Genomic DNA, 72,089 nt, shown 5'->3' on the forward strand with positions numbered 1-72,089 from the left:
CGGTGTGTAAGAATTAAGTGCGAAAGTAACTTTCTCATAACGTGTCACTGCCAAGTAACGTAGCTCGATGAGACGTGAACTATACGTACACTACTGGCCATTAAAATTGCTACACCACGAAGATGACGTGCTACAGACGCGAAATTTAACCGACAGGACGAAGATGCTGGGATATGCAAATGATTAGCTTTTCAGAGCATTCAGACAAGGTTGGCGCCGGTGGCGACACCTACAACGTGCTGACATGAGGAAAGTTTCCAACCGATTTCTCATACACAAACAGCAGTTGACCGGCGTTGCCTGGTGAAACATTGTTGTGATGCCTCGGGTATGGAGGAGAAATGCGTACCATCAGGTTTCCGACTTTGATAAAGGTCGGATTCTAGCCTATCACGACTGCGGTTTATCGTATCGCGACATTGCTGCTCGCGTTGGTCTAGATCCAATTACTGTTAGCAGAATATGGAATCGGTGGGTTCAGGAGGGTAATACGGAACGCCGTGCTGGATCCCAACGGCCTCGTATCACTAGCAGTCGAGATGACAGGCATCTTATCCGCATGACTATAACGGATCGTGCAGCCACGTCTCGATCCCTGAGTCAACAGATGGGGATGTTTACAAGATAACAACCATCTGTACGAACAGTTCGACGAAGTTTGCAGCAGCATGGACTATCAGCTCGGAGACCATGGCTGTGGTTACCCTTGATGTTGCATCACAGACAGGAGCGCCTGCGATGGTGTACTCAACGACGAACCTGGGTGCACGCATGGCAAAACGTCATTTTTTCGGATGAATCCAGGTTCTGTTTACAGCATCATAATGGTCGCGTCCGTGTTTGGCGAAATCGTGGTGTACGTATATTGGAAGCGCGTATTCGTCATCGCCATTTGGCGTTTCACCCGGCGTGATGGTATGGGGTGCCAATGGCTACACGTCTCGGTCGCCTCTTGTTCGCATTGACGGCACTTTGAACAGTGGACGTTACATTTCAGATGTGTTACAACCCGTGGCTCTACCCTTCATTCGGTCCCTACGAAGCCCTACATTTCAGCAGGATAATGCACGACCGCATGTTGCAGGTGGTGTACGGGCTTTTCTGGATACAGAAAATACTCGACTGCTGCACTGGCCAACACATTCTCCAGATCTCTCACCAACTGAAAACGTCTGGTCAATGGTGGTCGAGCAACTGGCTCGTCACAATACGCGACTCACTACTCTTGATGAACTGTGTTATCGTGTTGAAGCTGCATGGGCAGCTGTACCTGTACACGCCATCCAAGCTCTGTTTGACTTAATGCCCAGTCGTATCAAGGCCGTTATTACGGCCAGTGGTGGTAGTTCTGTGTACTGGTTTCTCAGGATCTATGCACCCAAACTGCGTGAACATGTAATCACGTCAGTTCTAGTATAATATATTTGTCCAATGAATACCCGTTTATCTTCTGCATTTCTTCTTGGTGTAGCAATTTTAATGGCCAGTAGTGTAGTAGAGTCTTAGACAGCGCAGTATAGGATAGAAGGTAAGTGGGAGAAATAAGTAGTGAGATGGACAGAAATGACTTTTTTTTCAAAGACAATAATTACAGTGAAGTCATCACGATTCATAATGGTCATGCGGACATTACAAAAGGTGGGACGTGATTGTTAATGGGATATGTGGCCACCATGGACGGAACTGGAGTCTGCAACGTGCTTCCATGCTGGCCACAAGGTTTGGTAAAGAGTTCTCCTGGTTAAGAGTTACACTCCTCCACCAGCGCGTCTGATAGTTGCTGCATGGTCGTAGGTGCACGTGAATACGTAAGTGGACTGTTACATAATTGCGCTCTGTCTCGACCCTGTCTATCTCTTCCCCTCCCTCCCCTCCCACTTCAATTACCAGGTGGTAAATGGCGCCTGAGTATGCCCTTAGATTTCCGAGGCCTCCTCATGGGGTATCTGTCAATTGTGGCATCAACGCCAGAACCATCGTTCACCATCACCATCTTTAACAGCAGCAGCAGTACCAGCATAAAATTGTGATGTTGCAAAAACAACAACAGCGGGCTGCCTGCCAGTAAGTACTTGCTAATACTAGTATTTGTCAAACATCGACATCGGCAAGCAGCCAGTAACTATTTGTCAAATATGTCTGTGATATTGTAGCTGTTATAAACTCCAGCACGGTAAATGGTGTAGTAGGTACGAAAATTTGTCTTTAATGAAAGAAATGGCTTGAATACCATTGTAAGATGGATACGAAGTCTCCTTTAGTTATTGTTGGTGACTAGCATCACACTTGCGTCCAATCTCAAACCAGCCAGCCGGGTTGGCCGAGTGGTTCTAGGCACTACACTCTGGAACCGCGCGACAGCTACGGTCGCAGGTTCGAATCCTGCCTCGGGTATGGATGTGTGTGAAGTCCTTAGGTTAGTTAGGTTTAAGTAGTACTAAGTTCTAGGGGACTGATGACCTCAGAAGTTAATTCCCATAGTGCTCAGAGCCTTTTGAACCAATCTCAAACCATCCATCTTCGTAAGTGACTGAATACAGCATGTGTAACAACTACAGCAAATAATCCAAATGGTAATACAGATACTTAAACATACAGTAGACAAGTTACAATGGGCAGTGCAGAGAGAACTCAGTTGTGTTCTCTTCGCATTGCTTATTCAAAATTGTCTAACATACGCTTCAGTATTTGTAATGCCATTTGGATTATTTACTATGGTTTTTCCATGTATGTTATGTACACATATGATTAACTGTATTCGCTCACATATGAAGACGGATGATTTAGAATGGTCGCAAGTCCGAAACGAGTCACCATCAATAAATAAAGAAGACATAAAAACGCAACTTACGACAGTAAGTAGCAATTATAATCGTATATAATTGTTTTTCGGGACCCAATCGCAATGTTGCTAAATTTCTTCCAGCAGCACATTGTTAGAGCGATTTGCATTTTCTGTTCACCAACACATTTCGAGAAGACTAGGGGCTCCACCAGCAACTTAACGTTTGGTGCCAGCATGCAGTGGTGTGGGCAGGTAGTTGAAAGAGTAATAATTATTTCTGTACATCGGTACATCTCTCGGGACCCATTTAAAGCAGTGTGTACACCTGAGGCAGCAGCACCAGTACACAAAGTGTAGTGCGGTAGCTGAAGAAAATAATTATAAGTGTGAGGTGAACTAAAGGATTAATAACGCAATTCGAGTGCAGTAGCAGCATTATTATACGGTGTTTTTCACTGCAGTTGTTTCAGTTTCGTGTGAAGTTGCATAACATCTGTACGGCAACCGGTTCGACAATACTCTGGCAGCAGCCATGAATTACTACCAGTAATAACTGTTACACTCTATCTAAAAGGGATCTCTGTGAGACTGGTCTTATAACTCCCAGGCAACTAGTAGTCGCCATTTCGGGGAGTTGCAGATAATCGTGTTTGGCTAATGCCTGTTCCTTCTTCTTTTAGAATTTTTTAATGTTTCAGCTGTAATTTTCTCCAGTGTTAGCGCTTTTCGAGCAGGGTTTGGAACAGAAATATTACCTGATAAGAAACTCGATTAAGCATGTTTCTCAGCGTATTCAACTTTTGTATGATGAACATAATGTAAATGCTAACATTCCAAAGCCATGTTTTGTTTAGTTTTCCACCGTGGCCCTGTTTTTCCCTGCACTTTAAGGAGAGCCTCGGTGCAAAGCACCACAAGAGGAAGTACCTGTACCTGAGACATTTTGAGATGGCGTCCCTCAAGCCGGTGTGTTCCGAGACAAAATTTCTCAATATCCTACAACAGAAAAATTTCCTGAACGATAACGTGAACTGGTAGCTGTTCCTGGGACTTCGGTAATAATATCGGAGGAATTGGTTACGGTTGCTGGAACATGTGTTCACCGACGACATTCTCTGTGTTACTAAAGTTTCTAGTAACTAGTCCAAAGATTGAATTGGCAGAACTTACACTCAGCACCACAAACAGATTAAAACTCACCACTCACAGGACACATGATTAAAGCCACTATTTTGAAGAAGTGAAACACAATGTCCACCCATGATTCCATCACATACCATCACTAAAAGGAAGGCCCTTTCTCATTTCTGGAAAATTTATCACCCTTACATCATCATTCCTTATTTTGGCTTCTAGTCTGATCCGTGATATTCCTTCAGACTCCTAGTCTTCCTCAATCCCAATAAATGATCCAAAGAACTGTGATGCTTCCGATCTATCATCCTTAATAAAACACGGAAATACGTTGGACTATCACTATACCCAAAACGACACAAAAACACTGCCTGCTAGTCATCCAAAAGAAAGCATACAATATATCGAAATATTGCGACGACTAACAGGCCAAATGTGGTGACTTAAACCTTTTTCTGATCTCCATAACTACAAGACCTTCATCAATATGAGAGTCTTGCATGGACCTCTGACTCTCTTATTTTTTTCAACTCCCCCTCTCCCCCCCCCCCCCCTCCCAATGCTAGAGTATACAATGCTTTCCGCCTTACCTTCCGTCTCTCTTACCTACATGTGTCCTTTAACTCGGATTTAGATTTCCACATCTTCTCTAACATTACAACACCCAGGCCTATGTTATATCTCCTGTACGCTTGAATCCCAACAACCGCCCGTCTTCCCTATCCTTGAGTACTGTGACAAAACTGCCAGATCTCTGCCGACTCTTCCCACCCTACCTCAATCTCCATAATTTCATTGCTTTTCTCAAAGCTTTTCCAAAGAAATTTTAATCGTGTTCCCCTTTCAAACCGTAGAAACTCATCGCTAAGACATATCCCTTGTTCCAACTATAAACTAACTTTCCTGAGACTCCCATAAAAAGAAAAAAATGCTCCAGTTCACCTTCTCCTGGCCCAGTTGCCATTCTAATCCTATCATTACTCCTGAATACCAATTATTGGAACCGTGCAAAAGAGACATATTTTATCCTTTTCAGCTCAGCATCTTCCCAATACCTTCCACTTTCCAACTGCCGTAACAGATACCAGGAGTCCAAGCCAGATTCTCCTGATTTCTGCGGCACATTTTAAATTCCCTGTTAATACACAACCACTAAGCTGCCATGGCTATGTTGCAGCGCTGGATGTTGTCGCTGAAACAACTCATCCATTTGGACAAAACGAAACGGAGAGCCGGCAGGGCAGGGAGCATCCACCAGCAGTATGTAGTTTGGCACCATATATATATATATATATATATATATATATATATATATATATATATAGGGGGAGTCACCTAACATTACCGCTGGATATATTTCGTAAACCACATCAAATACTGACGAGTCGATTCCACAGACCGAACGTGAGGAGACGGGCTAGTGTAATTGGTTAATATAAACCATAAAAAAAATGCACGGAAGTATATTTCTTAACACAAACCTATGTTTTTTTTTAAATATAACCCCGTTAGTTTTGTTAGCAAATCTGAACATATAAACAAATACGTAATCAGTGCCGTTTGTCGCATTGTAAAATGTTAATTACATCCGGAGATATTGTAACCTAAAGTTGACGCTTGAGTACCACTCCTCCGCTGTTCGATCGTGTGTATCGGAGAGCACCGAATTACGTAGGGATCCAAAGGGAACGGTGATGGACATTAGGTACAGAAGAGACTGGAACAGCACATTACGTCCACATGCTAACACTTTTTTATTGGTCTTTCTCACTGACGCACATGTACAGTCGTGGACAAAACGAGCGAGACCCCTCGCCTTTTCGTTATGCTGATCCGCACAGCTTTAAAGTCTGCTACACAGCATAACAGGCAAGGCGACGAAGTGCTACCAACTACTATGCAAGCTCGCTCAGCTCATGCGCTGAGATAGCTATCACTGGAGAAACTCGAGCTTCGAAGACGCTACAGCATTGTCTGCCACCACTTCGTGAAAAACGAAATACCTCAAGTATAAGCCGATGTGTTGTATTCGCTTATCTGTGACTATGACTTGGATCTAAAGTGTGGTTATGGATAGTACGTACGCTCAGATTGCGAATCTAACATCATCAATAAAGACAAGGGGAAACAAATTAGGCGTCCTTCCCCTTCCGTAACATCAAATATATTTTAGTTATTCTTTCTTAAATGCACTGCGCAGAAAATCATTCACCAGAAGTGAATAACTTTTTAGCAACACCAGATGATATTAACAGCTTGCCGGCGCGGGTTAGTTGTGCGCTCAAAGCCGTAATATCGCGGACCGCGCGGCTGCTTGCGCCGTCAGTTCGAATCCTTCCCCGGGGCATGGATGTGAGTTAGGTTCGGTAGGTCGAAGTAGTTCTATGTCTAGGGGACTGATGACCTAAGCAGTTAGGTGGCATATTTCTTAGAGTTTTTTTTTGACCTTTCGGTAAATTTTCGTTACATAAACGACCGTATCTTTAGATTGCGATGACATAGCTCACTTTTTTACAACACCAAGGGACCGTATACCGCAGGAAGTGCGATACATTTCCGCTTATTATGCCCACCCGTACTCGAGGTAAACGAGTTTTAATGGTTGGGTAGACAGATAGACGGTCAACAAAGTGAGACTAGTAGTGTTCCATTCTTACCGATTTACGTGACGAAATCCTAACAACGAAAATAGCTACCATAGTTACTGAAGATGAGGGCCGCATAATAATTTCTCCTACTCTTTATTCAAAATGTTCCAGTTCCAGTAGATACATCAGCATATTAATCGTAGCTACACTTTCGATTCAAATCACGTTTACAGGAATGCAAATAAAATCCATTTGCCTATACACGTGGTAATTCAGATCCCACTATTAATGACACCGCGTTTTAGATGTGCGAGCAATCCCATTGCTAGCTACCTTGAGGAACACTTCGGCTAATGAACGTTTTCTGGCTGTGGCACGCCTAATGGAGAATTCGAAACATTGTAGAATACGTTTAGCAGCTACGTCGCCGTTTCTTTCCTGGGGTGGTGCAGAATTGCTCGCTAATAACGTTTTTTGTTATTTCGATCCCGAATGATTGTCACATAAGCGGTAACATAAGGGTAGACAATTCACGTTTTTGAGTCCAGAAAGCTCTGTGCAACAGAAAATGCAGATAATTTTGCTATTTTCTTTGCGAAATTGCCGGTTTATTCATGTCTGGGGTAATAGTAGAGAGCTGTTAGCCTGGGTTATCTGCTAGCGTAGTGAAAGGTGTTTGCTACTGCAACGGAAGTCTGGTTTGTTTTCGGTTCTAATCTCGATGGAGGCACATAGACTACCAGTAAAGGAATTTTAAGAAATTCTCGCACCTCCCATACGTTTTATTGCTACCTTTATTCTGTACCGGCGCCCCATGTCGATACGAAAGTCTTGTAGAATTTCATACTTGTTACTGCCTACTTTTCCGCTTCTGTCAATAACTGAATTGACTTAAGTGTGGCACTGAATGATTTTTAACTGAATTTCGTTATGAATCTTCACGCATTGCTAAATTTGCACACTTTCATGGTAGGTCAGCAACGGAAATGCACTATGACTGGTCTGAACGTTGACACAGACCATTTCGCGGCTGAATGCGTATAATATTTTTCTAATTCGCAACGATCTGGGATACTTTGTCTTACTAAAACAGTTATGTTAACTCGATAAGCTAAAATTCATTTTTATTAGTAGAGTTCATACTAATTAGCGTTTCTTCTTTCATTTATATTTTATATTTAGGTGTTCTGGTTGAGACACTAATAAGCATTGATATAGTCTTACACATGATTGAAAAGAGTCTGACAAATTTCGGATGATTCTTCAATTTCACGCCTGTGCGTAGTATGTTGGTATCACTTCGTCGCCTTGCCTGTTATGCTGTGTAGAGGACTTTGAAGCTGTGCGGATCAGCATAACGAAAAGGCGGGGGTCTCGCTCATTTTGTCCACGACTGTACATTACCATGAGGGGTGAGGTACACGTACACACGTGGTTTCCGTTTTCAATTACGGAGTGGAATAGAGTGTGTCCCGACATGTCAGGCAAATAGATGTTCAATGTGGTGGTCATCATTTGCTGCACACAATTGCACAAATGTCGTACACGCCGCAGTACATCTGGTGTAATGTCGCCGCAGGCTGCCACAATACATTGTTTCATATCCTCTGGGGTTGTAGGCACATCACGGTACACATTCTCCTTTAACGCACCCCACAGAAAGAAGTCCAGAGGTGTAAGATCAGGAGAACGGGCTGGCCAATTTCGGTGTCCTCCACGTCCTATGAAACGCCCGTCGATCATCCTGTCAAGGTTCAGCCTAGTGTTCATTGCGGAATGTGCAGGTGCACCATCATGCTGATACCACATGCGTCGACGCGTTTCCAGTGGGACATTTTCGAGCAACGTTGGCAGATCATTCTGTAGAAACGCGATGTATGTTGCAGCTGTTTGGGCCCCTGCAATGAGGTGAGGACCAATGAGGTGGTCGCCAATGATTCCGCACCATACATTTACAGTCCACGGTCGCTGTCGCTCTACCTGTCTGAGCCAGCGAGGATTGTCCACGGACCAGTAATGCATGTTCCGTAGATTCACTGCCCCGTGGTTTGTGAAACCCGCTTCATCGGTAAACAGGTCGAACTGCAACGCATTCTCTGTTAATGCCCATTGACAGAATTGCACTCGATGATTAAAGTCATCACCATGTAACTGCTGATGTAGCGACACATGAAACGGGTGAAAGCGGTGACGATGCAGTATGCGCATGACACTACTTTGACTCAGTCCACCGGCTCTCGCAATGTCCCGTGTACTAATGTGTGGGTTCATGGCAACAGCAGCTAACACACCAACTGCACCCGCTTCTCCTGTGACGGGCCTGTTACGGACCCGTTTGCGTGCTACGACCATACCTGTTGCATACAGTTGGCGGTAGATGTTTTGCAATGTGCGGCGCGTTGGATGCTCTTTGTCCGGGTACCGTTCTGCATACACCCTGCAGGCTTCAGCTGCATTTCGTCGACACTCACCATAGATGAGTATCATCTCCGGCTTTTCAGAGTTCTAATACACCATGGTCACAGTTCCTACAACACTACACTATCATAGACGTCTGGTAACTCGGTGTACTACAGTTGGTCTGCGTGCGGAGACGTATGCAGAATAATAATAACAGCAAGCGCTAAATGCAGACACTGCGACAGCTAGACCAAACCACAACAGTGCACTACAGCCACACTCGTAAACACGGTCGTCATTGTGAACATGCCCCTGCAGATGCTGCTCGCCGACCGTGGCCCGTGTTTGTTACAACACGCAACTGAACGTCGGAGGTTTCAAGGGTCAACTTTAGGTTACAATATCTCCGGATGTAATTAACATTTTACAATGTAACAAACGGAACTGATTACGTATTTGCTTATATGTTCACATGTGCTAACAAAACTAACGTGGTTCCATTTAAAAAAAACGTAGGTTTGTGTTAAAAACATACTTCCATGCATTTTTGTATGGTTTGTATTAAACAATTACACTGGCCCCTTTCCTCACGTTCGGTCTGTGGAATCGGTTCGTCAGTATTTGATGTGGTTTACGAAATATATCCAGCGGTAACGTTAGGTGACTCACCCTGTATATATATATATATATATATATATATATATATATATATATATATATATATATATGATGTGTTGGCAGAAGAGCCAACACCGTGTTGCTAGAGGGGGCCGAAATGCACGCGTTTAAGCTCATGCAGACTGGCGTGAGGTCTGGAACAGTTAAAGGAGTTGAGTCTAATAAATAAAGTACGAAGCTCTTGGAATACTTAACTTTAATTCATAATTGGAGAACTTGCTCTTGATGATACATAATCACAATTTGAATATAAACTGGTAATGGCGCCTTGCTAGGTCGTAGCAAATGACGTAGCTGAAGGCTATGCTAACTATCGTCTCGGCAAATGAGGGCGTATTTGTCATTGATCCATCTCTGGCAAAGTCGGCTGTACAACTGGGGCGAGTGCTAGGACGTCTCTCTAGACCTGCCGTGTGGCGGCGCTCGGTCTGCAATCACTGACAGCGGCGACACGTGGGTCCGATGTATACTAACAGACCGCGGCCGATTTAAAGGCTACCACCTAGCAAATGTGGTGTCCGGCAGTGACACCACAATATATATATATATATATATATATATATACCTCTGAGCAGTTCTTGCACTGTTTACTATTTACACTGTCCAGTCTCATTAATATGACCACCTGTCAAAAGCCTGAAGAACCACCTCCACCTCCACCTTCTGCTGCGTGCACCGCAGCAGGACAGGCAGGATGAGAGTTGTGGAGCCATGCAGACTCCGCTGCCGTGGCCAGCTGCGTTACACTTATCGGTCGAGGATCCCAGGCGCGATAGCTCGATCGAGGTGTTCCCACCGATTCTCAATTGGGTTTAAATCCTGGGAGTTTTGTGGCCATGGCAGTACGATAAACTCATCCTGGTGCCCTTCGAAACACCCATGTATACTGCGAGCTGTGTAGCATGTTGAATTGCCTTGCTCATCGATGACATCGTTCCGACGAAAAACAAATGCTTTTTGGGATGGACATCATCCCCAAGGATAGATACATACTTACGTTGATGCAGTGTGCATTTCAGAACGACGAGATCACCCACTGAATGCCACGAACTCATTCCCCAGACCATAATGCTCACCTACTCCTGTCTAGGCAATATCGAAAATTGTAATGGACGTTTGCCATCCGTCAGATGGAGCATAAAAAGTGATTCATCTGAAAAGGCCACCTGTCACCACTCACTGGACGTCTAGTTGCAATACTGGCGTGCAAATTCCAGCGTAAGTCGTCGATTAATATCAGCCAGCATAAGTGCAGGAACGGGACACCTGCTGCAACAACATTCGCTGAACGGTTATTGAAGAGACACTGCTGGTAGCCCCCTCGTGCATCTGGGCCGTCAGTTGCTCAACAAATGCACGTCTGTTCGCCCTCATACATTCATATAAGTCATTATTAACGTGTATGTGAGATGAATGTTATTCGAAGCACTCAACACCATTTCCACTGTTTTTTGTTACTATCGCACGTATCAGTAACAAAAACAAAGTAGTTTTACGCATTCAGCCAAAAAAATGAATGTCTGCAATTATTTACGATAGATACACATTCAGCAGCCCAGACTGAACGTGATTGTCGCAGGACTCATTTCGATTTAGCGCCTCGTCGGATGCTTCACGTAGATCCTTTACACCACCAGAGTAACACCTGTTAGGACATTGATTTATAATGTGGCTCGATGCTGAATACCAGTCACACTTGCTGTCAGCGCAAAAGCTCTACTTGTACATGTTGTACTTCCACATACTTTATCCAGTCCGGAATCTGCTCAGCAGTACCCATACCTTTTTAGGATGTTGAAAGTCCGGATCTTTAGCAGTTGGGTGGAGAATAAATTCGTGATTTTGGGTTTCCGTGGCTCGCCTCTCACGTTTCCATTCAGCATCTCTGAATCCAATAAAGGATTTGGATCCTTCTTCATATGCTTGTCTTCTGGATCTGAGGCATTTCTTACGTAGCGAGAGTAAATATTCACGAAGAACGGATTAATTCATTTTTAAAATACATGCTGACAACATTTGTAGAGAGCCGCTTTTCGAGCGGTGTGATGGACACATGTTTGATAATATTGGCAGCAAGCTAGTAGACCTTACAGCGTCACTGAGGGTACTCATATCTGCATTAAGATGAACGTCAGCGATCTTCACAAGGGCACTGCAGGACGAAAATGGTGGGCAATATTCTGCTGCACAGTATACACCTCTGTTGAGGGTCTATACGGAGCTAAACTATGACCTAGGTGCTATGAGATTCCCGACCCTCAAGGAACAATTTGTGTTAAATAATTGCTTGTTATACATTTCCATTAACACACTTACTACAGTTCGTTTGGCGTTTGTGTCCTAAGGTAAAGCAGAAAACAGGAGTTGGAATCATCGCGAGAAATAGGTACGAATGCGACAACATGCACTACCTTACATGTCGCAAAACGCCACTCACGGAAACCAGATTTTTCCGGGGCTCAAACCTCAGATTGTATTTATGATAGAAAGTTGCGGCACCCGTTTTGGATAGCCCTTGGGCTCAGGATTATTTTTATATATAAAAGATGTATCGTCCACCAATAACAATCCCATAGTTCGGGGTCAAAGTCTGAATGTTACACACTTCCTCCAGCTTAGGCAAATGGAGGTAACCGGTTGGTTCTTTTTGTATTATATGTGGTTTATACTGCGCCCTGAGGGACTTATAGGAGAACCACTTCGTTCATGGGCGATTACTCAGATAAACCGAAAAAAAATGTTTTTGGGTGCCGAAACTGAGCTGCAGATTCCAAGATGGCTGCGCACATCAATTGACTGAAATTTATACTATATGTTCGTAAGATCCCCATCTCGAAAATCCTGAAAATTTTCTTGTTATCTTTATACGTTTCCAAAACACAGAGGTTCAAATATACCCAACTTGTACAGTTGGTTTATTACATATACATGTAATATACAGTGTGAGGCGAAATATAGTTTATAAAATGGCGCAGCACGAAGAAATATGCTGTAAGGTGTCTCCGTTATCATCAGAAGGGTTCCGGAAAATCGATGTTGTAGCTCTGAAGCAAATTTTTGTGCACATAAATTCCTGTCTGAGGTCTAAAATTAGATTTGTGTTATTTCAATTTCACATAAGCAAACTATCAAAAATTTACTGATCCATAAAGTTATTTCCATCTGAGTTACAGTCCCTGTGAAACGTCCCCCTGGAAAAATTATGAGTTACTGTGCTGGTAAACTTCTTACGTTATTTTATTTTCAAACAGCTGAGCGAAACTGAACGTACTCAGACAGTTTTCTCTTTACTTATTCTGATCATCACTAAACTGACACACAATATTTTTAGCGCAACGCAATCTGACTTTCAATAATCCCTACAAAAGAATGGCCCTGACTAACAATAACCTATACCTTTCATGAATCACTTACCTCACAAAAATATTCGTTGCTCGAACTACGCAATACAGCGAGCGCTAATACTGCCAGCTAAATAAAAGATTCTAACTACTGAAGGCACTAACTGCTGATAGGCATATAGTGGGCAAATGAAAGATTTTGATAGAGAACAAACAATGTATTTACCTTAATAGTGTTCAAAAGTCATAGTATGTACAGGGCTATTACAAATGATTGAAGCGATTTCATAAATTCACTGTAGCTCCATTCATTGACATATGGTCACGACACAATACAGATACGTAGAAAAACTCATAAAGTTTTGTTCGGCTGAAGCCGCAATTCAGGTTTTCGCCGCCAGAGCGCTCGAGAGCGCAGTGAGACAAAATGGCGACAGGAGCCGAGAAAGCGTATGTCGTGCTTGAAATGCACTCACATCAGTCAGTCATAACAGTGCAACGACACTTCAGGACGAAGTTCAACAAAGATCCACCAACTGCTAACTCCATTTGGCGATGGTATGCGCAGTTTAAAGCTTCTGGATGCCTCTGTAATGGTAAATCAACGGGTCGGCCTGCAGTGAGCGAAGAAACGGTTGAACGCGTGCGGGCAAGTTTCACGCGTAGCCCGCGGAAGTCGACGAATAAAGCAAGCAGGTAGCTAAACGTATCACAGCTGACGGTTTGGAAAATCTTACGGAAAAGGCTAAAGCAGAAGCCTTACCGTTTACAATTGCTAGAAGCCCTGACACCCGATGACAGAGTCAAACGCTTTGAATTTTCGGCGCGGTTGCAACAGCTCATGGAAGAGGATGCGTTCAGTGCGAAACTTGTTTTCAGCGATGAAGCAACATTTTTTCTTAATGGTGAAGTGAACAGACACAATGTACGAATCTGGGCGGTAGAGAATCCTCACACATTCGTGCAGCAAATTCGCAGTTCACCAAAAGTTAACGTGTTTTATGCAATCTCACGGTTTAAGTTTACAGCCCCTTTTTCTTCTGCGAAAAAAACGTTACAGGACACGTGTATCTGGACATGCTGGAAAATTGGCTCATGCCACAACTGGAGACCGACAGCGCCGACTTCATCTTTCAACAGGATGGTGCTCCACCGCACTTCCATCATGACGTTCGGCATTTCTTAAACAGGGGATTGGTAAACCGATGGATCGGTCGTGGTGGAGATCATGATCAGCAATTCCTGTCATGGCCTCCACGCTCTCCCATCTTAACCCCATGCGATTTCTTTCTGTGGGGTTATGTGAAAGATTCAGTGTTTAAACCTCCTCTAGCAAGAAATGTGCCAGAACTGCAAGCTCGCATCAACGATGCTTTCGAACTCATTGATGGGGACATGCTGCGCTGAGTGTGGGAGGAACTTGATTATTGGTTTGATGTCTGCTGAATCACTAAAGAGGCACATATCGAACATTTGTGAATGCCTAAAAAAACTTGTTGAGTTTTTGTATGTGTGTGCAAAGCATTGTGAAAATATCTCAAATAATAAAGTTATTGTAGAGCTGTGAAATCGCTTCAATCATTTGTAATAACCCTGTATATGTATAATTTGTGACATCCAGTTTGGCAAATGTCCTGTTTCTGACGGACACACGTCCAGCTCGTCCGATTATGTTAACATCTCAAATCTCTGGCTTCTCTCTCTCCACAGCCACCACTGCTGGCGGCTCACCTCCAACTGCGCAATGCTACGCGCTGTTCACATCCTACTGCCCAACACTACAATAGCGAATATTCCAACAATGCCAACCAGTCACACAGCACAGTCAGTGATTTTCATACAGAGCGATACGTGGCGTTATCAACATAAAAACCTAAACAGCCTACATACACTGGGTGTAGCGGGCAAAAGAACTGGACCAACGGAACATTGTTCCTATCGGAACCCAAAAAGGGCTATTATGGTATTATTTTAAAAGTCTCTGAAAAGTGGGGTATCAGCGGCCTCATTCTACATTCCTCAGCAACTTTAAAAAATTTCCCAAAAATTTTGGCTTGCGGACATAGTCGCGCTTTTTTATGCTGAGAGAAAAAGGGATGCTGGCAATAGGAAAGAGACGTAAAAATAATAAATACTGGCACAGTGGCAGTGGAACATAATTGACAGTGATAAAACAGTGCTTGGAAAAGAGTGAAGGAGACAGCACCAGTCGGAGAGGAATAAAGAGAAGGAGAAAATGGAATTGGGTGAGAGCCAGTGATGATGAGAGGCTGGTTCTATGACAATGACGAGGAGCAAGAGATATGTAGTGACAGCGAAAAGAGACAGCAGCAGTGGGAAGGAATGAACGAAACTGCAGCAGCAAGAGAGAGCAAGAGGGACACAGTGGCAGTGGGGGAAGGCAGTAGTAGCAGGTCAGAACGAAGGAGAATGTGGCTATGAGACAGGAGCCAGTGACAGATACTAAAGAGATATAACGACAATGAGTTCGGCTGAATGAGTTGACAGGAATGGGTAATCGGGAGTGGATGTGTATGAGCGACGTATAGCTATGAACTAGTAGGTGAGAGTGCGTTGCAATCAGGGAAGCCTCTGGCAGTGATATATTGCATGTTAAAAAGAGTTTGAATGTCAAAATTTTTGAGAAAAATTTTAAGGTTCTCAGGAAGGTAGAATTAGGCAGCTGGTATCCCACATTTTAGTAAGAGTGTTTTGAGACAGGACAGTATTAGCTTTTGTTGCTCTCTGATAAGGGCATTTTTCCGCTGGTGCGTCTTTCAACACAAATGCAAACGCTAGTCAGGCCTGCAGTTTGCGCTGTTGTACTTCCCCGCGAACGACACCCGTGCAATCTCCTCAATACGTTGGAACTATTGCAAGTGTCAATGGAGTTGTGAGTGATTAATGTCGGAGCTAACCGAATTCGAACGTAGGTAAACTGGTGGTGCCCGTGTGATGTGTTCTTCCGTAAACAAGGGAGCCGAAGTGATTGGTGCTTCAGGAGGCATCGTATCTACTATTTATAACACACGCAGGGAGAGCGAGAAAAATAACATCCACTAAGTGACAATTTGTAGACTTAGAGAAAGCTTTTGACAATGTTGACTGGAATATTCTCTTTCAAATTCTAAAGGTGGCAGCAGTAAAATACAGGGAGCGAAAGGCTATTTCCAATTTGTACAGAAACCAGATGGCAGTTATAAGAGTGGAGGGGCATGAAAGGGAAGCAGTGGTTGGGAAGGGAGTGAGACAGGGTTGTAGCCTATCCCCGATGTTATTCAATCTGTATATTGAGCAACCAGTAAAGGAAACAAAAGAAAAATCCGGAGTAGGTAGAAATAAAAATTTTGAGGTTCGCTGATGACACTGTAATTCTGTCAGAGACAGCAAAGGAGTTGGAAGAACAGTTGAACGGAATGGACAGTATATTGAACATCAACAAAAGCAAAACGAGGATAATGGAATGTAGTCGAATTAAGTCGGGTGATGCTGAGGCAATTGGATTAGGAAATGAGACACTTAAATTAATAAAGGGGTTTTGCTATTTGGGGAGCAAAATAACTGATGATGGTCGAAGTAGAGAGGATATAAAATGTAGACTGGTAATGGCAGGAAACGGTTTTTGAAGAAGAGAAATTTGTTAACATCGAGTATAGATTTAAGTGTCAGGAAGTCGTTTCTGAAAGTATGGAAAGTAGCCATGTATGGAAATGAAACATGGATGATAAATAGTTTGGACAAGAAGAGAATAGAAGCTTTCGAAATGTGGTGCTACGGAAGAATGCTGAAGATTAGATGGGTAGATCACATAACTAATGAGGAGGTATTGATAGAATTGGGGAGAACAGAAGTTTGTGGCACAACTTGACTAGAAGAAGGGATCGGTTGGTAGGACATGTCCTGAGGCATCAAGGGATCACAAATTTAGCATTGGAGGGCAGCGTGGAGGGTAAAAATCGCAGAGGGAGACCAAGAGATGAATTCACTAAGCAGATTCAGAAGGATGTAGGTTGCGGTAAGTACTGGGAGATGGAGAAGCTTGCACAGGATAGAGTAGCATGGAGAGTTGCATCAAACGAGTCTCAGGACTGAAGACCACAACAACAACAACAAGTGACAAGTGACAACGAAGATAAAAGTGTGTGTTGAGTTGAGTGATCGCGAAAGGCGGTCACTGAAGACGATTGTGACGAAAAATAAGAGGACGACGGGTGCGGAACTGGATGACGCACTCGTGAACCCTGTCAGCACCAAGCAATACGAAGGGACCTCCATAAGCAGCAAACAGCAGCACGAGCTGGAATTCCAGAACCACTCATCAACGACGCAAATGCCCGTAACAGGGAAACTTTGTGCCGAAGTCATACGAATTGAACTGTGGAGCAATGGAAGGAAGTCATTTTGTCGGACGAGTCTTCTTTCACAGTGGTTCAAACTCCTGGCCGAGTTTACGTTCGAAGAATGAAATCTTGTGGGGGTTTAGTGATGATGCAGACGGCCATACTGTGGTATTCCGTGGATCCCCATGGCTACTATGCAAAGTGGTTTTACTCCCAAGGATTTTATGACCATTTTCGCTGATCAGGTCCATCCCGTGCTACAAAGTTTGTTTCTCAATGGTGATGCTATATTCCGAGATGACAGAGCCTTTGTTCACACAGGTCGAATCGTCCAGGACTGGTTTCCTGAGTACGAGGGTGGGTTGTCGCGTATCCTCCTGGCCAGCGCAGTCACCATATTTCACTATTATTGAGTCTCTGTGGTCTGCCTTGCAAGGTAGGATGAGTGATCGCTGTCCACCTCCATCATAGTTACGTGAACTTGCCACTGTTTTACTGGATGAATTGTATGAGGTTCCCTCGAAAACCATAGAGGACCTGTGCTTGTCTATTCCGAGAATACTGGAAGCTATTTCGGATGCCAACGGGTTTCGTGCACTATATGACGCACGGTAATGTGTTGTGTTTTTGGTGTTCCATATTCTTGTCCAAGCCCTGTAGTTTCACCTAGCTTCTCCGAAATTGCCTCTGGTATAGAGGGTGTAATCGAAGAACCCAGTACGTTGTCCTCGATGGTGAGTGTTCATCGGAGGTGAGGGTATCATCTGGAGTGCCCCAGGGAAGTGTGGTAGGTCCGCTGTTGTTTTCTATCTACATAAATGATCTTTTGGATAGCGAGGATAGCAGTGTGCCGCTGTTCGCTGATGATGCTGTGGTGTACAGGAAGGTGTCGTTGAGTGACTGTAGGAGGATACAAGATGACTTGGTCAGGATTTGTGATTGGTTTAAAGAATGGCAGCTAACACTAAATATAGATATATCTAAATTAATGCAGATGAATAGGAAAAAGATCCACGTAATGTTTGAATACTCCATTAGTAGTGTAACGCTTGACACAGTCACGTCGATTAAATATTTGGGAGTAACATTGCAGGGCGATATGAAGTGGGACAAGCATGTAACGGCAGTTGTGGCGAAGGCGGGTAGTCGTCTTCGGTTCATTGGTAGAATTTTGTGAAGATGTGGTTCATCTGTAAAGGAGACCGCTTATTAAACACTAATATGACTTATTCTTGAGTACTACTCGAGCGTTTAGGATCCCTATCAGGTCGGATTGACGGAGGACATAGAAGCAATTCAAAGGCGGGCTGCTAGATTTGTTACTGCTAGGTTTGATCATCACGCGAGTGTTACGGAAATGCTCCAGGAACTCTGGTGGGAGTCTCTGGAGGAAAGGAGACGTTCTTTTCGTGAATCGCTACTGAGGAAATTTAGAGAACCAGCATTTGAGACTCACTGCAGTACAATTTTACTGCCGCCAACTTATATTTCGCGGAAAGACCACAAGGATAAGATAAGAGAGATTAGGGCTCGTACAGAGGCACATGCGCAATCATTTTTCCCTCGTTCTGTTTGGGAGTGGAACAGGGAGAGAAGATGCTAGTTGCGGTACGAGATACCCTCCGCCACGCACCGTATGGCGGATTGCGGAGTATGTATGTAGATGTAGATGTAGGCACATCCAAATTTTCAGAGTTGTTTCTCATAAAGAGTAGAGGAAAAGTATGTTATCTGGACATGGAAACAGAGATGGTTTATATCTGTATCGGAAATAGTTTTCGACCACTCTTCATCTTTATAACAGCAGTTGTATCAACACACCGCATGAAACTGGTTTCTTACGTGAAACGTTCAAAATGCTCTCTTGCTAACATCTGGTTAAGTTCATCGCCTTCTAAATAACAGAGTGTGTGTCAGAAGGACAGAAAGATGTGAACAACTCCCCTAATCACCTCATTCACCTACCTGAATCCTCTTTATTTGTGGGGGCATTGAAAGCTCTTGCGTATCGAAGATCAGTGCAAAATGCAAGATTTCTTCGTTCTCTTCTTATAATAGTCTGCTAAGCCATCCTAATACTCCAGAGATACATGCACTCGACAGACATTCAGTAAGACTGCAAGGTTATGTATGTATCGCCAATTGAGTAGAAAATTTTGAACATTTCATCTGTGAGTAAGCATAATGTCATATGCTGATACACTGTGTCCTCATGTTGGCTATGATCAATGTACTATAAAGATCAGTGAAAATTAATTGTGACGTAGAAATAAAGTACAAAATATTTTAGTAATGTTTGTATAAGGAAACTGTTGCTATTGGAGGGGAATTTTTTTCCTTCCTGGAGGCAGACTGGTCTTTCCACACACAATTCCTCTGCATGGGTTGTGCTCGGAGCCAACTGTTCTGGTTTAAGGACTTCCGATTTCCCCATGATGACCGATGTTTTTCAACATTCACTGGGAGAATCTAAATGAAACTGAATTGACCCTTGAAGACTCAATTTGTTTAAAAATATTTAAGGTTGCCTCAAATCCCACTAACAATAAAATTGGAATTAAAAATAGCTTTTTCCAGAGGGTCAATATTTGTCTTATCTTGCTTTTTACATTTCCGTTAATATATTAGGAGGGACCAAAATAGCTTACGTAATGATATAAATTGAGTTTTATGTCATTTATACCACTATTAACAAACTGAGCCTTGCCACAGACCTGAAGATTATCTGCAGGGGATGTCGAAACCGTAAGTCGTAATTAGAAGACATTGAGCTTCAGGTGGAGTTCGCTAATGGAAATGAGATCACATTTCTTATGACATGGCATCAGTCATGAAATATATTACTGGACCGTTACAAAGTTTGGCCGAAACTTTCGTTACACATCGTATAGTCTTCCAAAAACATTCCACTTTACATTCAAGATCAGCAACAAGGGACACTCTTTTGTGTTCTATCTTATACTGCTTAATTCCACAAATATACACCTGCTTAGGATTCTTGTCAACGACTTTTAAGAAAAATACATTTTTAGCTACAAGAAATTATCATTATTATCTATTTACTTAATTAAGTTCGTGCGTAATCCTCAGAGTTCGAATCCTACTAGCACCTGTCTGGTTTTTTTGTGTAACGCACCTTGAAAATACCCAAGCTGGCGAAATTAGTTAACTGCTGATGAAATGTTTCAAGTGTTTATTCCAAATAGGAAAGAGCGCCAAACGGGAAACTAACTTGTTTCGGGAAAACTCTTTTTTCTATGTGATTAAAACTACTGTGACGTTAATATACATAGAATGACTAAGAATAAATCAAAGCATCCTTAAAGGCATTCCTCTAAGTAATAACGGACAAAATAAATTGTGATGCGCATTAATTAGTTTTCCATTGAAGGTCTAGGGCGCGTTGCTACGGTTCGCGCCGCTCCCCCCATCGGAGGTTCGAGTCCTCCCTCGGGCATGGGTGTGTGTGTTGTCCTTAGCGCAAGTTCGTTTAAGCTAGATTAACTAGTGTATTAGCTTAGGACTTGTGGCTCAATGGCATGGCGCAGCTCTTTCTATTGGACACCACTTAGGTAAGTTGCTTGTCGGTAACATGGAAAGGGGCCATACAATTTAACGTGGAATGCGAACCACGTGTTGTTTCTGACATCGTTGAGACGACTGAAAAATCCATGGTCCGATCGAGAGTCGATCCCGCGCCCTTTCGGGCAATATATATAGGTAATTGTTACGCGGAAATATCTATAATCTACGTTGTGAAACATTTCTGAATGTGTCAGACATTATTTTTCATTTTTCCGTGAGTAGTTTGACGAAAAGTTTTACACCTGCTTATTTCAGATCTTTCTGGGTCAAAGTTAAGTTCATTAAAAGGAAATGTACATCAGTTTTCGTTCTAGAGTTGTACTTGTGAATATAGCTGTTCTTCTTAAACTTTAGACGTATTGTTGATAACAAAGTTCGTAAGCGAGTAAATATACTGTGAGGCCTTGCTTAATGTTCCCACCTGCATAAAGTAATGTCTGCAGTTTATGAATGTGTATGAACCCGACACGTAATTCTAACTAGTCTCTTTTGTGCGATCTGTACTTACGGCTTATGTGAGGAGTTACCCCAAAATATTATCCGTAAAGACATCAATAAATAGAAATATGCAAAATGTGTTAACTTACTGATTTCTATACTTATAAAGTTGGAATTTACTCTTGTGGCAAATTTAGCTGAACCTAAATGTTTTGACAGGTCTACTATATGGTTTTTCTAGTTGAGTATTTCATCAATATTCACAGCTAAGAACTTAAGTCTTTCCACGCTGTTGATTATAACTTTTTGGTATACTAGGCTAAAAGAAGGTGGGATATTTTCGACAGTACAAAACAAGGTTTAAAGCTAGTTCATTGTGTAAAACCATTCAGTAACTTAGAAAAAACATCATTTACTGTTTCTCTGTTGGAAACAAACAGCACTAATTATACCTTCTGACTGAAATAAAATTGCAGGTCATTAACATAAATCTGCGACAGTACTGGACCAATGATGGAAACCTGTATGACTGTCGTTGTAATTTCTCTCTATGCAACTGATTTTCGGTCCTTCTTCGTACTACCTCAACAGTCTAGGGTTACCTTCTGTTTCGCACTCTTAAAAACAATGAAACTACGCATGTGAGGAGCTACGAGATCCACTAAAGCTTCAGTTTTCTAAACGAACCAGTCAGCCCTGATTCTTTAAAGACTCGAGCTTGCATAATTGAAACAGTTTCGAAAGTATGAATACTTCACAACTGAGGTAATGTGTTAAATTTGTGACGTTAAAGACGTAACTGAGAGAAAGTTAGAAAATATTTGACATTATGTTTATAGCTTCCAGAATGAGTTTTTTCACTCTGCAGTGGAGTGTGCGCTGTTACACTACTGGCCATTAAAATTGCTGCATCACGAAGACGACGTGCTACAGACGCAAAATTTAACTGACAGGAAGAAGATGCTGTACCATGCAAATGATTAGCGTTTCAGAGCATTCACACAAATTTGGCGCCGGTAGCGACACCTACAACGTGCTGACATGACGGAACTTTCCAACCGATTTCTCATACAATAACAGCAGTGGACCGGCGTTGCCTGGTGAAACGTTGTTGTGATGCCTAGTGTAAGGAGGAGAAATGCGTACCATCACGTTTCCGACTTCGATAAAGGTCGGGTTGTAGCCTATCGCGATTGCGGTTTATCGTATCGCGACATTGCTGCTCGCGTTGGTCGAGATCCAATGACTGTTAGCAGAATATGGAATCGGTCGGTTCAGGAGAGTAATACGGAACGCCGTGCTGGATCCCAACGGCCTCGTATCACTAGCAGTCGAGATGACAGGCATCTTATCCGTATGGCTGTAACGGATCGTGCAGCCACGTCTCGGTCCCTGAGTCAACAATTGGGAACGTTGGCAAGACAACAACCAACTGCACGAACAGTTCGACGACGTTTGCAGCAGCACGGACTATCAGCTCTGAGACCATGGCTGCGGTTACCTTTGACGCTGCATCACAGACAGGAGCCTGCGATGGTGTACTCAACTACGAACCCGAGTGCACGAATTGCAAAACGTCATTTTTTCGGATGAATCCAGGTTCTGTTTACAGCATCATGATGGTCGCATCCGTATTTGGCTACATCTTGGTGAACGCACATTGGAAGCGTGTATTCGTCATCACTATACTGGCGTATCACCCGGCGTGATGGTATGGGGTGCTATTGGCTAAACGTCTCGGTCACCTCTTGTTCGCATTGACGGCGCTTTGAACAGCGGACGCTACATTTCAGACGTATTAGGACCCGTTGCTCTACCCTTCATTCGATCCCTGCGAAACCCTACATTTCAGCAGGATAATGCACGACCACATGTTGCACGTCCTGTAAGAGGCATTTCTGGATACAGAAAATGTTCGACTGCTGCCCTGGCCAGCACATTCTCCAGATCTATCACCAAGTGAAAACGTCTGGTCTATGGTGGCCGAGCAACTGGCTCGTCACAATACGCGACTCACTACTCTTGATGAACTGTGGTATCGTGTTGAAGCTGCATTGGCAGCTGTACCTGTACACGCCATCTAAGCTCAGAGTCAATGCCCATGCGTATCAAGGCCGTTATTAGGGCCAGAGGTGGTTGTTCTGGGTACTGATTTCTCAGGATCTATGCACCCAAATTTCGTGAAAATATAATTACATATGAGTTCTAGTATAATATATTTGTCCAATGAATACCCGTTTATCATCTGCATTTCTTCTAGCAATTTTAATGGCCAGTAGTGTACGAAACTTCCTGGCAGGTAAAAACTGTGTGCCGGATCGAGACTCGAACTCGGGACCTTTGGCTTTCGCGGGCAAGCGCTCTACCATCTTTCTTTAGAGTTTGTTCCTTATTGTTCGTTGTGTTTCGTCGTAGCGGATGTCACATGAAATCCGTTGATGTTCGTTGTTGATCCCTTGACTAAGTTTTTTTATTACGGATATCAGCCTACTCTCTGACCGAATACGCTGAGCTACCGCGCCGGCGACCATCTGAGCTACCCAAGCACGACTCACGCCCCTCCTCACAATTGTACTTCTGACAGTACCTCGTCTCCTACCTTCTTCACAGAAGCTCTCCTGCGAACCTTCAGAACTAGCACTCCCGGAAGAAAGGATATTGGTGAGACATGGCTTTGCTACGGCCAGGGGGATGTTTCCAGAATGAGATTTTCACTCCAGTTTTAATCTGCCATGAAGTTTCATGTTTAAAGTTCGTTAGAAGTTGTTAAGTGCTGCCATTATGAATCGCTGAAGAATATAGTCTGGGTAATTTGGGCTACATTTTAACCAAAAGCTAGTTTCTCATGCACCTGAATGTTTATGACATCATATCTCTGATGATGATGATGATGATGTTTGGTTTATGGGGCGCTCAACTACGCGGTTATCAGAGCCTGTACAAATCCCCAACCTTTGCTCAGTGAAGAAATGACCTCGCAAAAGTGTTGTTTCCGGCTTCAGTAGCTCCTACTTGTCACACACTTGTTTCAGGATTAAGTTGTGCGCGTCGCGACAACCGACGCTTCACATCAGCCGTGCGAACTGTGCTAAATCTACCGCTACCCCTGTCCTTGTTGCGAGTGATCTCATGCCCAAAAGTTGCTTGAAGAGCCTGTTGAACATTTAAGATGGACTCCGGTGATGGGGCTGTTGTTCGATGTACATGACACGTGCGTGCCTATTAATGCCGTTAATAAATCGCAACTCAGCACAGTGTCTACTCCTAATAGAGCAATATGGATGCCATGAAGATGTCGGTCCTTTAAGTACGTAATGGATGGTGTTCCAGGCGATTGTAAGAGCTACTTATGTGTCAAACATCATATACAGAGGAAAAAAATACCGAGAGAAACAGAATCAATAACGACTCTTCTATGACCACGAAGAAAGAAACACCCTACACCGATAAGTATTGATCGTCCTCGACACAGATGAAGTGGCACTTTACTTCAGCAAGTATTTTATATTCCAGACAAATGTTTACAGGAGCGTTCCCGGTTTTCAGCAGAGCTGTTTCCCCTAATACGGGGCACTTTTTACTTCAATCGGTAAAATCGGAATCGTCGTAGGATCATTTGAAGTCATCAGCTGTAGATATTAAACTTTAACATAACTCGCATTTGTAGTTTAGTCTCATTTGCACATTTTTAATCATATGGTATATTTTGATCACTTTGGATCATCTTCCAATCTAAAAGTAAAGCTAATTATGTACAATCTAGTGTTTTGCTATGAGTAGAAAAAGTAAGTGTTCATAAATATAAAATTTACGTAAATAATTGCGTCAGCAGCCCGTCTTGTCTATTCAGAACCTCACATCAGTCTACTGTATTTTGCATCTGCTGTCAGTGTTTTAAATAGGTATCCGGTGGAGGCAGGGGTGAGAGGAGGGGTAAAGGGAAAAATAGAGAAGGGGAAGGGGAAAATGAAGTAGGGTGACTTTGCTTGGGGAAGGAAGTGGCGAGGCGTAGTGGTGGGGATGCGATGAGTTTAAAAAAAAGGGTTATGTAATATTATTGAAAGCATAATTATGTAAAAATTTTCGTTAAAATATTAGTATTATAGTACGTATAATGGGTGCGTGAAACGTAAACTGCATAAAATAGCAGAATTATGAAACGGACGACTGAGGCTGGGAAAAGATGCAAAGGGAGCGGGGTGTAGTGGCAGGGATCCTATGGGTTTAACAAAAAAGACTCTCATACCCAAATTGCAAAAAGTCTGTTACGTTAAGAATCTTTCATTAAAATATTAAAATCGTAGGCCAATGGATGTGTAAAACTGCGAAAGGTGTAAAAATAGTAAATTATAAAAGTTAAGATAAAGTAGCTGACATTTAATTAGTCTCTTAAAATATTGAAATTGTGAAATATTGAAAGTATAAAGCCATAAGGTATTATTCTCAAAGCATAAAAACAAAATTTGTATAAAAATGTCTTGTTAAAATAAAATTTGCAGTCCTAAAAAAGGGGCGTTTAAGTAGTAGAAGACATAAAAATCGTAAAATTGCAGAAGTGGAATAATGTAGCATACCAAGAACTGCTTTAAGTGTCAACAAACACTAAAACTTTAAAACGTTTAAAGAATGAACCGTAACAAGTACAAAACCATGGATTAAACGTTGGAACTATGAGCAGAAACTGAAGTTACAGGAAACAGGGTGCGATAGTTATGGTTGCTTCCGCTTCCTTGCGTTATACGGTGCGCAGTTTTGCAGGAGGCCTGTGTGCACATATTGACATGTCGAAGCACTCTGTTGGAACTACTCATAAGCCTTTGGAAGGGCTACAGTACGAACCTAAGTGACACCTCCTAACATTATCGCAAAATATTGAAGTTGCTACGCATCTCACGCAAGATGGTTCAGATGGCTCTGAACACTATGGGACTCAACTGCTGTGATCATCAGTCCCCTAGAACTTAGAATTACTTAAACCTAACTAACCTAAGGACATCACACACATCCATGCCCGAAGCAGGATTCGAACCTGCGACCGTAGCAGTCGCACGGTTCCGGACTGCGTGCCTAGAACCGCGAGACCACCGCGGCCGGCTCTCACGCAAGAGCCTGGCAACACATTGAATCAACACAACGCTTTTAGTAACAGTGGATTTTTATAAAATATCAAGGGCCCCGTGGTGGCAGAGCGGTTCTAGGCGCTACAGTCTGGAACCGCGCGACCGCTACGGTTGCAGGTTCGAATCCTGCCTCGGGTATGGATGTGTGTGATGTCCTTAGGTTAGTTATGTTTAAGTAGTTCTAAGTTCTAGGGGACTGATGACCTCAGATGTTAAGTCCCATAGTGCTCAGAGCCATTTGAACCATTTTTCATGGCCTCTTCCAAGCGCCTACCCAACGAAAAGAGACAGCGCTTGCGCAGCGGCTCAAACACGGCATACCGTCGAAGCACATGAGTGAGAAGTCGTGTGGACTGAACGTCGGTCGGACTAACGGTTTATCAGTCTGCGTTTTAACCTAGCTATCACTTCTTATCGATGTCAAAAGTGGCCAAAAACGACACGTGTTTCGGCTAGCACGTTAATCTGTTGGTCACCGTTCCCCGATTGGATAACTGGGCCAGGTTAAGGATACGTAAGCCGCAGAAGTGGCGTCCAATAGAAAGACTTGAACCAGTTTGAGCCCTACGGTCGCAGGTTCGAATCCTGCGTCGGGCATGGATGTGTGTGATGTCCTTAGGTTAGTTCGGTTTAAGTAGTTCTAAGTCCTAGGGGTCTGATGACCTTAGAAGTTAAGCCCCATAGTGCTCAGAGCCATTTGAAACAGTTCGAGCCCGAGTTCTAATCGCACTTGTACGGTCTTTTTTAAATAGCGTATAGAGGTTTTCCTCATTTCATAGAGGACGAAATGGCATCAAATGCTTGCCATACAATTAGAGGAATCACTTTTTACAATTTTATATCATATTTACCTTGAACACGAGAATAACTTTTTCTTCATATTAGTTAAGCGGTGCCTTTGTACTTTCACAGAAGTGTAATACGTAATTAGAGATACATTCCAGTAAAACTGACGGCTAATGCGATGCACGTACACGTTCAACGGCTATAAGTTTATGGCACTGAGGGACAGGGCGTTTAATAAATTTTCGCAGGATTCACTTTGGTGTTTACAGAGAGTGTAAGTAGAAGTTGCAAGATACCATGTGTGGGAGGGAGAAAGAGGTGTGAATTTTATTTAGATTCTATAAATGAAATGCAAGGAGTGCTGTTGAACATATAAGTGGTTTATTCGGTGAAACTGGGTTTAACTGCATATGCAATAATTATTGAAATTTTATCAAATTCGTGAAACATTCACTCACATATTATTCAAATAATGATAAACAAAAATAAAAAAATTGGTGGCTCCCCTGGTATTTGCCTTTCAACATGAGCATTGTATGAGTTCATTCTAATTTAACATATAAATAAATTACACGAGACGGTTTGACTTGGTGTAATAAATGAGGAAGGAATAATAAAAAAAAAAAAACAGCTGAACATATGACTCTCTTAGCGGGCAAACGGTGAATACTGTGCCTTGCGTCTTTATGAGCATCTAACACATTGCAAGGAAATTGAAGAAAGCAAAAGAAGAATGCGCAGCTAGGAAAGCGGGCCTTTTTCTGTATTCCCATGTTCATAGCGTGGTCGGCGTGGCGGTGGAGCCGGCTGATTGTGTGCGGCTGCATCAAGACTCTGCCGGCGTCGTAGTTGATAGCGTGTAACATGCCATACGCTGAAAATAGTGACCGAAACCTGCTACTGGAAGCTATCATTACTGGACGACGGTATGCGTCCATCTGCAAGTGCAAACCTACGTGAAACTGCGTTAAACAAAGCTGAAAACTGTTCTGACAGTACTACCGTCATCGGACATGTGGTAAATCAAAATGTGATCCTGAGTCAGGCTCCTGATAACGCGCACAGTGAGTGAAGCTCGCCTACTTGCATCTAACAAACTTTGGTGTCTACGCTGTTTGCGACGAATGCAAAGTGCATCGTCTCATGACAAGCGATAAGAGAATCGTTGCGACTTATCGGAAGCAGTTAAGAGTGAACTGCTGCCTCCCCAGAAGCAATATTCGGAATGCCCAATACTAATGCGCTCCTCGCACCTGGAGAGAGAGAGCCGATCCCCTCCAGCGTCTTGTCTCCGCCCTTCCACAAATTACGTAGCTCGTACTACTTTTCAAAGCGAACATGAGATTCTTACCATTGAAGAGGTCCCTTTCAAACTTTCCTACCTCCTTGCCGTCGCATTCCGCGAGGTAAAGAGAGCGATACTTTGTGTGAGACAGAGTATACAAATAAACCAAGACTTCTCCCTTTGAGTATTGCCGCTACGTTCCCAGGTGTTCTGCTCGCGGGAAACGGCCAAAGTTCCCCGGGCCACTTGAGATTCTTGGACACCCAAGTCGTGTTGTTGCTATTCAACTCGCCGCTCTGTCCGCGTTACCTAGAATCGTGACAAAACTGTTTTTCGCTCTAAGTTTTTAGTTTCCGCTGCTTCGGGCACACGTGCGAATGTCCACGGCTTCCCTTGGCAGCGTGTTGATGTATGCAGCGTCTTCGCGTGTCGCTGATCCTCTGGGGGCCTGCCCTCTGTGAAGCGTGCCGAGACAGGCGCGCGACCGCCGCTCGCCCGTGGGCACTACCTGTGTACAACTGGTCGCCGGGCTTCCCAACTGGGAACGCATCAGAAGAATTCCTTTCATGCACAAAGTGTACCAAGTTTGCAAAGAGAAGAATCATAGCCCGTTTGCCGATGCTTAATGACACAATAATTCACCTCCATCACAATTCGTATATTGCAACAGACTAATTACCGAGTTTAAAACCAATTGTCTCCTTTAATTATAAAAATGAAAAGCTTTGACGCTTTTCAAAGTGTTCCAACGACGGGTCGATTTGGAACTTAATGTGTATCGCTGCACTGCTTGTACTGGAGACGAGTGAGAGCTTTCTGTGTCCTGGACGAATCAGATAGCATGACGACTGTTCGGTGTAACAGGTGTGTGTTCAGAAGTTATTTACAGGACAGGAGGAGTTAGCTAGCGCGCCACGCCCACGCTGCTCCCGGCAGGTGCGCCCCTGCACCTTGCGGTGTCCAGCAGAACACTCTCCATCAAACAGGCCGTGGTGCTGGCAGCGGGCCGGCATTAGTAGCGCAGGGCGGCTGGAGGGGGCTAAGAAGTGGCTCTTTGATGGAGCACGTATTGTGCGCTGCCTGTCCCTCTAAATCACTCTTTATTATGCCTGCCTAATGTAAATATAGGATCACAGAAGCCATTTTTATGCGCTTATTATACAGCCGTAACTTAGAAATGTCGGCGATCTCTTTGCTGCGCTGCGGACGTATATCTTTCGAGAAGTGCAGCGGCACTAATCTCTGACTGCTCGCTCTATGTGACTGTGTGTGTGTGTGTGTGAGGGGGGGGGGGGGGAGAGAAAGGTTAGACGGGGGGATGACAGACAGTGGCGAAGGCAGGCGACAAAAAAAAAAAAAAAATTGTTCTTGCGCCCTCCTCAAAGGAGAGTTATATTGGTATCATAAGCAAACATCTCTCATTGAGGCCGGATCCCGCTTGACGCGTATAAAAGTTTCGCTGCGGTCCGGAATAAAAATACGTCGCCGCTGACGCATTCATTAAAACAGACGGTGGGCTCGCCGTGGTAGTGGAAGCAGCAGCCGCCCAGGAGGAAGTTTGTAACGGACCGCTGTGAATTCCACTAACTTCGTAGGCGTGGCGGCTCTTCTAGGATTTACAGCGTGGTGGACGCCAAATTAAGATGGTGGAAAGCGACATCCCGCAACGGAATCGTGGGCGTTAAATTTAAGGTTCATTACGCTAGCCAGTATTGCCGCAGTACGAACACACCGCTAATATATCATTATTCTAGAGTGGAGAGTTAAAATCTGCTACTGTAGCGGCGTCCAGCAGCAATAAGGTGCGGTAATGGGCTTGGCCGAAACAATCTGTTTAGCAGAGTGATTTTGGTGTTGTATGTACTCTAGCAGGTCTGCGTCGCTTACAACCCAAGCGTAAAATTTCTACTTCCGTGTTGTTGTAATACAAGTTGTAGTATTAGTAGTAGAAGTAGCAGTAGTTTTATTAATCTACAGTTAACCTTTAGTAGCATTGTAGATGTTTCTGATATTAAGTTCTAAGTACATTAAAACGTGATTTATGTTACAGGTGTAGTTTTTTTAACGAAGATGATGAAAAAATTGAAATGGCACACGCTTGAACATAGATGTGAATACTCTCGTGAAAACCTACTTATAAGATTGCAATAGCGAACTGAAAATGAAGAATATGAGTATATACTATAACCAGCTAAATATCGCTTCCGTCCGGATGGCGAGGACGAGATCAGACTAATTACAGCAAACATTGTTCGCAAGCTCCATACTGTTAATGGAATGAGGAGAAGCCCTGATAACTGGTACAATGGCAATTACTGTTTGCCATGCTCTTCGCAGTGATTTCAAAAATATGGTTGAAGATGCAGATGGCAGAGATAGTCGGCCGTGGCCTTACAGTAGGGAGCATCCCGACCTGAAGTAATGTAAGGGAATTGTGGAAAGCCTATGTCAGAATGACATGATGGGGATTAGAGTCTCTGTCATCCAGAACGTATATCAGTAACAGCGGAGAGCATGTAACATTTTGTTGTGGAACTCCAGGCATTGCTTCCGTTTTACGATTCCACGTTTGCGTACGATTGCTTAGCAGGCCAGAAAATGCATGATAATAGTCATGGTCAACATGTCATTTGATAGTGTGTGTAATGTGCGTGGTTATTGTTAGGAAATTAATTAACAGTGTATTACTCGCTTCTTACATTACGAAATAAGCTATTTGTAAGAGCGGATAAACGAAACAGCCTTTTAGACTGATGTTATGCGCAATTTAACAGACACATCGGCATCAAGATAACGGCTTCACGACCTACGTGATGTTTCCTGCGCAGGGACAACAACTGTAGAAGACTGCAGGTTGGTGAACATTTAATAGAACTTACACATCCTAGTCTGGGCGGGGGTAGCAGACACCTCGCGTGTACTGAAATTTTAGTACAAATGAGATCAGTGATCTGTGGTAACACAGAGGAAGTATGAAGGAGAGAAATATTTTTTAGGGGAAGGTGTTTATGGTACGCATATATACCGCTCCCTCTCTCTCTCTCCCCTTTTCAACTTGCCGTAATGTGCTAAAGGGAGTGCTTACACCACGTTTATCCGTCCTCTTCTGGAGGATAGCTGTGCGGCGTGAGATCAGTACCATATGAGACTGACAGAGGACATCGATAAAGTTTAAAGAAAGGTACGTCGGTTTGTACTACCTACATCAACGGTAGCGACTTCTGCTTAGGCCCGTATCTAGGGAAGGGCAAACCGAGGTATCTGCCGCGGGCGGCAATTTCAGGTGACGCCAAATTGATATTCTTGAAGAAACAGCTTGTTTCACAAAGAGCCTAGCATGCAGCGTACGTTGGTCTATCATTATTCATTTCATTTTGAAACGCATTCCAGTTGGTTTTTGAACATTCGAACACATTTTAAATTGATTTCTGAACGAATTTTGAATGCATGCATAGTGTGCGGGAATTCGCGTCGCATTTAGGCACAAAAAAACTTACCCGCAGACATATGTGGACGGGGCCATTCGAGATAAGGAGAATAAATCCGAAGTGGTGGTTACCAATCGCTCTTTGTTTATGTGGTTGACTTGAGAGTGCGAATAATAACCGTTGTTATAATTATCAGCAAAATCCATAGGTTCAGACTACGAGAGCGGAAAGAAATGACTAACAGGTGAGAAAGATTACATATTACCTTTTCGGATTATGCAAAAAAATGAAATTTTTACAGAACATTTTTGTTACATCGCTACACTATTAATGGTTAGCTCTGCAGCTCCCGGTTAGCACCGCGTGAGTTATGTTCTCGGAATAGCGCGGAAAACGCGTTGTACGAACCGGTGAATAAATGCGGGATAACTGAACCTGTGATTCTGGCAGGGTTAGTAAAGTTAACCGGAGAATAAGTTTTGACAATGGCAGGAATAGTTACAGAATTAGTGGTGACAAGATTGTTTATTAGAACGAGGTAAGAGAAGAAACGGGACATCACATGAATCATTTGGAAGAATATGACGATTCCAGATTTATACAATAATTTCGTACTACTGCTTTTCGATCTCATGCTTGAGAAACTGCAGCGTACGAACGAAATCTAAAAGTATTTCCTAATATAAAACTTTTTGCTTGTGGTAGGCCTAATAGACATTTGATATGGTACTTCGTGAATTATGCTCGGTCTTCTTATTTATATAAATGAAGTACATAAAAATGACCATTTGTGTCAAAACAGTCTCGCTTATTTGGTGCGTTTTACAATTGCTGCAGTATTAAAAAGGCCTATTTCGTTTTATCTGTCTGATAAAATATAGACGTAATCAAAGCGAGAAGCCGCACCAATCGTGGATACTATTCGTATTAACTGCTTTTCAGTATTAGACAACGACATTTTGATTTATCATGTAGCAAAACGTTTGACGTGCTTTCTTCCTTTTCTTTTGTCTTTGCTGGTTTTATGTTTCCCGTATTTAATTTTGTATCACAAAAAAGAGGAAGATTTTAGCTGACAGACAATAGTGAGTGGAAACATCCTGAAGAGTTCTTAGTCTCCCGGTTACAAATAATCACATCCAGTATTAATTGTAAGTTTTACATAAGGGGGTAGAATATCAAACCGACTGGAAGCACTGGGAGCACGAGAGGCACCATAGAACGCTGTAATTTCGACTTCGCTGAATACAGGTTTGATGGCTCTCATTACAAAATATACACGTTTGAATTCCACAGAGCGAAATACAGCGACGTGTGGTATAAGAATGCTGTGTGAAGAGGCTTAGCACTGCACTTTGTCACAGCTAAGACCGAATAACATGTCTTACATTTCCTCAAACATACATGTTTCACATATCAAACTCTTTGGAAAAATCGATGTCCTGTCTAATACACTCGGGAGGGAGAGGGGGCCCCACTATCAATTTTTTGCCCCGGTTCGGAAATATCTTAGATCCGAGGCTGTTTCTACTCTCTTACCTGACAGAATGACTTTTCTTACATTGTCACTTCTTTTTAAGAAATTCTGCGTCTGCCTACTTGCATGTAACAGATGTTAAGTGTAAAAACTGGGGGATAGCACAGAACGAAATATATACAAGAAACGAGTGAAGACCGAAACAAAGTGGTGACTGGCCGCATGAAACTAGTCAGAGGCCAGCACTGCCGCCTAGCCAACAAGTTATGATTCTTGTGGGGCATCAATCCAAGCATGGAACTGGTTCGGACACTTTTAGAATAAAGAATTTCGAAAGTTGTTATCAATAGGCGTAAAGATGTATCGTGCCTGTCACCGTTGCTACACACACACACACACACACACACACATATATATATATATATATATATATATATATATATATATATATATATAACGCCTGTTATGTCAGAGACGGTTTTCATATGACACATTTCTGTGCAGGGATGGTACACTCACTACTGGCCATTAAAATAGCTACAATACAAAGATGACGTGCTACAGACGCGAAATTTAACCGATAGGAAGAAGATGCTGTGATATGCAAATGATTAGCTTTTCAGACCGACACCTACAACGTGCCGACATGAGGAAAGTTTCCAACCGATTTCTCATATACGAACAGCAGTTAACGGGCGTTGCCTGGTGAAACGTTGTTGTGATGCCTCGTGTAAGGAGGAGAAATGCGTACCATCACGTTTCCGACTTTGATAAAGGTCGGATTGTAGCCTATCGCGATTGCCGTTTATCGTGTCGCGACATTGCTGCTCGCGTTGGTCGAGATCCAATGACTGTTAGCAGAATATGGAATCGGGGTGTTCAGAAAGGTAATACGGAACGCCGTGCTGGATCCCAACGGCCTCGTATCACTAGCAGTCTAGATGACAGGCATCTTATACGCATGGCTGTAACGGATCGTGCAGCCACGTCTCGATCCCTTAGTCAACAGATGGGGACGTTTGCAAAACATCAACCATCTGCACGAACAGTTCGACGACGTTTGCAGCAGCATAGACTATCAGCTCGGAGACCATAGCTGCGGTTACCCTTGATGCTGCATCACAGACAGGAGCGCCTGCGATGGTGTACTTAACGACGAACCTGGGTGCACGAATGGCAAAACGTCATTTTTTCGGACGAATCCAGGTTCTGTTTACAGCATAATGATGATCGCATCCGTTGACAGGTGAAGTTGTCATCTTGAGATCTTTAAAAGCGTTCTTAGTTGTACCTCACGTTCCACTGCGCGTTCATTACCATTTACATGTTAACATTTTAATCGAGAGAGTTCCACAGCCGGCCACGGTGGCCGAGCGGTTGTAGGCGCTTCAGTCCGGAGCCGCGTGACTGCTACGGCCGCAGGTTCGAATCCTGCCTCGGGCATGGATGTGTGTGATGTCCTTAGGCTAGTTAGGTTTAAGTAGTTCTAAGTTCTAGGGGACTGATGACCTCAGATGTTAAGTCCCATAGTGCTCAGAGCCATTTGACCCATTTTTTAGTATGTTGCACATTCCACACGGGTTGATGAAAAATAAAATTACAAGTACGTTTCTCACAATGAAAAATATACAGAGCTGAAATGCATCTTGTGTAACTTGACATGTGTACATCCGCTGCACTCCTTTGATGCTTGTCAGTTGTTAAAATCCACAATATATAGTAAAAGTGCACATTTTTTCCAATGTTGACCTTTACGCGACGAGTGAAGCATGTGTTGGAACCTTCTCCCTCGAAATACGTAGTGCAACTCAATGTAATAAACGAACAATGGAACATGACGTATAAGCAACAAAGGTTTTACCAGTCGAAAATAGTTTTGAACGTGATCTTGGTTGTAAGAAATTTCGTTTCGCACAGTCCAATTACACTGACCGGTCAGTCTTTCGGAGCCAGCAGGCCACATGTTCATGACATGAATTTCTTGCAGGCCGAAATTAATATTTTCAAGGTGTTGAATAAAGAATATGTTCAACTTCGATAGCTTCTTATGTTTAGTTGGTAACAGTGTTAGAAACTTGTACCGATGAAATAACTGCTCCTTACAAAGTTTTAAATAAACTGAGGGCCACAACGGAAGGGAAGGGTTATCTCACTTGAAGATGTGCCGTGTATAAGGCCCGAATTTTGCGGATAGCTGCGGAGTTTTGCACAAATGTAGACATGATGTCTGCCCGTTACAGACAAGTGTGTAACCTTCATGGCAGCTAGTCGCCAGGTAATATGTTTGAAACGTGGGATGATAATCGGAGCTAAACGCATATCTCAAAACACGTGGAAGCTTACACAAGAATTTTGCTTTGCGAGAGCAGCAGTGTCTAGTGTGGATTTTCAGTACCACAAGATCGATGTTTCCACACGCAGCTGCTGCGCCTCAACACGACAGCCACAATTGCTTCAGCACCCGACGAGTGACTTCTCACAAAGGTTGTTATGGCTGGAAAGACACAGCTGCCTGAAGAACAGACGCTTTCACAGGTCCCTACGTATCGCCCTCAGCGTGCTGCACAACTAACACCGACCCATAGGCATGTTATTGACATAGCAGAGGTTGGACAAAAATATGGAAACAGAGCCAGAAATCCATGCTTGAACTTAAATGCAGACACTAGCCAAATCTGCAGGTTGCGTTCTTGTATCTGAGTACGAACAGCGCCTATGCACTGTCCTCTTACAATTGTCACTCGTGACCAAAACAGTGTTCTGTGTAATTGTGAGTGCATTCATTATGTCGGAGCTAAGTGTTTTCGATTGCGTTCAAATTGTTGGCGACCGTATGATGGGTGTTTCCGTAACCAAGGTAGCCGAAATGTTCGATGTTTTAAAATGCACCATATCGAAGACTTATATCGCATACAAAGAGGAGAAACAGCATCTGCTAAGTCACAGTGCGGACGATAGTGTGTATGTGAGTGATCGTAACGTCTGTCACTGAAGAGGACCGTGAAACAAGAAAGAAGATGACAGCTACAAAAGTTTCTACAGAACTGAATGTCTCACTCGCGAACCGTATCAGCACCAAAACAACACGAAGGGAACTCCATAAGCATGGAATTTCAGAGCGAGATGGAATTCCAAAACCACTCACGATTGGTGCAAATGCCAGCAACAGGAAAACGTTGCCCCGAAACCATGAAATCTGGACGAACCAAAGCCGGCCTGTGTGGCCGTGCGGTTCTAGGCGCTACAGTCTGGAGCCGGGCGACCACTACGGTCGCAGGTTCGAATCCTGCCTCGGGCATGGATGTGTGTGGTGTCCTTAGGTTAGTTAGGTTTAATTCGTTCTAAGTTCTAGGCGACTGATGTCCTCAGAAGTTAAGTCGCATAGTGCTCAGAGTCATTTTTTTTGGACGAACCAAAGGAGGAAAGTAATTTCGTGTTTCATACCGCCTCCAACTTCTGGCAGAGTTTGTGTCACAAGAGTGACTTGGGCAGCCATATAGTGGCGTTCCATGGGCCCCATGGCTACCCTCCAAGATCGCGCTACTGCCAAGGATCATGTGACCATTTTCGCTGATAAGGTTGAAACATCCCCTCAGAAAAATTTATGAACGAAAGTGCTGGTAAACCTCTTACGTTATTTGATTTTCAAACAGCTGAGCAGAACTGAACGTGCTCAGACATTCCTCTCTTTACTTATTGTGATCATCACTAAACTGACATACAGTATATATATATATATATATATATATATATATATATATATATATATATATATATATATATATATATATATAAAAGAATGGCCCTGACTAACAAAAACCTATACCCTTCATGAACCACTTACCTCAGAAAAATCTTCATTACTCGAACTACTGTAATACAGCGAGCGCCAATACTGCCAGCTAAATAAAAGATTCTAACTACTGAAGGCACTAACTACTGATAGGCATAGTTAGCAAATGAAAGATTTTGGTAGTGAATAAACAATGTATTTACCTTAATAGTGTTCAAAAGTCATTTTATATATATCAGTTCATGACATCCAGTCTTACAAATTTCCTTTTTCTGGCGGAGACACGTTCAGATCGTCCGCCCTCAAAATTCTGCCATCTCTCCCCACATCCACCACTGCTGGCGGCTCACCTCCAACTGCACAACGTTACGCGCTGTTCACATCCAACTGCCCAACACTACAATAGCGAATAATCCAACAATGCCAACCAGCCACAGACTACACACAGCACAGTTAGTGATTTTCATACAGAGAGCTACGTGGCGTAACCAACGTAAAAACCTAAACAGCCTACTTAAAAGGTCTATCCCATGTTACGATGTTTGGTTCCTCAGTGGCTGTGCTGTGTTCCAAGACGGTTGGATCCCTGTTCACACAGCTCGCATCGTCAAGTATTGGTTCTGTAAGTACGAGAATAAATTGTCGAGTCTCCGTTGGCCATCATAGTGACCAGATGTGAATATTCTTAACCGTTTCTCGTCTACTTTGGAGAAAAGGGTCGCTATCCTTCTTCTTCATTGTTGCTTGAATTTGCCAATACTCTGTAGTGAGAAAACCATTCAGGGCCTGTATATATTCATTCTGAGACGACCGAGAACTGTCTTGAATTACAACGAGTTTCCTACACCGTATTAAGGCACGGTAATGTGTGTGGTGTTTCCGTATTTTTGTCCATCCCTATAGCAGATCTTGCGGGCCGTACGCTGTCAGGAGGCCCTGCAGTCACACGGCCTGGTTTTACAAGGGCAATTTAGCAGTTACCAGTAGTGAATTCAAAATAATAATAATCTTTAAGATTATGTACGCATGACTGTGCAGTTCTTTAGAAACGCTCAAAGCAATCGATGCACCATATCGAAGATTTATATCGCATACAGGGAAAGAGTAGAAACAGTATGAAAATGAATCTTCCGACCTTTCGAGAACACGTTCGTCATAACTGTACTTGCAAACCAAAATTAGCGTATCATAAACTGGTACAAACGGTTTATTTAACGTTCTCTTCAACTTTCCCCTACTATACATTATTACGAATTTGAGGCTCAGATTGTCGACTTGGTGTCTGCTTCACATTGTTAGCCCGCAGCTCATTTTCGTGCGGTAGCGTTCTCGCTTCCTACGCCCGGGTTCCCGGGTTCGATTCCCGGCGGGGTCAGGGATTTTCTCTGCCTCGTGATGGCTGGGTGTTGTGTGATGTCCTTAGCTTAGTTAGGTTTAAGTAGTTCTAAGTTCTAGGGGACTGATGACCATAGATGTTAAGTCCCATAGTGCTCAGAGCCATTCACATTGTTAACGAAGTTCCGGTAAAAGTCATTCTTCGAATTACTGCTTACATGAAGGACGTTGGCCGATAAGTGATATCGACGACCAGAGTACTCTGCAAGTCTGCCAGTTGTTAGTTTGAATTCAGGTTGGTGATAATCTGGCTCATTTAGTGCTGGTTTTGGGTCTCTGTTTTACGTTCCCTTCACAAATTTTAAGTTTAGCCATAAAGTTCCTTTATAGTATGACTGGCAACCATGTTTCACCGCCTTTCAATAATGTTAACTTCTGTGCTTGTGCTTTTGACAGTCTCCTTCTGAGTCGCCATCGCAGTTTTCCGTTTAATGTCAACTGTTATAAGAACGACGTGAGGTTTGTTTGAACACGGCTTTAAATTTTTGAACGTTACTTTCAGAAAGACACGAGGGAGAGCGGCTGTAGAATAGGGCTGACAGCATGGATGAAAACGACGTTGACACATATTGCAGTAACGAACAACGTGTATTTTTTATGTAAATGTTCTGTGCGTGTTTTGCCTCTACAGGACAATCGATAATGAGCTATGCAGGCAGTGACTGTTGGAATCAGTCTGTGAGTTAGTGTTCAAAAGGATGGAATGCGTTATGTGAAATTGTTTTCTCATACCCTTACAGTTTGTGTAAACCGTAAATGAGGTGGTTACTTATCCATCCAACCATGCTTAAATAGCCTAGAGGTGATCGCCTGGGAACGACATGGGATCGAGTGGAGACAGTATTTGCCTGTGCTACATCACAGTCTGTACAAATCATGGCATAGCTGCCTTATCAGTTTAAAAATTTTGTCGCTGGGGATGGATACAAAACACCAGACAACACTGGACTATATTGTTTGACTGAGCAGTACTTTTCTTGAGGTGTAACAAGTGCTGATAACGGGCATTGTGCTTGGTACGTTTTGTGTCTTGAGCAATTTTTATTATGTTGGGAAAAATTATGCAAAAATCAAAGCGTACAGCCTCTTTAAGTGCTTAAATTAGTAAAACAAAATTTTATTCGTCGTCCTACCGTGAAGTGCGCAATTAAAATAATATCTTTAAAAGTTGAGTACGCATACAAATTTACACGATTTCTCTGCAGTTCACACTACAATGTTTGGCAGAGGGCTCACTGGACCACTTTCAGGATATTTAACGACCGTTCCGTCCTCGAGTAGCAAGTGGGAAAAATAAGTGCCTCACTTTTTCGTTATATGTTTACGATAGTCAGTCTGCCTGTGGAGGTGGAAGCCAACAAACTATTTTGGTTTTCGGAGGACAAAGTTAGAGATTGAAATTTCGTTAAAAGATGTAGCTGCAATAAAGGAACCGCAATTGCTTTAGTCATTGACACCCCAACTAGTTTATCATGTCCGTGGCACTCTCCTCCATATTTCGCTACGGTACCAGGAGACTTCAAAAGCAATTTACACATTAGAGTGCAAAGCCAAGTAGCTTTCATCGAATGCTACTCCACACTTCAAAGTGACACAGCTACCTGACTCTGTTTTGCAACAGAAAGTCTCTGCATGCAACGATGGGAACGTTCTGCATGTCGTTCAGTTCCTCGACGACAGACGTCAGCTGCTAGGTCACGAGGACATTAAAGAACCATTGGGTGAAGGCCCTCTTCGACTGAAAATCTGGTTGCCGCAGATGTTCTTTCAGCCTGCTGAAAAGATAGAAATCGTATGGTGAAAGGTCTGATTTTCACTATAAACGTCATCCACGTCTGTGCGGCCTTGATCAAATTGTTCGTACCATTTCACAACGGGTGGGCACGAAGTTGTATGTGCTGCATTTACCGCTAGAATTTGACGGTGAATCTGTTAGAGAAGTAAGCGTCTTGCCGAAATGAATCCTACTGTCAAACTTACTTCAATTTGGGAGCCGGGTAATCTATTAGTCGTCAGTCTTTTGACCGGTCTTATGAACCCCGCCACGAATTCCTGTCCCAGCCAACCTTTTCATCTCCAACCTTTTCATCTCAGAGTTCAACTGCAACCTACGATCTCAATTACTTGTTGGATCTATTCCAATCTCTGTCTTCCTCTACAGTTTTTACCATCTACAGCTGCCTGTGGTATTACAGAAATTAATCCTTGATGCCTTAATAGATGTCCTATCATCCTGTCCCGTCTCCTAGTCAATGTTTACTGCATATTCCTTTTTTCGCCGATTCTGCCAGGAACTTACTCATTCCTTACCTTAGCAGACCACCTAGTTTTCAACATTCTTATGTAACACCGGATCTCAAATGCTTCGATCATCTTCTGTTACGGTTTTGACTCAGGCCATTCTTCACTACTGCTTCAAATGTACATTCTCAGAAATTTCTTCCTCGAATTAAGGCCTATGTTTGGTAGAAGCAGACTTCCCTCTGTCGGTAATGTTGTATTTGCCAATGTTACTCTGCTTTTTATGTTTCCTTGTTGCATTCATGATGACTAATTTTGTTAGGTAGCAGAATTCCTTAATCTCGCCTACTTCGTGGTCCCCAACTATTTTGTTAAGTTTCTCGTTGCGAACTTTAATATTTTCCCGGCGAATTGAATGTTCAAACAAATTTCGGGCTTCAAGGCGGTCGTCGTTTAATTCGTCCCACTATATTTCGACTGGACACCTTCCAGTCATCTTCAAGTGCACAGTCGAAGATTGACGAAGACTTGCTCCTTTGCATCATCTACAGAGCTCTGCGGCTATTCCGGACATGCGTCAAAATTAATTTGACAGACGGACCACACTTCCCGGAGGCAACGCCCTCGCTGATGAAACCATGGAATTCGGCTGTCTGTCCTCTGTGTCACGGCGCGCAATCTGTCGTGTTCGATAAGAACAAATTTGTGTGGTCTGTCTGTCAACTTGAATTTTGTCGCATGCGCGGAATAATCGCAGCACGCTATACATAGGAAAAGAACACGTCGTCGACAGTCTTCGATGGCTCATCTGAAGATGACTGGCAGGCGCACAGTCGAAATATCGTGCGGTGAATTGAAGGACGACCGGCTGCAAGGCCGAAATTTGTTTGAAAAAGTTTCTCACTGTTCTCATTTATTTTCCTTCTTATTACTTTTGCCTTTCTTCAGTTTTCTCTCAGTCCATATTCTGTACTCATCAGATCGTTCATTCCGTTCGACACATCCTGTAATTCTTCTTCACTTTGAAGAGTCACGACAGAGCAAATGTTGCCAGGCTGCATTACGATCGGCAACGTAATCATTAACACCCAAACTCACCGTTGTTGTTATTGTTGTTGTTGTGGTCTGCAGTCCTGAGACTGGTTTCATGCACGTCTCCATGCTAGTATGTCCTGTGCAAGCTTCTTCATCTCCCAGTACCTACTGCAACCTACATCCCTCTGAATGTGCTTAGTGTATTCATCTCTTGGTCTCCCTCTACGATTTTTACCTTCCACGCTGCCCTCCAATACTAAATTGGTGATCCCTTGATGCCTCAGAACATGTCCTACCAACCTATCCCTTCTTTTAGTCAAGTTGTGCCACAAACGTCTCTTCTCGCCAATCCTATCAATACCTCCTCATTAGTTGTGTGATCTACCCATCTAATCTTCAGCATTCTTCTGTAGCACCACATTTCAAAAGCTTCTATTCTCTTCTTGTCCAAACTATTTATCGTCGATGCTTGACTGCCATGCATGGCTACACTCCATACAAATACTTTCAGAAACGACTTCCTGACACTTAAATCTATACTCGATGTTAACAAATTTTTCTTCTTCAGAAATGCTTTCCTTGGCATTGCCAGTCTACATTTTATATCCTCTCTACTTCGACCATCATCAGTTATTTTGCTCCCCAAATAGCAAAACTCCTTTACTACTTTAAGTGTCTCATTTCCTAATCTAATTCCCTCAGCATCACTTGACTTAATTCGACTACATTCCATTATCCTTGTTTTGCTTTTGTTGATGTTAATCTTGTAACCACCTTTCAAGACCCTATCCATTCCGTTAAACTGCTCGTCCAAGTCCTTTGCTGTCTCTGACAGCATTACAATGCCATCGGCGAACCTTAAAGTTTTTATTTCTTCTCCATGGATTCTAATACCTACTCCGAATTTTTCTTTTGTTTCCTTCATTGCCAGCTCAATATACAGATTGAATAACATCGGGGAGAGGCTACGACCCTGTCTCACTCCCTTTCCAACCACTGTTTCCCTTTCATGTCCCTCGACTCTTATAACTGCCATCTGGTTTCTGTACAAATTGTAAATAGCCTTTCGCTCCCTGTATTTTACCCGTGCCACCTTCACAATTTGAAAGAGAGTATTCCAGTCAACATTGTCAAAAGCTTTCTCTAAGCCTACAAATGAAACGTAGGTTTGCCTTTCCTTAATCTAGCTTCTATGATGAGTCGTAGGGTCAGTATTGCGTCACGTGTTCCAATATTTCTACGGAATCCAAACTGATCTTCCCCGAGGTCGGCTTCTGCTAGTTTTTCCATTCGTGTGTAAAGAATTCTCGTTAGTATTTTGCAGCCGTGACTTATTAAACTGAGAGTTCGGTCATTTTCACATCTGTCAACACCTGATTTCTTTGGGATTGGAATTATTATATTCTTCTTGAAGTCTGAGGGTATTTCGCCTGTCTCGTACATCTTGCTCACCAGGTGGTAGAGTTTTGTCAGGACTGGCTCTCCCAAGGCTGTCAGTAATTCTAATGGAATGTTGCCTACCCCCGGCGCCTTGTTTCGACTCAGGTCTTTCAGTGGTAAACTCACCGTATGGCTGCTATTTTGAAATGGTTGCTTTGGAATGACGTTTTCTTGTATGAAAAGCGCAAAAATTGTTATCATTAACATCCTTAAGCCACGACAGGTACAACAGTGACTCTGGGTCGCTAGAAATGCTTCCGCGGGTCGCTCTGCGGTCTGCAGGTCACGACCCTGTTCTACAATACACGTTCGACATACACGCCAGCCGGTGCGCCTTGTGCCGTTTACAGCGCGAGCACCTCTCGTCAGCTGCGCTCTTCCTGCGGACGCGCATTTCGCTGTCCCACGCTCTGGCGAACGGCGCAACCGCGCAGGCCTGGCGCACGGGTCCGGTATTTACGGTACGCACCTCGCCGGCGCTGCACGCGATCACGTCGACGCCCCAGCGAGTGGCAGGGCGTGGCGGCGGTGCGTAGGCGGCAGACGCACGCCAGATAGCGCCGCCACCGCCCCCCGCCCCGCTCCGCCGCCGTATAACTCACGCCCCCGCTTCCAGCGCACTGCACCTCCCAATCTCGGCGGGCGCCCCGACACGCTAGCTCCGTGTAAATCATACGGCCTCAATAAAACGCAGCAGGCAGTGCGCGGCCCGGAGCCCCGCCTGGAATATGGAAATAACACAAACTTTAAGCGGCACGACTGCTTCGCGGCACCGACCAGCTGCAGTTTAAAGAGTCGTTCTGAGTTATACGGCCGACAAGCGCGGCCCGGCGTCCACGGGCAAAGTTGCGAGGCCGGCGGGATTATTTGCATAAACAGTTATAAAAGGAAACGCGCAGCCTCTTGTCCCCGAGCATTATTCGCCCAAATCTCCTCCGAAGGCTTCCCCTCCCCTCCTCCTCCCCACTCATTCCTCCTTAGGTTCCCAAAGACGGTCGCTACTGCCGCCCCCAATGAGATTAAAACTCCGGCAAAGATATTGTCGAGAACGAGTCGCAGCGACAATCAACAGCAGGCGGCGAAAAGCATTTCAATTTAGTTTAACTGGACGAAACCCCCGCGCCTTAAACGTCGTAACTATGAACAATGGTCGTAATCTCGAATTACTCTAATGAGGCAAGCGAAATATGTTGGGGAGAAAGTGTGTGAAGTTCTCTGCAGCGACACCGTATTAGCCAAGAGAAGTTGGATGAAATATCTGAACATCGGCCTTGTGCGGCGTAGGAGCACATGAAGCACCTAAACATTTCACATCTGCTACACACTGGTGGCTACTAGGATTTTATACCACCTACATCAAAAACACGTTTCCAGTTCGTTAAGAGATGCTAGGCAGGAGTTTCGGTCCCTCAGGAATTCACACCCGACTTAAAAAGTTTGCAATAGACACCACAGTGGTTGATGTCCTGCGATGTTGGATTTCATCAGTGTAAATTAATACAATCTCGGGCTAAGTGACTGTTTCCTTGGTTCGTAGGAGAATATTTTATTCATCATAAATCAAAGACATACGGCACCCGCGTAACACTCTGCCACATATATTATTTAACTAATCGATTTTCGGGTGTTATGCCGTCATAGGGTATGCAGATAAATATCTGTGGCAGTGAATTCTGCGAGATCTAAGGTTTAAAACCAGGTGCATTGAATGAGTCAACTGGCTTACAGATATTATGGTTATTAACTTTCGATTTAACGCTAAATGGAGAAGAACTATTTCGTTAAAAAAGTGAAGTAAAAACTATCTACCCTTCATAAAATATATGATACATCGTGTTAATTAACTAAATGAGAAATCACAACAACAGTGCAGAGAAGAAAATTAAATTCAAAAAAATTTAGTAATCTATGGTAACGTGTTTCAACGCCATGACTGAACAAGATAATACTGTCTTAAACATTGATAATGTTACGAATAATGTTCACCATGAGAATAAACTGATAAGTGAAACAAATGTGATTGTATAAAGTAATATTATAAGGCACGTGAAAATACAGTAAGGGAAATAAAGTAAAATACAGGTTAGAAGTGGTGAGTAAGGGAATAAGGGAGCCTTTTCTGATCATTCAGTAACCACTCATCCGCGGCTCGTGGTCTTGCGGTAGCATTCTTGCTTCCCGTGCACGAGGTCTCGGGTTCGATTCCCGGCGGGGTCAGGGATTTTCTCTGCCTCGAGGTGACTGCGTGTTGTGTGTCTCTAATCCTCATTCACCCGCAAGGCACCGAAGTAGCGTTAAAGAACTTGTGGAGCGGCGGCCGACCCACCCCGCGAGAGTTCTCCCGGCCACTAATGCCATACGCTCATTATTATTATTACTAGTAACAAGTCTGGGCAAATAGCAATATGTTTTTTAATTTCCATTACTTCCAGATGGATCATCTTCCTCCCTTTGTGGACGTTGTGTAGGACGTCATGTTGCACCTTGTAAACGTGACATCCTCGAAGCAAGTTGTCTGCAAACTGTATAGACTTCATTGTCCAAATCTCCTTCAAGAAGGTGAATATTACTCTGCCAGACTGAGCTGTACAGACTTTATCACAATTATAAGTGATGTTGTATATTCAACGCTTTCAGAAAGCTGAAGTGCTTTCCTCATCGCTACGCAAAACGTGTCCAATAGTACTGCCCATATAAAATGATGTCCCCCAGGAGCAATGCTTGGGGAACGGCAGAAACATGGAAGCTTCAAAAAATTTCATATACTAAACCATCTGACGTTCATTTCAGTGTGACAGTAAGACCTAATGGAAACAGTTGCACTACTACGCCACTCCCTATAGATCCGTACATCACTTATGGAAAAAGATAGTTATCACTACCGTCTAAGAAAACAATGTGCTTTGAAGACAACATGTCACGTGCTGCAGCCAGAATTTCTAAACGTCGTGATATGGAACTTAATTGGACATAGATATCATTCTGGGTAATCTCCACTCATAAGCTGCGTTGATTCACGAAACGTCAGCATTATGATGTACACGACCGTTACGAACAGGATGCAAGCAACAACATTCCAGAAATTTCCTTGAGACTCATATTAGGTGAAACTAGAAACCAAAAAACCTTGGTATCCGAAGTTCTTCGAAGATGCCTAGCCGTAAATAGCAGTTCATCGTCCTGCTGTCTTGAGGAGCTGCCTGAAAACGTGTAATATCTCGGACTCTAAATCTCCCTGACATAACGTTTTCTGTTGAGCTTGCTCTCAATACTTTGGAGTTAAGATCGCATGCCTGTCTAATGGTACCCCAAAACGATCAAACGTAGCGTTTGTCGACTATGTGCTCAGTAGTGCAGACTGACACAATGTCGCCGCGGTGCCGTGTAACACGGACATGGTTGATGGAAAGGTGACATTAGGTTTAGCCCTGACTGTCTGGGGATGATGATGATGATGATGATGTTTGGGTTGTGGGGCGCACAACTGCGCGGTCATTAGCGCCTGTACAAAGTCCCAGTTTTTACACAGTACAGTCTTTTTTACCCAATCCAATCTAGCCACTGTCACGGATGATGGTAATGATGAATGAGCCGGCCGGTGTGGCCGTGCGGTTCAAAATGGTTCAAATGGCTCTGAGCACTATGGGTCTTAACATCTGTGGTCATCAGTCCCCTAGAACTTAGAACTACTTAAACCTAACTAACCTAAGGACATCACACACATCCATACCCGAGGCAGGATTCGAACCTGCGACCGTAGCAGTCGCGCGGTTCTGGACTGAGCGCCGTAACCGCGAGACCACCGCGGCCGGCATGGCCGTGCGGTTCTAGGCGCTTCAGTCTGGAACCGCGTGACCGCTACGGTCGCAGGTTCGAATCCTGAATCGGGCATGGATGTATGTGAAGTCCTTAGGTTAGTTAGGTTTAAGTAGTTCTAAGTTCTAGGGGACTGATGACCTCAGATGTTAAGTCCCATAGTGCTCAGAGCCATTTGAACCATTTTTGATGAAATGATGAGGACAACACAAACACCCAGTCCCCAGACAGAGAAAATCCTCAACCCGGCCGGGAATCCAACCCGGCACCTCGTGATCCAGAGGCAGCAACGCTCGCCTCTAGACTACGAGCTGCGGACTAACTTCTTCTTCTTCTTCTTTTTCTTCTTCTTCTACTGCTTCGTTAGTACCCTTCAGGATCACGTGTGTCTTGTTTTGCGAGTCTTCTTTCTTCCCAATACCTCTTATTTCTTTCGCTTCTTCTGTCTCTTTCTTCTTCTGTTAAGACAACTTTTATTTTGGCGTCCGGCCACCTGTGACCATTCACCAACCCTTTATATTTCTCCCTGTTCTGTACTATTGCCTGCAGATTCCTTTCTGTTATTCCTACAGCCTTCCAGTCATCTCTGACTTCCTTCACCCAGTTGCTTCCCGTATGACATGTTGCATTCCATATCTTCTTAGTCAATCTCTCCTCATCGATCCTCAAGATGTGAACAACAAATTTGAGACCTCCTCTTCCGTATCTCGCTCGATATGGGTTCAATATTTTCATACAGTTCCTGTCGTGTTCTGTGTATCCATATATCCCCATGTTTTTTGGTGCCCCATATGGTTCTCAGAATTTTCCGCTCCTCCTTCTCCAGCTATATACAATCTCTCTTACCGAGTGTGATCGTTTCTGACGCACACAGAGCAGCATTTCTTACAGTTGCCGTGTAACGTCGCAGTTTGGCATCCGTGACAGATTTTTCTTGCCATATGTTGTTTTCACCGCATACCGAATCTCTTGCAAAAGCTGTGCCCTGTCTACTGCTCTACTGTAGCTCCGTATGCCGCCAGTTATCTCCTCCCCCAAGTAACGAAAACTGTTGACTTTCTCAACCACTTGGCCATCAATCTTCCAATCAAACTCAGTGTTCAATGTCTTCGTCTTTTTGTATGCAATCTTCAGTCCGACCTTCTGTGCTGTTTCGGCTAGATTTTAGTGCTGTCTTTCCCTCTTTTTCTGTCTCATTTAAGAGTGCCGTGTCATCTGCGAATGCCAGGCAGTCCACTGTTGCATTATGTTTGACCTTGTACCCTATTTGCCCACCTTTGATCTTCATGTTACTCCACTGTCTCACTACTTCGTCCAAAACCAGGTTAAATAAAATTGCTGACAGTCCATCCCCTTGTAGGACTCCTGTTTTTGTTTCGAAGCTGTCTGACAGCGCACTGCGATGCCTGATCCTGGCAGTAGTGTCCCCTAATGTTTCCTTTATTATTGCATGTGTTGGAGCTTCCAGTCCTCTATCTTCTAACACATCAAACATAGTACTTTTGTCAACTGAATAGTAGGCCTTTTGGAAGTCCACAAATGTCACTATTGTCTTTTTTCCTTTCCTGTGTCTGTGTTCTATTATCCTTTTTATTCCAAATGTCTGTTCTGTACAGTCCTTCCCTTTTTTAAGGCCACACTGGTACTGTCCTATTGTAGGCCCCAGTTGTTCTTCAACTCTGTTCAGCAAGATTCTCGACAGAACCTTGTACTCTATGTTTAAGAGAGAGATGCGCTTGTAGTTATCCAGTACTTTCGTGTTCCATTTCTTAGGTAGTGGTCTTATATTGGGTTCTTTCCAATCTATACGTATCTTCTTATTTCTCCAGATATCCATTATTATATTGTACATACATGATACCATAATTGCCTGATGCCTTGTTGTTTTTGAGGTTTTCAATTGCCTCTTCTACTTCTGCTCTGGTGGGTGCATTGTCTATACTATCCTGACTTTCCTCCCTAGAGTGTAAGCGTGTCCACTTTACTGTCGGTACTTCTGCATTCAGCAAATCCCTAAAATACCTAGCCATTTCCTCGCACACCTCTTTCTCACCAAATTTTATTGTACCATCTTGTCCTATTGCGAAGGGTTCTTTTGCCTCGAAGCCTTTAATTCTGCTCTTCATTTCTCTGAAAAAGATAGGTGATTTGTGTTTCTTCAAGGATGTGTTTGCTTCTCCAAGTTTTTCATTCCATCTACTTCTCTTGGCATTTCTGATCGTTTTGCAAGCGATTTTTCTTGCATTCTGGAATTTCGACCAGTCTTCTTGCTTTTTACAGGGTTGCCATTTATCTATGTTTTCCTCCTGGTCTCGACTGCATTCTCACATTCGTCCGTCCACCACTCATGCTTCCTTTTCTTGTTGTTAGTGGCCAGTTGCACTGACTCTCCTCCAATCACTCTGCTCCTTGTTTTTTCAGAACATCTAGATCGATTCTGTGGGTGTTTATGGTCCTACGTTTCCTTACTCTGTTGGGTATCCACCTGTATTTTATTTCGACAAGGTAGTGATCTGATTCCATACCGCTATTTTCCCTCACTTTCGTGTTCATAATCTGTCTGTGATTCTTGTCACGGATTGCTACATGGTCCACCAGTTTCTCCCCACTCCTGTTTCCAGGGCTGACCCACGTTGTTTTCTTGCTTACCTTAGCTTTGTAATGAGTGATCGTTATTCTCATCTTGTGTCTCCTACACAGGTCGACTAACCTCCCACCATTCTTGTTTGGTCTCTTGTGGACTGGATAATCTTCCACAGGACCTCTAAACTTCCTTTCCGTTCCTATTTGCGCATTAAAATCTCCTAGAAAAATAGTGACACCTCTTTTGTCCAGATCTGTCACTACCTTATCCAAAGTGGACCATAAATGTTCAGTTTCTGCTTTGTCTTTTTTTTCTTATTATTTGTTGGTGCATGTGCATTTACTATTGTATAGGTTTTGCTTTCTGTTTTCATTGTCAGATATGACAGCCTCTCGTTTATGGCGTTCCACTGAGTGATACTATCCAGGTATCTACGATCTGCTACAAAGGCTGTGCCAAACATAAAAGGTTGCTTTGGACACCCAACGCCGGGTTTCCCTTTCAGAATTACATGTCCCTCTGATTCCATCGTGCTTTCGTCTCTGTTTCCTGTAGTGCCAGTATGTCAATCCCAAGTTCTCTCATATTGTCAAGAACTTGCTTTAGCTTGTCCACCTTCGTCATTGTATGTCTATGGTTCCGGTTTTTATAAGTCTGTTTCGGTATGATATTGAGTCCGTGATTTAGATTGGATTTTGAGAAACTGGTAGGTTCGCAATATTGTTTCGCATATGATGCAGGCTCCCTGGAATCCGATAGCCTGCTTGCGTTGAACTCGGTCAGCGAGGGATTAGCCCCCTGGGGTATATTTGTAATTATCACATGCTTCATGACTGCTTCACAAGCCGAAGTTTTGACTTTGGCTGCCGCATTTGCAGTAGCGTGGTTAAAACTAAGTTGGTTAGCCCCAGAGGATGTAATCTGGGTGCCCCGCTCGGATCAGACGCATTTTTTGACAGCTCCACTGGAGTACAGACGCGACTCTGTTGTGAGAATGTTCATCCGCCTTGATGACCGTTTGGATACGGCAAATCTTCTTTTGAAATGACTTACCATCTTCTTCCGCCCCTCAATCCGTTGACCTTTTCACGCTGCACTTTTGATTGAGAATGATAAGGAAAAAGGACAGGCTTAGGATAGGATAGGATACAGGATATCGCTAGGTCGTTGTGGGACACACTTTGTTTGACTCCTCCCTCTTTGATCTGTCCGGCTTGGGTGACCCTGCTGCTAGCTACGCTACCGCCGGCATAGCCCTCCGGACCCGGAGCACGCAAACCTCCTCGCACCCACGGACAGTGCTACATTAAGGCGGTGTCCGCTGAGAAGGGCTGCGGACTAACTGTCTGAGGACTTTGTAGATTCCGATTAATAGAACAAGGCACAATGGGATTCTTGCCGCCTGTCCAGCCCAAAACAGATGCAGTCAAATTATCGACGGAGACATCGTCGCACACGTTTCAATGTTCTATTGTCGAGCTAAAATGTACGCTCTGTTTTGTGTATGTAAGGTGCTATAGATGAGACACTGCGGCCATCTTTTGCTGCTGAAACATTACCTAATGTTTTTGTCACCGACTACGAACGCCTCTTACTGTTCATATACACTCCTCACTGTTTCTATACACTCCTCACTTTATCTCTTCTATACTTCTGAAAAACTGGTCAAATTGTTCTATGTCACTGATCTGTGGGTGTGATGAGCTATTCACTCAGGTCGGATCACTGTTCTTTACTGTCACACTTCAAAGGCAAATTTTCGTTGTATTTGCTGTGTCTAATTGCAGTATGAATCCACAATTTGTTTGGAAAAGTAAAATCCAACAAAAACACATATTATTTAGTCTTTGCCTTGGTCAGTTTTATTGCTTTCAGTGAACATGAAAAGTCTACTTACTGACAATAATAAATCAATAATCACGTAAATATCTTAAGCAAATCCCGCCTAGAAGTAGTACTTCGTCTGTCAAAACTTAAAATATGACATACGGCTGCACATAATTTTTCAGACTTGAAAAAAAAAGCTGGCAAGTATGGCATCGGTCTGACGTGTTATTAGGTGAGACGTAGAATATAAAAAAGGTTGATCAATCTAATCTCATTATTTATTATAAACAAACCTGCTACTAATAGAATTCTTGTAGCATAGTATCATTAAACTCACTGAACGTATGTGTAGCGTCTATCTGTAAGGTCTCCGGTTTGAGCTTCAGGCCGCTTGTTAAATAAAAATGTTTGAATTTCCAATATCTTTCGACTTTCTACTCAATAAAGTCTTATTTACGTACTGAAGCTGACAAACAGCAGCACATAGGAAAACATGTATTGGCCCTGAAGGTCCGCAAAAGGAGTGGCCGTGTCTTACAGTTCGATCACGGGACTATGAGTCAGGTACCTCATTTCAATGTGAAAACTCAATGCAATTTTTTATGGTGTGAAATAAAATTACAATGTTGATGGCGATCCATTCGTACCATAGGGATATTACACTCAGTGGCTCTCCAACTACAAAGTAGGCTGTGTTTCCGCGTCGTTCTTCGCCCTTCACCTTCACTCTATTTCAATGAATACACGTAATGTGACAAACGCAACACTGCGCTGCTGGAAGTCTCGTCACATTCTTCCACAATGTACAGATACATATCTTATACATTTTGACGTTAAAAGACGAAAAAGACAAAATCTGACATTTTTAGAATATATATATATTGAGAGGTGGCATGAGTCCCCTCTCATATTTCTATATATTTCTATCTTACTCTGAGTAATTCGATTTGGGGAAGCATAGCCGAGTATGGTCATTACACGGCTAGTATTGAGAACTCAAAAGGTATGAATATTTTCCTCTCTATTTGAATGAGGTGAAAAGTTGCTATTCCTTCACATGCGGACTTCCCTCACAGCGTCTCTCGTCACCCGGGTGGTCTGGTGACAGGCGGGTTCTGCCGATCTTGAAAGGGTTATGCCGATGGGTGCGAGGGAGTCTAGTGGATGCTGTCCAGACGCCGACATTGTCATAAGAGTGGGGGCGACACGCCCACAGGGGCCTGAAGGAGCGGCTGAGGCTAGAGATTCCGTTACTTCGCAGAAGCTTAGTGAAAACACTTTCTGACAGGCTACCAGCGAGGCGTGGGAATGACTTGGGTTCCCAGGCAGTCTTGGAGGGCAAATTCCCGCGGTTTCTGCAAAATCTTAACTGTGATTGGCTTTCTTAGGGGATAGCTCCGTGACGTCGCAAAATCGGCGCAGGAATTGGCGCCAAGTAACTCCATTGGTGGAATGGTAGTGCTTCAGCAATAGAGTGGAATTTTCCACCGGTTCTCGAGTTGCTGGTTGGAACGTTTAACCACGGCCACTGTCGTGGGGGTGGGAATGTTCTGTGTTTGGCTTGTACAGGTGCTCTTGAGAGGGTCGGCTCTTGCCTTTCGGTTGGAGTAAGTTACAAGACTGAGCTCTCGCTGCTCTGGACAGCCTGCCTTCCATTGGCTGTCTAATATACTTTCATTTAATTGTAACTGTTTGACGAAGTTGCTGAAGTTTCGACTTCAACGTAACTTACCGAGTACAGTTGGCAATTAAGCGTTCTGCGTACAAGCGGCCTATGTTGTCCGTCTTGAGCAGTTTTGGCTTAAGTTGACTGTATTGGAGTTACTGTGTGACTTCGCTTGTTAAAATCGCTCACTGTACCATCAGTGATTGTATGGCGAGCCTTCTACGTCTCCCTCAGAGGCGCATTTGTATTACTAGGAAGTCTTTAGCCTGGAACAACCAGACCAAGATAATTTGTTTTGGGCTATACTCGCGACATTATGCCAGATCGGTTTGCCAGATCGTGTCCTTGTAGTTAAGAAGACAGCTTGGTAATGTACGTCCGCAGCACCGGCAGATTAGGGAATTTTGCTAGGTGATAATCAGAGCTCAGCAGAGCGCACCTGTTTGCCTTTTCTAACTTTGGTCTGTTTTGGGTGTTCATTGTCTGAGTTCTCCCTACTGAAGCAGCAATTAATGTTGGGTTGGCTGGGTGTTTCTCTTAAGATTTGAGTTGCAAGGAATAGGCTCCACATGCCACTTGGTCATAAATGTCACAAGCTAGTTTATGGACAACTTCACCTTCACAGCATTTATTTGAGTATCCAACTTGACGTATTGTAAATGTTTCATGTGTTTTGTTTATTATTTTGAGTTTAGTCATAATAAAACAAATTGTTATTTTGGACAGAACTTTCATTCTGTAGATCGGTAGAGCAACCCTTTCATTTCTCACCACATTAATGAAACTTTCCTATATCAAATTAATTTCTATCAAATTAAATTATTGCAGGTGCCAAACTCTTTTCTACTCCACTTGCTGGGTCGATTACAGTCAGTTCATGTTTATTCTTAATCCATGTGCAACAGCAAAAGTTGGAGTTAGAAAAGGGGGGGCTTAGAACATTTCCATACGAAGATTCTAGAAGAATTTAGTGTTAAATACACTGCTAGCCCCGGCACCTCGCATTAAATGGTGACTCTGCCAGGGTCTTTCCTGTGAATCGCTGATAAACAAACAATATTCTCACTAGGAACATTCAAATTTTTTTCTCTGCTTTTTTAATGATTAATACCCAAGTTCTTTTTATTGTAGTTCCGCGATTAGTTTTTAAGTAGCGGCGCATGATTACAGTTTTAGTTTTAAGTGTATATATTTTTTGTTTGTTCATTGTTTTTGTGTTTCTTTCATGTGGTGTCCGTACCACATCACACTTTGTTGGGTTTGTGTGCGGTTTCTGTACCACAACAAATCGTGCATGTAATTACAGCGTTGGAACGACATTGTTGAAATTTTATGTCTATGTGTAAAAATATTGGGAGTAGGTAATTTTTATTGTGCACTTTAGATAAATTTGTTTTTCATGAATGATTACGAGAAGTAAGGCACGACTATTATCGAGCGAAGCTAAAACAAAAGATGATAGCATAATGGATAAGGGGCAAGTTACTGACGGGGATAGGTTTGGAGATGAGATGGGCACATTTTTAGCAGGACAGGACGACAGGGTCATTGATGACGAAGGCGATTTGGACGCGATCTTAGAGCAACGTCGTGATCGTGATTATGATAGTGAGGTAGAGGATGAAACAGAGACAGGCACACAGGTCGAGACAGTAGCAGAAGTTTATAGTCAAACCAACGAGTGCAGACAGAGGCCAGCTCGGTCACGTCAGACCTCTAGCGCCCAGGTGTCCAGAGTTACATCGCCCATGTGTGACGAGGATCAAAAAGATTACATTAACCCAATACTGAGCTTCCTAAGATCGATGAAAGAAGAAGCTGACGAACAACGTAAGAAGGAGAAGGAAGAAGATGAGAAACAGCATAAGAAGGAGAAGGAAGAAGCTGAGAAACAATGTAAGAAGGAGAAGGGAGAAGATGAGAAACAGCATAAGAAGGAGAAGGAAGAAGCTGAGAAACAGCGTAAGAAGAAGGAAGAAGCTGACGAACAGCGTAAGAAGGAGAAAGATGAAGCTGCCGAACAGCGTAAGAAGCAGAAGGAAGAAGCTGACGAACAGCGTAAGAAGGAGAAGGAAGAAGCTGACGAACAGCGTAAGAAGCAGAAAGAAGAAGCTGACGAATAGCGTAAGAAGGGGAAGGAAGAAGCTGACGAACAGCGTAAGAAGGACACAGAGGCAATAATTTCGCATATAGGGGAAATTCGTGGGGAATTACTAACAATAAAGAAAGAATGTGGAGAAGTAAAACAACTGTCAAAGGTTGCACAAAAAGTAGCAGGCCTGGCCAAAACAGCAGCAATAGGAGCAATGAAAGTCGCGGAAGCAACTTCTAAACTCACAGGGCGCTTGCGACGTACAACACAAGCCCACTCAAAATCCCTAGCGTTCTTAAAAACTCAAGGTAATATCATGGTTACGAACACCACGAAACGAATGGAAGAAGTAGAGAGTCGGATAGCAAAACTAGAGGGAAACGGGCACACGAGCACTGCGCGCTCGGATACCAATGATGGATTACACAGAATTGTGTCTCCGAGGAAAAGCTCGCCGTGCTCTAGCCCAGTGACAGAGTGCGGAACTAACAATGCACACGCAGAAACAGAGAGTAATAGCTCCAATAATTGCAGCCCACTTAGAAGAGTGAATGCTGAATGCCACGTCCACTGTGATACAGAGGTAGCAAATCACTGTTATCAGCAAGATAGATCAGGACACTCAGCAGACGTGCAAGTATCGGAAACGAGTGACAACAGAAGTGCGAGGATCGGACAGGATTTTGATCACAATCACTTCCTGTCGATACTAAAATTCCAGAAGTTCAAAGATAATGGAGGGTCGATGCATCCCAAGAGCTGGGTGAGGCCGTTTACAAATTCATTAGCGTCAACATGGCCAACCCAGGCAAAATTAGAATTCATGTGTGGACACATGGAAGGCCAAACCGCGGGAAAGGTGGGGGGTGTGGCAGCGACGTGTCGGACTTATCAGGAATTTCCTGGTACATTCCTGCGGACCTACTGGTCAAAGGAAACACAAGACAGGATCAAAGAGGAAATAATATTTTGTCTTGAACTGGAAGCGTCTGGGCAAAGGAGCGCAACCAATTTTTTTGATGATTTACTCAAGAAGAATCAATTTTTAGATAGACCATATAGCAACGGAGAAATAATTAAATTTTGCTTTTCCAAATTGCCAATTAGGTACCAACAGACACTTGTCGGGAAGTGTGGAGCTGACGTAGAAGCATTCAAGAGTCTATTTCGTAAACTCGAAGTAGTCTTTGATAAACAAGACGCAAAGAACAGGAAGAAGGGGCAGAGTAACAAATACCACGGGCCAGCAAGGGAGGACGACAACAGATCGCATAATCGCACTGGCCAGTTAGGAAACCAGGGTTACGGAAATCAAGGTTACGCTATTCGAGGTTATGGAAACCAAAGACACGGAAACCAGAACGTCAGGGAACAGGGTCAATCTAGACAAGGAATCTGGGACAGGAGGAATAACGATCGGTAAAGCGACCGTAATTGGAGAGAGCGAAACCAAGGACAACAGTGGAGCCAGGAGATTGAAACTAGACCCGCAAATCCTAATGCACGTCAGAGGAGGGGGAGCTTAACAAGGGATTGACGCCAGACTAGTGCGAACACAGGCCGCCAGGATTTCGCACATAATCTCGGACCTGGCCAGCTACGGATGATAAATTACGAACACTAGTAATCTCGGACCTGGCCAACTACGGATGATAAATTACGAAGATTTATCAGAAATCCTGCTCGAAGAACATAAAACAACTCCTCGACAGGATCGGCAGCCTCTTATCACAGTAACAATAGCTGAAAAGAGTATGAATGCGATAATAGATAGTGGAAGCTACATTACGGCAATATCTGAGGCAGCATACAAGAGGTGCTCTCAGGAGATGGACTGACCTGTCCTATCGGTTAAGAAAACCAAAATAAAAGGGGCATTAGCGGGTAAACGTACGGAAGTCACCCAACAAACAAGACTGGAATTCTCCTGCCAAGGGCACAAAATAGAGTCTAACTTCTGGATCGTGCCAAATCTGGCGATTGACTTGATAATAGGAACGGACTTCCTAAATGAGCATGAAGCGATAGTTGATCTAGGACGAGGTGAAGTGGTTTTGAGGAAAGGGAATCCCGTCCACATTAAGTTCGACGACCAGCTGATCCCAGCTCAACTACCGTCTAACTGTGTACGGATAAACTATGCGTGTCAGAAAGACAGAAATGAAGAACAGGTCGACGTTGCGGGTTGAGGAGAGGACACGGATGAGAATGAAGTCGTAATAATAGGAGAAATAAAGAAGAAAATAGGAGAAAAAGTGGTAGCAATAAAGAATATAAGGTCCGACGAGCGCAAATTACTATTAGACCATGCGACGGTTTTCATTCCAAATACAGGATCACTAAAGAACTTCCAATACAAATTCCGTGTACGTCCGCACAACCAGTTTCGTGTGCCATCCTACCCAATCCCCTTGGCATATCGACAGAAAGTAGCAGCTGAAATTACGCGAATGCTGAGTGAAGGAATAAAAGAACCTACGGCTTCAGCCTTTGATAACGCGTTAAGAGAAGTCGAGAAGGCAGATGGTAGTATTCGTTTAGTCTTGGACTCGCGGCAAATTAATACCATAATGGAACCCGAAACAGACAGACCGGAACGATCTGTCTGTTCCATGGGATATCAATCTTCTCATCAGTTGATCTAAAATCGAGTTTCTGGCAAATTGAGCTCCACCAAAATTGCAGACAGTACACAGCCTTTTTGGCATTTGGAAGATTTTACCGGTTTCGCCGTCTGCCATTTGGTTTGAACATTTCGTCTGCCGCATTCATTTGGGGCTGGACGGCATACTAAGCGATAATTTGAAACGTCATGTCACCAGCTATGTGGACGATTTGCAGATCGCGGAGAAATCTTGGGGAGGGCACAATGCGGTCCTCGGTGAACTCCTTGCGATATTCAAGGAATACGGAGTGACTATCAATATCGAAAAATCGAATTTTGGGACTTCCTCTCTCAAATTTCTAGGACATATCATCATGATGATGGCGTCCTCTTGGGTAAAATATTCCGGAGGTAAAATAGTCCCCCATTCGGACCTCCAGCGGGGACTACTCGAGAGGGCGTCGTTATCAAGAGAAAGAAAACTGGCGTTCTACGGATCGGAGCGTGGAATGTCAGATCCCTTAATCGGGCAGGTAGGTTAGAAAATTTAAAAAGGGAAATGGATAGGTTAAAGTTAGATATAGTGGGAATTAGTGAAGTTCGGTGGCAGGAGGAACAAGACTTCTGGTCAGGCGAATACAGGGTTATAAATACAAAGTCAAATAGGGGTAATGCAGGAGTAGGTTTAACAATGATTAGGAAAATAGGAATGCGGGTAAGCTACTACAAACAGCATAGTGAACGCATTATTGTGCCCAAGATAGATACGAAGCCCACACCTACTACAGTAGTACAAGTTTATATGTCAACTAGCTCTGCAGATGACGAATAAATTGAAGAAATGTACGATAAAATAAAAGAAATTATTCAGATAGTGAAGGGACACGAAAATTTAAGTCATGGGTGACTGGAATTCGTCAGTAGGAAAAGGGAGAGAAGGAAACGTAGTAGGTGAATATGGATTGGGGCTAAGAAACGAAAGAGGAAGCCGCCTGGTAGAATTTTGCACAGAGCACAAACTAATCATAGCTAACACTTGGTTCAAGAATCATAAAAGAAGGGTGTATACAAAGAAGAAGCCTAGAGATACTGACAGGTTTCAGATGGATTATGTAATGGTAAGACAGAGGTTTAGGAGCAAGGTTTTAAATTGTAGGACATTTCCAGGGGCAGATGTGGACTCTGACCACAATCTATTGGTTGTGAACTGTAGATTAAAACTGAAGAAACTGCAAACACGTAGGAATTTAAGGAGATGGGACCTGGATAAACTGAAAGAACCAGAGGTTGTACTGAGTTTCAGGGAGAGCATAAGGGAACAATTGACAAGAATGGGGGAAAGAAATACAGTAGAAGAAGAATGGGTAGCTTTGAGGGATGAAGTGGTGGAGGCAGCAGAGGATCAAGTAGGTAAAAAGACGAGGGCTAGTAGAAATCCTTGGGTAACAGAAGAAATATTGAATTTAATTGATGAAAGGAGAAAATATAAACATGCAGTAAATGAAGGAGCCAAAAAGGAATACAGACGTCTCAAAAATGAGATCGATAGGTAGTGCAAAATGGCTAAGCAGGGATAGCTAGAGGACAAATGTAAGGATGTAGAGGCTTATCTCACTAGGGGTAAGATAGATACTGTCTACAGGAAAATTAAAGGGACTTTTGGAGAAAAGAGAGCCACTTGTATGAATATCAAGAGCTCAGATGGAAACCCAGTTCTAAGCAAAGAAGGGAAAGCAGAAAGGTGGAAGGAGTATATAGAGGGTCTATACAAGGGCGATGTTCTTGAGGACAATATTATGGAAATGAAAAAAGATGTAGATGAAGATGAAATGGGAGATATGATACTGCGTGAAGAGTTTGACAGAGCACTGAAAGACCTGAATCGCAACAAAGCTCCGGGAGTAGACTACATTCCATTAGAACTACTGACAGCCTTGGGAGTGCCAGTCTTGACAAAACTCTACCACCTGGTGAGAAAGATGTATGAGACAGTTGAAATACCCTCAGACCTCAAGAAGAGTATAATAATTCCAATCCCAAAGAAAGCAGGTGTTGACAGATGTGAAAATTACCGAACTAACAGTTTAATAAATCACGGCTGCAAAATACTAACACGAATTCTTTGCAGACGAATGGAAAAACTAGTAGAAGCCGACCTCGGGGGAAGATAAGTTTGGATTCCGTAGAAATATTGGAACACGTGAGGCAATACTGACCCTACGACTTATCCTAGAAGCTAGATTAAGGAAAGGTAAACCTACGTTCCTAGCATTTGTAAAGTTAGAGAAAATTTTTGACAATGTTGACTGGAATACTCTCTTTCAAATTCTGAAGGTGGAAGGGGTAAAATACAGGGAGCGAAAAGCTATTTACATTTGAACAGAAACCAGATGGCAGTTATAAGAGTCGAGGGACATCAAAGGGAAGCAGTGGTTGGGAAGGGAATGAGACCGGGTTAGAGCCTATCCCTGATGTTGTTCAATCTGTATATTGAGCAAGCAGTAAAGGAAACAAAAGAAAAATTCGGAGTAGGTATTAAAATCCATGGAGAAGAAATAAAATCTTTAAGGTTCGCCGATGACATTGTAATTCTGTCAGAGACAGCAAAGGACTTGGAAGAGCAGTTGAACGGAATGGATAGTGTCTTGAAAGGAGGATATAAGATGAACATCAACAAAAGCAAAACGAGGATAATGGAATGTAGTCTAATTAATTCGGGTGATGCTGAGGGAATTAGATTAGGAAATGAGACACTTAAAGTAGTAAAGGTGTTTTGCTATTTAGGGAGCAAAATAACTGATGATTGTCGAAGTAGAGAGGATATAAAATGTGTAGCCATGTATGGACGTGAAACATGGACGATAAATAGTTTGGACAAGAAGAGAATAGAAGCTTTCAAAATGTGGTGCTACAGAAGAATGCTGAAGATTAGGTGGGTAGATCACATAACTAATGAGGAGGTATTGAATAGAATTGGGGAGAAGAGCAGTTTGTGGCACAACTTGACAAGAAGAAGGGACCGGTTGGTAGGAAATTTTCTGGGGCATCAAGGGATCACAAATTTAGCATTGGAGGGCAGCGTGGAGGGTAAACGTCGTAGAGGGAGACCAAGAGATGAATACACTAGGCAGATTCAGAAGAATGTAGGTTGTAGCAAGTACTGGCAGATGAAGAAGCTTGCACAGGATAGAGTAGCATGGAGAGCTGCATCAAACCAGTCTCAGGACTGAAGACCACAACAACAACATCATCACGGGTGAGGAAATTGCGCCAAATCCCGAAAAGATCGAAGCGATTGAAAAGTTTCCGATTCCTACGACAAAGAAGCAGTTAAGGGGGTTCTTAGGGATCATAAATTTGTACAAGCGCTTCATACATGTCAAAACTCAGAGCAGTCTTAGGTTGCATCAACTTACAGGAAAGAAGATTCCTTGGGAATGGGATGAGGCGGCCGAATGCGAATGGAAAGCATTAAAATTCGCATTGTTACAAGCACCCATCCTCTCACAGCCTAATTTAGAAGAAGAGCTTCGCATAGTAGAGGACAGTTCATACTCAGGTCTGGGTGTCATGGTGTTCCAAGTCTATGTACATGAAGGAAACAGGGTGTGGAAGACAATTGCGTTTGGTAGCAGAGTACTAGCCAAGAGTGAGAGGAACTACTCGGTAACCGAGTTAGAGGCGCTGGCAATTGTATGGGCGTTTGAAAAATTTAGGTATCTTCTTTTTGGTCGGAAGACGAGGGTCTGCACAGACCACAAGGCACTCGAGTTCCTGATGACTGCAAAGCTCAATCACAGGCGGCTCATTAGGTGGGCATCATACCTGCAGCAGTACAATTTTTCAATAGAATATATCCCTGGCAGTCAGAACATTATTGCAGACGCCTTATCACGGTCACCGATCGGATTTGACCACAACATGGAAGAAGATCTGGAGGAAAATCACTACTGCCTTTTCTATATGCAAGAAGTAGCCTTTGAAAATTTTATTACCTTTAGTATGCAGGACATCAAGAAGGAGCAACACGAGGACCCTGCCCTAGCGTTATTGAAACAGAAATGGATAGACAGAAGACACGCCACCGTCAGGCAGTTCTACCTCTTGCGGAAAGACATAATCTTCCACCGAAATTATGCCAATGACACTGAATGGGGGGTATGCATCCCTGAACAGCTAATATGGCATACTCACCTCAGCTACGGACACTTCGGACCACGCAAGTGCAATCTCAAGCTAAGGACCATGTGTTACTTTCTAAACATGGAGCGTCGAATTCGGAGGGTACTATCGGTGTGTAAAGACTGCCAAAAGGCTAAGCACACCACTGTGAGCATGCAGGCACCATTATACCCAATAGTACCGACCAAATTAAGACAATTAGCGGCAACAGATTTGATGTGACCTTTGCCAAGAACAAGAAGAGGATATACTTACGTATTAGTCTTTGTTGAACTAACGTCCAAATAGGTTACCTTTTCGGCACTGAAGAGGGCGACGGGACGAACTGTATCATGAGCCCTAATCCGGGATTTCCTACCACAGGTTGGTCATATGAGTAGAATTATTTCTGATAACGGGGCACAGTTTAAGTCAAAAACATGGAAGGAGACGTTGCGTCGATGTAAAATTGATCCCATTTTTATATCATCACACCATCCGAGCTCGGATGCTGCAGAACGGGTTATTAAGGAACTCGGAAACTTGTGCCGGTTGTACTGTAACAAACACCACACGACATTGGACGTTTTCCTTAAAGACTTCCAGGAGGTGATCATTGAGGCACCCCATGGGATAACAAAATTGGCACCCATTACAGTACTGAAAAACCGGATGTTTTTTATGCTATTACTCTTTATACAACGACACTGATTTTTAGCTGTTTAGTTTCCAGGTAAATTAATCACATCATGAGGCGTATTATAACATAAAGCAATTATAATTGTTAAGAGAAACATTTTAGAGAGAAAAGTGGATACTTTTGTGCGTTTATTTAGTGATCGCTTTTCATTACCAACATAGTAGAGCAGGGAGGCAGGTGGAGCACGTTGAGTTTTCCGAAGCTTCCAACCGAAGGAATTCAATCTGGCGGGTACAAAATTGCGTAGTGCGTCTACCAGGGTAGATTCTGGGAAGAACGAGGTCATCCTTTGTCCCGAAATAGTGTCGTACATTTCCCCTCGACATATTGTTTTGGCTGCAGTAGATGACGCCACTGGTGGTAGATAATATAAATACTCAAAAATAAAGAATAAAAAATAATGTGTTCGTGACAAAGGGCCAAGTCCCTAGCCAGCCGCACTGGAAGAGTATGAAACTGTGCGTCGGCGGCATTTTGCGCCATGAGCACAACAAACAACTGGATCCTGTCTCATTTAGGGAAGACCGGGGACAAAAGTAACATTTTGCATATTGTATATTTTTTTTAGCTTCCCGTAAATGTATGAAACAAAACGAATTTTCGTGTGTGTTCTGTGTGGCTTTCTTAACACAATTAAATTTAGTTCCCCTAAATTTACATATAATTTTTATTTGTGAAATTAATTTTAAAACATCAATGCTTTTGTCACATTTTTCGCTGTTACTGGGGACGGTAGTAACTCTGGTAGGGTACAAAAGTAACTTAATAAGTATAACTTCATTTTGTCCTTTAAATGATCTATAACGTAAAGTAACGTGCCATTACAAAACATTAAACAAACATCAATAAACGGCGGAAAAACATAAAACTTCAGTTACATTTCCAATTTGCAAATTAACTGAAGTAACTGTTAATAATACTGAATGAGTCCAGACATTATGATTAAATGTTCGTGACTCAGTTAAACAGAAGAGTTAATGCATGTCTTAAGCCCTATCCAGATTCGCAGTTGTGACACACATACATATTCTCCCCTTTGATACAAGCAACATGAGACCAACCCTTAGATTCCCAATAATGAATCCACTTCTCTTTGGAACGACTGTGGCGGTAAGATTTGAGACATACAAGGTAGTTTAGGTTTCTTCTGCTATTGCGCTCTTGGCCTGCTGCTTTTTAAATTAACTTCCTCCTCGCTTTTATCGTCTTCGAACGTGCTCTTAGCTCTTTTTCTAAAGCCAATTTCTCTGGAGTATAGGTGGAACTTGCAGACTTTCTCCTCGTCCTCCCTTTTATTTTGCCTCGGACTTGCTTTTGGGAGCTGCCGAATAGCTGCAGGTGAAAAGGCTATGCAGATTGATGGAGATGACTGTAAACCATTAGGCCCCGCATTGCAGGCTTCGACATCTGGAAGTGATTCCTCGCATTTTGCTACTGGTTCAACATTAGGTATGCTTACAGCTTCAGGTGGCCCCCTGAAAATCGCTAATGGTTCTGCCAGTTACATGCTTTGCTTTTCATGATCGGAAGCTTGTGGCGCTGGGACATCAGTGACAGCAGATGGGGCAAAATCGATTTCACTGAACACATCTATTGAACGATACTATGTCTACGCAGTGAAAGCCTGCTTCAATGTTTTTGGGCATTACAGTAAGTGGAAGTGCTTCCCTCATAACAGAAGGGATTTAGTAAAGCCCGCATCTCGTGGTCGTGCGGTAGCGTTCTCGCTTCCCACGCACGGGTTCCCGGGTTCGATTCCCGGCGGGGTCAGGGATTTTCTCTGCCTCGTGATGGCTGGGTGTTGTGTGCTGTCCTTAGGTTAGTTAGGTTTAAGTAGTTCTAAGTTCTAGGGGACTGATGACCATAGATGTTAAGTCCCATAGTGCTCAGAGCCATTTGAACCATTTTTTGGATTTAGTAAACTGAGATGGTCTTCCCTAGATGATTCCTGATCCAGCTCTCGGCAAAAGCATTGACCATCTTTTTAAATGAACCATAAACTGAACGGTCTAGAAGCTGCATACTGTGAGCACAGTGTGGTGGGAATGACAATATAATAATCCACTTGCTTTTGAAAAGATTAGGGCTTCTAGTGGATATATGAGATTCGTGACTTTCAAGAACCAGGAAACATTTGCGCTCAGGAATTGGTTTAGCAAATTCTGCAAAGTGGTACAAGAACACCAAGAATTCGTCTTCCTGCATCCAACCACTCGCATTTCCTGCTCCAATGCAACCAACAGGACCATCTCGATCAAAATGGTCACCACACCTTAAGCGAGGGAACACAAAGGGAGAGGAAAGAGGAAGTATTGCTTCTCTTAGCATTGACAGAAATAGAAATTGTGACCAGGGTGCCCTTTTCCGCCGAAGGAATGGAACCTGCTTGCTTTATTCTCCATTTAGCGACAATCCTATTTGGCTTCTGGACAGTGCAAATACCTGTCTCATCCATATTCCAGATGTCCATGGGTTCGAACTTGTACCTCTCCTTAGCCAGGTTGTCAAAAAAGGCATTCACATTTCTTGGATTAAAACTCGTTACTCGAGGGAGACTTGTGGCTTGAGACGATCGAATAGTAGACAAATGTGGATTCCTCTTCATGAATGCTGAAAACCAATCGGAACCAGCAGTTCGGTTATCTCCCGAAGTCGATGGAATTGGTATATTGTTTACTGTTGCCAGTTCTTGAGCTAATAAACGGATATCTTTAGGACAAATTCTGTAAAATATCGCTCATGCATTGATCACATATTCAGCTATTATTTTTCCTTATTCATCAGATAACACTCGTTTTTCGCTTCTATATCCGACGTGAGGCATCAGTGTGCTGCCATCACTCACACACTGCTCTTTTTTTTTAATGTACCGATGCAAAGTCACATGGCACACATTCTGTTTCTTTGCTGCTGCTCTAACACTTATGCTATAGTTTATAGCATCATCTGCCACTGTTTGATACGCAGATGCAGCAGTTAATCCTCTTGAAGTCGTCCTAACTCGTGTCCGTAATTTCCTGTAATAAAATAAGTAAATAAGAGATTTGTTGAGTAAAACAAAACAGTATTATACGTAATTTACTGATCCTAAAGAGAAAAAAACAGAGGATGTGAGTCTCTAACACAATTTTCTCAGTGGCCGGGACGGAAGTAACAGTGTTATTTTTGGAAAAATCTATACGAATAATAAAAACATTGATAACGGTGGCCTAAAACTGAGAGTTTTACATAGTTAAATTATTATAATAGACTTACGTTTACAACTTTCCGTTGCCCTTATCACAAGACTAAGAGAATTGAGAAAATTTACTTGAAGCACTGGAAAAATGTTTTATTGCGTCACACGCAACAGTTCCTCGCCAATAACGGCCAGCGACTGGTAGGCAGTGAGGAACCTTCAAGGGCACACAGTGTTTGAATCACGTGATTTTCGGAGCTACATACGAAGGTGGAGGGGGAATGCTACTTTTATCGCCTCTTAATTTTGTCCCTGTTGGCCCTACGATCATCTTTAGCAATGGGCAAGAAACTGTTTTTGCACTTTCTTCCGTACTGTTCCCAAATTTCATGTGTATGCGTGTGTGCGTGCTTGAGTGTACTCCAGCCAAGGGTGCATTTGCTAAGTTTCGTTTTCTGGTATAACTAACTGAATACTCCTGCCAGAAACTCATTAAGAGCAGCTATCTATTAAGCTGATAAGCTGTTAAGAGGAGCTACCTATTTTCGAAGCATGGTGGCGTCAGTTTACACACCGATCTCCTTTGTATCAGTACTTGGCACTCCGCAGGTCATTTTGGCGGTCTTCCCGAACTTAAAAGTACAAAGCACTTTGTAAAAACTTGACTTTTATGGATGATCTATTTAGTAATACACGTAGTACAGCAATTTCCACAATATAACTCCCCTCTTTGTGCCATCTACTTTGGGTAACTGCAACTACTAGGAGATGCGAATGCCGCTACGATTCGCCGCATGTACAGAATAGTGAACTATGAGTATTGTCGGTATACAGTACAGTTATTAACGTATTTCTTCGAACACTGACTGACGCAGCGCATGCCTTATAGAGCACAGTTTAGCGAACTGCCGAATAGTCACTTGCCAGAAGAATTCGTCCTGCCCAAATTCTGTGCTTGTGAGGGTTTACGGAAGTTTCTGCTTTCGGTTCACGATTGTCTCTATACTCAGGGAAATAAGACAGAATCCTGAGTTCAATATCCAATTTTTTTTATCTTACAGGGAAATATCCATGTACCAAATACATTGCATCGTACTCTTTAATAACACAGGCACTGCTATTTCGTATTTATTAGCCAATATCAGAGCCCTCGACTCTCAATATGTACGACCTTCCTTGCCGGGGATATACGTGAAACACGAGTGCAGTTTCACAAGGGCGACGACACAATTAGTCAGGTTTCTTGTTGGTGTCATGAATGGCCACTAGCTCTAAATGTAGATTTATGTAAGTTAATGCGGATGGAGAGGAAGAACAAACCTGTAGTGTTCGATTCCAGTATTACAGCTAGTGTCATGCTTGACACAGTCAAGTAGTTTACGTATCTGGGCGTAACAATGCAAAGCGATATGAAACAGAAGAGGCATGTGAGAACTGCTGTAGGGAAGGCAAATGATAGACTTCGGTTCATTGGGAGAATTTTAGGAAAGAGTGGTTAAACTGTAAAGGAGACCGTGTATAGGACGCTGGTGTGACCTATTCTTGAATACTGGTCACGTGTTTGAGAACCGTACCAGGTCGGATTGAAGGAAGACATTGGAGCAATTCAGAGGTGGGCTGCTAGATTTGTTACCGGTAGGTCCGAACAACACGTGTTACGAAAGTGCTTCGGGAACTCAAATGGGAATCTCTGGAGAGAAGGCGACGGTCTTTACGAGGAACACTACTAAGAAAATTTAGCGAACCGGCACTTAAGCTGATTACCGAACGAGTCTACTCCCGCCAACATACATTGCACGTAAGGACAACGAAGAAGAGATGCGAGAAATTAGGGCTCATGCGTAGGCATACAGGCAGTCGTTTCTCCCTCGCTCTGTTAACAAGCGAGGCAGGAAAGAAAAAGACAAGCAATGGGTCAGGGTACCCTCCACCAAGCACCATACGCTGGCCTACGGAATATCGATGTAGAAGTTAGGATGTGGTCATAAGTCGTGCACGGACAGTCGAAGCGGTTGAAGGCGACCGCTCGCGTAATGCGGGAAAGCCGGGTTCGAGTCTCGATCCGGCACAAATTTCACTCTCATCATTCTAATATATAGCCGAAGGTCCTTCATATTCGCAACTGCCATTACATGTCCTGTAAATACCCATGGATTTATGGTGTTTCTTTGTGGTATTCAGTCCTGAGACTGGTCTGATGCAGCTCTCCATGCTACTCTATCCTGTGCAAGCTTCTTCATCTACCAGTACCTCCTGCAACCTACATTCTTCTGAATCTGCTTAGTGTATTCATCTCTTGGTCTCCCTCTACGACGTTTACCCTCCACGCTGCCCTCCAATGCTAAATTTGTGATCCCTTGATACCTCAGAACATGTCCTACGAACCGGTCCCTTCTTCTTGTCAAGTTGTGCCACAAGCTGCTCTTCTCCCCAGTTCTATTCAATACCTCCTCATTAGTTATGTGATCTACCCACCTAATCTTCAGCATTCTTCTGTAGCACCACATTTTGAAAGCTTCTATTCTCTTCTTGTCCAAACTATTTATCGTCCATGTTTCACGTCCATACATGGCTACACATTTTATATCCTCTCTACTTCGACAATCATCAGTTATTTTGCTCCCCAAATAACAAAACACCTTTACTACTTTCAGTGTCTCATTTCCTAATCTAATTCCCTCAGCATCACCCGAATTAATTAGACGACATTCCATTATCCTCGTTTTGCTTTTGTTGATGTTCATCTTATATCCTCCTTTCAAGACACTATCCATTCCGTTCAACTGCTCTTCCAAGTCCTTTGCTGTCTCTGACAGAATTACAATGTCATCAGCTAACCTCAAAGTTTTTATTTCTTCTCCATGGATTTTAATACCTACTCCGAATTTTTCTTTTGTTTCCTTTACTGCTTGCTACAACCCTGCCTCACTCCCTTCCCAACCACTGCTTCCCTTTGATGTCCCTCGACTCTTATAACTGTCATCTGGTTTCTGTACAAACTGTAAATAGCGTTTCGTTCCTTGTGTTTTACCCCTGCCACCTTTAGAATTTGAAAGAGAGTCTTCCAGTCAACATTGTCAAAAGCTTTCTCTAAATCTAGAAATGCAGTACCTAATACAGCAACAGAGCGCTCAAGATAAAGATTGGGAAAGAAATTCAAGTGAAATATCGGAGTGGTACAGTAATTGAAATTTATGTAATTAATTTTCAGAAGAGAAAGAAGATATAGGATTAAGTAGACAAACAGGTCTTCATATCTGTTTACTGATTTCCAGGATGTACTGAAAGGTAAAATTCTTTATATCGATAAGTATAGGTACATGATTCGTCCTGCAAGTTAAGGCTACACCTGGGCTGAGAAAGAAAGCACAGAGCCGATTTCTCAGCTTCATGGTACTTCTCGGAGGTCTCTTTTGGTTTACCGGGCTGTGATGTAACTTCCCAGTAGGATGGTCTGTGTAGTGTTACACAGATTACTTGGCATATAGATCATCACGAATCAGCATAAAGTTACGTAACACACAAATAGTTTCAACTATCACATCGATTATATTCGTCACTATTTGCTGGGCTACGCAATACCTGGAGGTATAGTACGAACATGTCAAAGAAGCATTGTACACCGTGGCATTAGCGAATAAATAGAAATATATAAAAAGAGACTTCGTTGTATGTAAATTAGACAAAAGTGTAACATTAAAAACGATAATTAACATTTGCTTTGAACGAGTCCAGTGGTGATCCACATATACTGAAGAGCAAAAGAAACTAGTACACCTGCCTAATATCGTGCAGTTCCCTCGCGAGCACGCAGAAGTGCCGCAGCACGACGGGGTATAGATTCGAATAATGTTTGGAGTAGTGCTGGAGGGAAGTGACACCATGAATCCAGCAAGGCTGTCCATAAATCCCTACGAGAAGAAGAAGGTGGAGATCTATTCTAAATAGCACTTTGCAAGTCATCCCAGATATGCTGAATAATGTTAATGTCTGGAGAGTTTGGTGGCCAGCAGAAGTGTTTCAACTCAGAAGAATGTCTCTGGAGCAATTCTGGACGTTGGGGGGTGTCGCATTGTTCTGCTGGAATTGCCCAATTCCGTCGGAATGGACACGAATGGATGCAGGTGATCAGACAGGATGCTTACGTACCTGTCACCTGGCAGAGTCGTTTCTAGAGGTATCAGGGATCTCATATCACTCCAACTGCATATGCTCCACACCATTACAGAGCCTCCACCAGCTTGAACAGTCCCCTGCTGACATGCAGGGTCAATGGATTCATGTGGTCGTTTCCACACCCGTATACGTCCATCGGCAACATGTTTCCAGTCATCAACAGTCCAATGTCGGTGTTGCGTCGCGCAGTCTTCAAGGGTACACTAGTGGGCCTTCGGCTGCGAAAGCCCATATCGACGATGTTTCGTTGAACGGTTCGCACGCTGACACTTGTTGGTGCCTCAGCATTGAAATCTGCAGCAATTAGCAGAAGGGTTGCATTTCTGTCACGTTGAACGATTCTCTTCAGTCGTTGTTGGTCCCGTTCTTGCAGGATCTCTTTCCGGTCGCAGCGATGTCGGAGATTTGATGTTTTACTGGATTCCTGATATTCGCGGTACACTCGTGAAATGAGCGTATGGGAAAATCCCCACTTCATCGCTACCTCGGAGATATTGTGTCCCATCGCTCGTGCGCCGATTATAACACCACGTTCAAACTCACTTAAATCTTAATAACCTGTGATCGCAGCAGCAGTAACCGATCTAACAACTGCGCCAGACACTTGTAGTCTTATACAGGCGTTGCCTACCGCAGCGCCGTATTCTGCCTGTTTACATATCTCTGTATTTAAATACGCATGACTGTACCAGTTTCTTTGACACTTCAGTGCATTATGAAATACGATGACTGCCCTTACTAATGAGTGCAGTTTCTTTAACAAAAATAAATATATGTGCGACGAGAAAAAATTTCTTTTTACTGTTATCTTTCGTAACCTCTCTCTCGCAGTAGTCTCATATGCGGACAGCCAAAAATGTTGCTATAAAGAATACCCTTATTAGAATACAGAAAATAACAATTTATAATAGATGCATCAGTGGTTACACAAGTTAATAAATGAATTAACGCAAAATTATTCTCTTTACCTGGAGTTATTAATTTCTTCTTCTCTTGGTGCGTTACACAAAAACATTTTACATAAATGCTTATGTTCATCACCTAGCAGGAAATTACATAAGTGTATAATTTCTTGTGCAATTAATCGTACATAACAATCGCTATTAGAGTGTCCTTTGAGTGTGTGTCTACACCAGAAAAAGTGAAGACAGAGGTTAAAATATCTGCACATCACTTGAAACCTTAAAGGATGAAATTAAAGCAGCGATTAGTTAATCTGTCCCTATCACTTCTGTTCAGATACATTTCTGAGTGAAAATTTTAGAAATAATTCATAAAATGAACAATTTCTTGCGTTCTGATATTACACACGCCTTTCGTCCACTAGATAATCATTATTTGTTTTGTGAGAGGATAAGCATCATCTACAGAAAAATAATGAACAAATTTATAGTCTTGTTCCTGCAAATGTATACGTTCCAGAGGCGTGATACTGCTTCACCAAAGACTTCCTGTACAGTTAGTCGGGGTAACTTTGCACCAGTTTTTACCATATTTTGAAAATATTGGACACAATACAAATCACACATCGCAACTGATATTGTAGCATTGTACATCTGTAGTTGTTGAGTGCTTGGAAAACTGAATATATATACTAACTACGCCCTATTTGAGTGAAATTTCAGTTTTAGTGCTACTTCAAAGTTGTACTGTTATTGAGGATAACTTAAGATCAGTCTTGTATCGACCTGGTGTTGTTTAACTTAAATCATTGTTGCCAGAAGCCCTCTTCACAGCCATCGCAATTAAAGGATAATCACAAGTGTAATGGCACCACAGTTTAGGATATTGTGAGCACAGGTTACAGCCAGGTGCAGGCCGGATTGCAGTTAGTTATGCATACCAACAGTTACGAAGTAGAATAAAGGCCACAGGGACGTCAAATTGCTGAAAGAGTATACGTAACGGTTTTGCATGTCACAAATGAGTACATGATGCGAAGCGGCGTGTATGGCAAAACAGAGGCTCATAGCCACGTATAAATAGATGCAGGTT

This window comes from Schistocerca serialis, chromosome 5 (assembly GCF_023864345.2).
Source record: "Schistocerca serialis cubense isolate TAMUIC-IGC-003099 chromosome 5, iqSchSeri2.2, whole genome shotgun sequence".
In the NCBI taxonomy this organism is placed as follows: Eukaryota; Metazoa; Arthropoda; class Insecta; order Orthoptera; family Acrididae; genus Schistocerca; species Schistocerca serialis.